General features: G+C 38.2%; 2 protein-coding genes, 1 non-coding gene and 1 pseudogene across 3 annotated transcripts; 3 read left to right on the plus strand and 1 right to left on the minus strand.

The window, feature by feature from the left end:
- Nucleotides 1-2,740: 2,740 nt before the first annotated feature.
- LOC141619933 (uncharacterized) lies at nucleotides 2,741-3,472 on the plus strand. The gene is made up of 3 exons (XM_074436937.1): nucleotides 2,741-2,767; nucleotides 2,899-3,117; nucleotides 3,239-3,472. Exons 1-3 carry the CDS (start codon nucleotides 2,741-2,743, stop codon nucleotides 3,470-3,472), a joined length of 480 nt encoding a protein of 159 aa, XP_074293038.1.
- Nucleotides 3,473-23,546: 20,074 nt separating this feature from the next.
- LOC141619934 (uncharacterized) lies at nucleotides 23,547-30,212 on the minus strand. Its single transcript, XM_074436938.1, has 4 exons — nucleotides 29,456-30,212; nucleotides 27,620-27,695; nucleotides 26,704-27,178; nucleotides 23,547-23,570 (listed from the first exon to the last, which is right to left on the minus strand). The coding sequence occupies exons 1-4, from the start codon at nucleotides 30,210-30,212 to the stop codon at nucleotides 23,547-23,549; spliced, it is 1,332 nt and encodes a 443-aa protein (XP_074293039.1).
- A 6,430-nt stretch (nucleotides 30,213-36,642) lies between these two features.
- Nucleotides 36,643-36,741, plus strand: LOC141625752 (small nucleolar RNA Z101; annotated as a pseudogene).
- An 83-nt stretch (nucleotides 36,742-36,824) lies between these two features.
- LOC141625751 (small nucleolar RNA Z101) lies at nucleotides 36,825-36,918 on the plus strand. Its single transcript, XR_012535515.1, has one exon. It is a non-coding gene; the product is annotated as a small nucleolar RNA Z101 (small nucleolar RNA).
- Nucleotides 36,919-72,089: the final 35,171 nt, after the last annotated feature.

A 72,089-nucleotide genomic window follows, 5' to 3' on the forward strand; every position in this document is an offset into this window, starting at 1 on the left:
ATAGTGATAAGGAAGCTTTTAAGAAATTGCTAGGAAATAAGATATAATAATATAATATGTAAAATATCTAATGTAGGTGGATTAGATGATGATGATGATGATGATGATGATGATGATGATGATGATGATGATGATGATGATGATGATGATGATGATGATGATGATGATGATGATAATGACAATAACAATAACAATTACAATAACATAACAATAACAATTACAATAACATAACAATAACAATAATAACAATAATAACGATAACAATAACAATAACAATAATAATAATAATAATAATAATAATAATAATAATAATAATAATAATAATAATAATAATAAAAATAATAATAATTATTATTATTATAATAATTATAATTATAATTATAATAATATGTGCAGATGAGCCTACTTCTACCAAAAGCAAAATTGCTTTTGCAAGGATTTTGGTGGAGGTGGACTTATCTAAGGAGCTTCCAAAAGGGATGATTCTTCAGACTCCATATAGAGGCACAATTCTTCAGAAAATAGACTATGAGTGGCTTCCTTATTTCTCTCACACCTGTAATAAGATAGGGCATACCAAAGAGCGGTGTAATAAGAATAAGCCAAAACAAGTTTATCAACCTAAGAAACTAATGCAACCAGTGATGGAGGTGGCCCCTACCCCTGCACAAAAAGATAAGGAGGGTTTCCAGAAGGCCAAGGTGGCTAGAAAATCTACAGACCTTTCAGAGGACAATGTGAAAACTAGTCTTTATAACAAATTTGCTACCCTTAGGCACTCTGAGGAGACTGTTTTGGTCAAGCTTGAAGTGGGGCAGGACAAGGTGCATGTGGATTTTGATTATGGTACTGTTGTGGAGATTGAGCTAGGAGGTCTTCCTCCCCCTCTTTCACCCCAATGATCATTTCCTCCAGGAATGTGAGGGGGGTGAATGACCCCCTAAAACAGCAGGAGGTTTTAGGTTTCCTATGTCAGCAGAAAGTTGATTGTGTTGCTTTAATTTAAACTCATGTAAAAGCTCATTTAGTGATGCCAGTCTATAAAGGAAGTTTTAGACATATTTCTCTGGTAACTAACTATGAGTCCCGTCCTGGGGGGAGAATTTGGGTCCTCTCGAACCCACGTACTGTCCAGTTGACTGTTTTGGACAAGGGAGCACAGTTCATCCACTGCTCCCTCATTCATATAGCTACTCAAAGAAAGGTTCTAGTCACATTTATCTATGCTCTTAATAGGGCAATTGAAAGAGTTGAGCTTTGGAGTACCTTGCAGGGCCTCTCTGTGGGGCAAATTTTCTCTTGGATGTGCCTAGGGGATTCCAATATCTCTGTTAATTCTAATGAGAGGGTTGGCTGTGCTATTCATGAGAGGGGTATGCAGGAATTTAGGGACTGCTTGCATTATTGTGGTCTGTCTGATCATCCTTACACTGGTGGTCTTTTTACATGGCAGAATAAGCAAGTGGCTACTCCGAGGTGCGCTAAATTGGATAGGCTCCGGGTAAACTCTTCCTGGTTCTCACAGGTTCCTTCTTCCACTGTGGCAATTTTACGTTCAGGGATCTCTGACCATGCTCTTATTATTCTCACTGTTCCCTTAGAGGGTCACCTTACAAAGCCCTTTAAATATTTGAACTACTGGGCTCTCTCGGATGGTTTTCAGAATTTGGTGTCTCAGCATTGGACTCATGGTAAGTTGGGGGGTAAGATCTTCTCTCTATTCTCTAAACTGCGAAATATGAGGAAGCATTTTAAGGTGCTGCACTCAACTGAGTTTTCTGGGCTCACTCAGAGGGTTGCTGAAGCTAAAACCAAACTGATGGATTGTAAGGTTGCCCTTCAACACTCTCCCTTAAGTAAGCCTCTTCTTCTTCAGGAGAGAGTGCTCTTGGATTCTTATACTAATCTCAAATCTGCAGAGATGAGAGTCCTCTTTCAAAGAGCTAAGGTTCAAAATTTGTAGCTTAGTGATGCTAATACCAAATATTTCTATGCCAGTATTGCTGTGAGAAAGAGTAGAAATACTATAGGAGCTATTACTGATGCACAGGCATTTCTTAATTATTACAAGGATATTTTGGGTTCCACTGAGACTCGGGCTGTTATTCCTGATGGCCTTTTCTCAGAATCTGTTCTCTCTGATGCCTCTCACTTGGATGCAATGGTCACTGATCATGAGATTGAATCAGCATTATTCTCTATTGACAGAAATAAAAGCCCGGGAGCTGATGGGCATTCTTCAGGTTTCTTTAAATATAGTTGGAGTATTATAGGGGATGATTTCCGAGCTGCTGTAAAGGAATTTTTTCAGAAGGGGTCAATGCCAAAAGCTGCAACTCTACAATTATTGCTTTGATTCCTAAGGTCACTGCCCCCATTTCTGTCACTGAATATAGGCTCATCTCTTTCTGTACGGTTTTTTATAAAACTTTAAGTAAGATTCTAGCTAATAGAATAAAACCTATTTTGAGTAGTATTGTTGGTTTGGAGCAAGCTGCTTTTAGAGGGGGGGGGGGATTTGTTTGATAACTTAATTCTTGCCCATGAATTGGCTTTAAAGTATAATAGGAGCCTGCTCTCCCCCAGGTGCATTCTTAAAGTTGACATTAGAAAGGCTTTCGTTTCGACTCAGTAAATTGGGAGTTTCTTGCTAATTGTCGGCATCTTTTTGGGTTTCCTCCTAGGTTCACTAAATGGGTTCTGGTTTGCATCACTTCTTCCCATTTCTCTCTGAGTATTAATGGCTCTCTGGAAGGATTCTTCCCTGGTAAGAGGGGGCTGAGACAAGGGGACCCCCTCTCCCTCTATCTTTTTGTTCTTTGCATGGAAGTTTTGTCAAGGTTGTTGAGGAGGCTACCTTCGTATCCTGGTTTTCCCTATCATCCTAAGTGTGTGAAGGTTAAGCTCACCCACTTAGTTTTTGCTGACGATCTTCTTGTCTTCACAAGAGGAGACCTCCCTTCTCTCCTTGCAGTTGATAAGTGCCTTAAGCAGTTTGCTGAAATGTCTGGCTTACAGGTCAATCTAATGAAATCTTGTCTGTACTTTGGAGGAGTATTTGCTCCTGTGAAAGCTCTCATTTTGTCTTCCAGTGGCTTTGTTCAGGGGGATTTGCCTGTGAGGTATCTTGGGTTTCCTCTATTTAGTTCTAGACTTACACAACAAATGTTCCATCCAATGCTGGACAAGATAAGGGAATGTATCACTCACTGGGCAAATCAGTAATTGAGCTATGCAGGTAGGGTTTCTCTTATTAACTCAGTCATATTTGGCATTAATAATTTCTGGGGGAGCAAGTGTTCTCTTGCCTAAGGGTATAGTCAAGCGCATCAATAAGCTGTGTAAGGATTTTATGTGGGGTATCAAGGATGGTGATAGAAGACTAGTTTTTAAAAGTTGGTCTAGTCTTTGTAAGCCTAGACATGAAGGTGGGGTTGACATAAAAGAAATTTTGAGCTGGAATAAAGCTTAAATGATGTTATGGGTCAAAAATATTACTAATAATTCTTCTAACATCTGGGTGAAGTGGGTCAATGCCTATATTCTCAAGGGAGATAGTCTATGGGACTTCAATATCACTGCTGCTCATTCCTGGTTTTGGGGAATTGTAATCAAACCCAGGGATAGTTTATTACAGGTAGCTGGTGACAGTTTACAGGCCGAATCTCTGTTAATGCAATCACGTTACAAGAACTTGATTTATGATAAGTTGAGGAACAAAGGGGCTAGCTTCTCTGTGCATAGGACTCTAGGAGACTCCTTCAACTACCCCAAACATAGGGTGATTGGACTCATGGCTGTTCAGGGGAAGCTTCCTACTGTTGATAACATTTGCAATAGGGGGCTTGTAATGGTCAACAGATGCGCCCTGTGTGAGAGGCTGACTCAATCTATCAAGCATCTCTTCTTTGACTGTGTTTACTCATCTGAGATATGGGCTACAATTTCTACCTGGATTCGTGTCCCTTACAAGAGAAATTTGAAGGATATTCTCTTATGGTTCAAACTCCATAATAGAGGGAGGAGTTGGCTGAGAAGCAAAGATGGTGCGCTTTGTTTTGCAATATATACTCGATCTGGTGTGAAAGGAACAGACACATTTTTCGAGATGTAGCTTCTTCTTCCTCTTCTCTCAACTGGAAGATAAAGTACTTAGGGGCCATTTGGTTCAAAAGGTCGGAATGGATTGGAATGGAATGAGATACCATGAGGGGATGGATTCAGACCCCCATACCCATTATTTATTGCTTGGTTCACTCTAAAATTGTATGGAGGGGGAATGGAGTTAGAAACCTGAGTGGGAAGGTGGGTATGGGATTCCAAGGGGTTGGGGTGGATTCTAACTCCATTCCAAAATGCTCAAACCAAACACTAGAATCAGTCAAATCCATTCTATTCCATTCCAACACCCTCAACCAAACACCCCCTTAGTACTGTTGAGATCACGGTGTGATGATGAGGCTTTCAATAGCCTTGATTTCTAGCTTGGCTTACTTGCTTTTTATGTAGGGTTTAGGGGGCTACTCTGGCCTCCTTTGTAGATTGTAAGGATCTGTAACCAACACTCTAATTTAATCTTAATTAGATCCTAATTAATAAGAATAATAATAATAATAATAAGAATAAGAATAGTAAGAATAATAGTAATAATATTAATATTAATATTAATATTAATATTAATAATAATAATAACAACAACAACAACAACAACAACAACAACAACAACAACAACAACAACAACAACAACAACAACAACAACAACAACAACAACAACAACAACAACAACAACAACAACAACAACAACAACAACAACAACAACAACAACAACAACAACAACAACAACAACAACAACAACAACAACAACAACAACAACAACAACAACAACAACAACAACAACAACAACAACAACAACAACAACAACAACAACAACAACAACAACAACAACAACAACAACAACAACAACAACAACAACAACAACAACAACAACAACAACAACAACAACAACAACAACAACAACAACAACAACAACAACAACAACAACAACAACAACAATAATAATAATAATAATCATCTCTGTTGAATTGGATGAATCTCTCTGGTCGCAACTTTGATTACTGGACTGAGCTTTGCTGTCTTAGTAGACGATCAAGGAAAAATCATTGGAAGTGTGGTTGGGCTAAATGCTGTATTGTTGCAGCTGTCTACTATATTTGACAAGAGAGGAACTATCGCATTTTTAGTGGACAAAAAAGGACTGTTCACCAAGTCCTTCACCAGCTCAGGATGGACATCAGAACTCGTATGCTCCATATGTTGCATCATCATAGCTCTTTTAGCATAGCTATTCAACTGTTGTCTTACGGGTAGTTCCATGGGACTTTCTTTTTGAGGAGTAGGTTTCCCTACTCTTTAGGGGTTATGCTTGTAAGTCTTTACCCTCTTTTTCTTTTCTTTCCCTATATGGAAGAATAAAAATGAGGTATATTTTCTTGCAAAAAAAAAAAAAATAATAATAATAATACCACAAACACCGTCACATCACAAACACCGCTCAGGTTCACGGTCAAAGCAACACCACCGTGCCTGGCCGACCACAATCGCGCAGGTCCATGGCACTTCAACATCCCCGTGCCTGGCCGACCAATAATCATAATCACAATACCAATATTCTTCCAAAAGGCCAATAACAAACAGAGAACCAACCCAGCAGTGATAGTAAAATAATTATACGATGCCCACAAGACAGCAATTGCAACAAAATCTCATGGTGGAATAATTATCATAAAAGCAATGCAATAACAATTTGTCTCATGCCAACAATGCAATAATAATTCATCTTACGATAAACAATGTGACCATAATCCGTCGGATAAGAAATTCAACAGTTCATTGATTTAACAAACAAGGAAGTTAAGTAGATATCCTACCTTTTAAGCAAATCTTCGATAAATAGCAAAGCCATCCAATTTAATAATGTTCCTCAATAAAACCGTCACCTAAGACAAGCAATATTATGCATACAATCACTAATCTATCAATACAATAACGATTAAGACAAGAATCTATCCCAAAAACACCCAAAAACACACTCAAACAGCACGGTCAAACCCTTTGTAATACCAATCCTTTTAGGGACCCGTTGACTCACGCTGACCGACCTTAGTGAATTATCTTAGTATTTGGGAAACCTTACGAGAGATATCTTGTGTCATGATAAGCGTTGGGTGTGTGGTACTCGATCTAGTCGAGGCCACTTGATCGAGTAGATGGGAAGCTCGATCGAGTAGGGGCCACTCGATCGAGTAAGTTAGCTACTCGATCGAGTAGCGTGTTTACAGCGAGGATTTATATATCGTCTTTCGTGAAACCTTAAATCATTTCCGCCATTCATTTCCTAAACCTAGATGCCGTCACTCTTCCTTCTCCTTCACCATAGTTCCTTCCTTGAGGTCCTTGAAGATGCTTATGCCATGGGGATAGGTTGCTTGAATTGGGTAGCGGTCTTGATGCCAGATAGCTAAGCGTAGGTATGTCATCATCATCATCATTGTCGTTGTTGTTCTCAGTTAGGGTTATAGTGGTTGTGATAGATGTTTGTATTGTGTGTATAGGTTTGTTCCGTGGTTGTTTGACATCTTGTGATCAGGAGTGGAATCGATGCGGTGCGCTAAAGGTAGGTTCGCCTGCTCAGTACTGTTGAATGTCTAGAGTGTCTTTTGATGTGATTTGATTGCTGTAGTGTCGGTGTTGTGGTCTGATTGTGATGGTCGGTTTGTATTATGTTATTTCACGGTCGTTGTTTTGGTATAGCTGATTGTGTTGTATGTCTCTGGTTCTCGAGGTGCGTCCTCGGCTGAGTGGAGTCTCTTGCGGGAGTGGCTTCACGCCCTAGTTTCGCCCTCCATGGAACCCGCCACGGGAGGGGATGTGCACATTAATGGGACAGGGTTATCACTCGGTATGATGAGCGGGGCTTAGGTGGGAACGGCTGCGGTCCCCCACTGGCAAGGCTGGTCCAGTGGACAGTCGGTGACGATGATTGATTGGAGGAGTTGTGGCTGGTTTGTCTGCTGTTGTGTCTGCTTTGTTATGTCAGTGGTTGGTATGTCTCTTCAGTTACTGACCTTGTGTGGTTTTGTCTTCTTGTTTGCTTCTGTTGTGTCTGCCGTGATCCCTTATGGTGATCAGTCAGTCCTAGCAGGTGATGTCTTGGATGATAGCTGGACACTTAGCGGGATGAGTCTTTCACTAGTCATGACAGAAGTGTAGTCCACCTAGTTGATAGTAGTTCTAGTTGTATCTTTGTTATCATAGTTTGCTTAATCACTTGTAATAAACTTTAATTGTTCTTTTATCGACATTTGATTATTACTGTCCTCGGGCAACCGAGATGGTGATGCCCCTATATGCTAGGGAAGGTCTTGTTAAGGCTCCTTGGTATATGTTGGTCTCACAAAGTTAGGTAATGTTTCTTTTCATATTTTAGGTAATGTCAAGAAAGCATTTGTTGCTGTCATAAGTCGCGTATGCATTTTGGTCACTCACATGGTTTTCAGTGGTGTCTAAATTGCTTTATAGTCTGTATGCAGTTAAGTTGGATAAATCGAATACTATGTTTATAATGTTGTCGTTTGTACTTTTTGGTCATATAACGAATAATTAATGCATTTGGTGCCAGTTGGTAATAATATGTCCTACGAAGTATTACGTAGTCTTAGTGGTTTTTATGTTTGTAGGCATTGTAATCATGTAATGTCAAAGTAGATTGTGTTATAGTATGAATCCATGTTGTTTTTGATGTATGAGTCATGTCAATGGGATGTCAAATGTATCGGGTTGAGAAACATGGAGGTTGTTTGACGGTGAACTTCGGGGACGAAGTTCCTTTAAAGAGGGGAAGAGTAATGTCGCAAAAGAAAAATGATGTAATTATAACAATTTTGTAGTATTTTTGTGGTATTTTAAAATACCTGAGTGATTGTTTGAATAGTTCTATATGATTGTTAGGTTAACTTCATGAGTGGTTATAGTATAGTTGAGTGAGAATTTACAATTGTTGAATGAAATGGCATGTTGTATACTTTATTCCAGTAGTTATTTGTTGTGATGACTTGAGAATTCAATGTTGTTAGCAGGATTGTGTTGTAGGGTCAAAGTAATCGAGTATAATGAAACATATGTGGTGTAAGTCGGGAATATGTGTTGTTTTGAATCTATGATAAGACCGCGGTGTTGTATGTCTTGTAATTGGTAATTGTTGGTCGGTGATGAATGAAAGTATAGTCTCGTGGTTGTGTTGGTGCATGTTTGAATAATTTGATGTAGTAGTATAAATGATAGTCGAGTTGGTCGTGTTGGTGCATGGTATGCGTTCAGTAACTCAAAAAGGAAGTTAGTGGCTTGTTGAGGATTGTGTGTGTGTCGTGTGTTAGGTGGTTGATGATGATGATGTTTGATGAACAAACGTAGTGGGATAGTATTTCTAAACAGTTTTGTTGCTCTATGTTGGGTAAACGGTGGTGTTGACTTTGGATTCTTTGTCGTGCGGTTCGGGAGAGGATGAGTCGAACTTCGGGGACGAAGTTCTTTTTAAGGGGGAAAGACTGTAATACCCGTCCTTTTAGGGACCCGTTGACTGACATTGACCGACCTTAGTGACTTGTCTTGGTCTTTCGGAAACCTTACGAGAGATATCTTGTGTCATGATAAGTGTTGGGTGTGTGGTACTCGATCTAGTCGAGGCCACTCGATCGAGTAGATGGGAGGCTCGATCGAGTAGGGGCCACTCGATCGAGTATGTTAGCTACTCGATCGAGTATCGTGTTTACAGCGAGTATTTATATATCGTGTTTTGTGAAACCTTAAGTCATTTCCGCCATTCATTTCCTAAACCTAGATGTCGTCACTCTTCCTTCTCCTTCACCATAGTTCCTTCCTTGAGGTCCTTGAAGATGCTTATGCCATGGGGATAGGTTGCTTGAGTCGGGTAGCGGTCTTGATGCCGGATAGCTATGCGTAGGTATGTCATCATCATCATCATTGATGCGTGTCTAAAATATGATGTTTCACACTTTATTCTACACGCATTTCAGAGCTCAAATGTGCAATATATGCCATTATTTCCCTATTTTCCTCTACTTTCGTGTTTTTGTCTATTATTGCAGAAATATGAAGAATTGAGCGGAAATCGAGCCGAATCCATCCCTAAGTAATTGACATTGCATTTGATATGAAGTATTGACTCGAGGAATGAGCTTGGTGCGCATTTCAAGGCCTAAAGATAGCAAAAGCATGGGTGCGTACGAGTTTAACAAGCAAAGAAGTGCTTCTCGACATTGCAGCCTGCTTCAGATGACTATATCTTGAGTTCTAGACCTGATAATCGAGTGATTCCAATTGGAGGTGAAAGCTTATCCTCTTATCTTTCCAACGCCGCGTAGAACGCCTGATTTGACCAAGGAACGAAGAAATGGCAGCTGTTTTAAGATCGGTGCGCGATGCGAGAATTCGTCGAATGAATGCAGTGCATGCCGTTGGTCGATCGATGGTCCAAGTGGTCGATCGACCACCCCACGGGTTCCAGTAGCTACTGTTCGCTGCTACTTAGTCGATCGACTGATGCTTATGGTCGATCGACTGAACAACGGGTCTGATGCGCAAATTAAAAGATCGAGAATTCCAAAGCCCATTGTGATTAGGTTAGGAATAAAGGTTACGCATGATTTTTCCTATATAAACTAACCTATGTTTTCAGAATAATCATCAGTTTTTAGGAGAGACATTAGGTCTCGATTTTGGCATAGTTTACATTCTATTCAAATATTTTAGTTTCTCAATAATGTTCGCTATTTTGCATCTGGATTTCCTTTCGGCCTTCAGTTTCGGTATTTTTCAATCATAATTTCAGTCTTTAAGTTTATTATCTTCGTAGTTAGAATTTCTAGATTAGTTCCCTAAAGCCGTAATTTTCTTTATTGCGAATTTACTGTTAAATCGTTTTAATCATGCTTCCGTTTACTGCTTTAATTGCTTTCGTAGTTATAGTTAGAATTATTATGAGTAGCTAAATACCCCGTGCTAAGATGCGAGGGGATCTGTGGCGAAGACGACGTAGATTAGTAAACCTGATGTCGGCCTTTGGTCGATCGATGGATTCGATTAGTCGTCGATCGATCGACTGTTGGTCGATCGACCGCTTAGTGGTCGATCGATCGACGCGCGATAGATTAGCACCGTTTCAATGTTTTAATTGCAATATTTGACAACGAGACCGAGAGGAGACTTGTTAAATGCTTAGTATTTGACCGACCCACAAGATCGAGAGATAGGGGAGGGAAAATAGATTAATAAATTGAGACGACTAAATTGCTAAGATCGAAAGATAGGTAATTTAGGCACTAGGAATCACTCTTCAGGGCGAGAGCTAGTATTAGTGAGACCTAGGGACTAGTAGCATAGGCTGAGAGGCGCTACTTGTTAAGTTAGACCGAGAGGACTTCTTATTTGCCCACCTATCGTGATTTATCAGACTTACTTAGATACCGTCGTCGTAGCTGCAGTGAACCGACCGTCTTAGCATTCTTTTTATTATTGTTTACATCTCTTTTTTATTACTTGCCTTTTATTTATGCATTTAGACTTAGAAATAATCCAAATCAAAACCCCCCAGAAAATTCATAAGACCGAAATAAGACAATTAGAACTCCCTACCTCCCTGCGGATCGACCCTTACTACCGCTTGCTAGTTGTAGTTTGGAAATTATAAATATTATTTTTGATACTCACAACGACGGGTATCAAATTTTGGCGCCGTTGCCGGGGAGGCAGCGCTAGTTTTAGTTGTTTTTAATTTTAGTCTTTCTTTCTTTAGTCTCAGGGAACTTCGGTTCCTTGAGACCGTTCTCATGTCGTTCCTTCTGAGTTTTCCGCAGGAAGAGAACGAAATCTTTGGTGTTTATTTAGCCAGACTTTGGGAGTTTATTGAGCCCAGACGAGATGCCTTTTCTGATCTCCAAATATGCTGCACCATTTTTAAAAGCAAATGAATGACCCTACGCGAGCATACCTCGAGTCTATAGGTAAGTGGGATTTCGAAGGGATCCCCGTAATTGAGGTATTAGAATTCTTTAATTGGTTTGCTACTGAATCTCTTAAACCTACTTTTTCTCTTCATGTTGACTCGGATGAGGGGGTGGGTGAGACCTTAGAAACCAATCTAGGAAATCTTGTGACGGAGACATAGAGGAGACCATTAGCGTGGTTGACAATCCTTTTTATGAGGATAGTTTAGAACCCCTTTATGATTCTTGCACCGATAGTGAGGATGATTTGGAGGCTCTCTTTGAGAACCTCCATCTTGACGAGTCTAGCGATGAGGAGAGTGATAGTCTAGAGGTTAAATGGGATACTTATGATGATGAGTCTATTTTCGGAGACCCCATTGACCTATTTGACTTTACCATCCCATGCATTTGGGACGATTATCCACCTTCTCCTTAGTTGACCGGACTCCTCCACCTCACATGTCATACCCGTCGAGTATTTTAATTCTACTCGCGTTATTATTGAATCGAATGCACCTAAGTTCGTTAATTCTCCACCTGTGGTTAACTTGAGCTTTTATATTCCGCCCTTAGCTGGAGGGCAGAATTATTTTGTGGATGATTTTAAGAACTGCCATAGGAAATTTGTTAGGCTTAAATGTTTTTACATTTTGATTTCCTATGCTATTTCTATCTTATGGTGCTACTTACAGTTTTGTGTAGCACATGCGCAGATGTATGATAGGTTGCTGAGAGCCTTGAGTTGTTTTGATTGGGCTCCATTAGAGTAAGCTGCTGAAGAAAAAAGGTCGAGCGGGACCTGTCTGAAACCAGCGCTAGCCGGGAGGCAACCCGGATGTGATTTATTTAGTTTTGCGAATAAACTTCATAGTTGTTTAGAAATAAAAACTCTTAGTGTGTGCTTAGTTTCATTTTCGTCTTTAGACTGTTACAATTGGGTTTTGTGCAATTTTGGGCGCGTTATTTTGTGTATTTACAGGTTCATAGACCTCATTAGTTCAATTCATTGAGCTAATTAGAAGAAAACAGAACTTACAGCAGGTATTTCAGTCGATCGACTGGCCCTTGTGGTCGATCGACTGAGCTGCGACTTCCAGGAGTTTCTGTTCCTGTTCACCTTGGTCGATCGACTGGGTGATGTGGTCGATCGACCATGTTCGCTGCTGTACTTGTTTTTCGATCATTCCCCTGCTGTGTTTGATCAATTTGCGGAGTTGAGGGAGTCTTTTCTCCACTTTATTTTCCGTTTCATTTCTGTTTTCTTCTGTTTCTCTTAACTTTGCACATAATTGTCGCTTCATTATTGTTTTCTCGGTTTTATGCGTGGTATTTGTTTATCTTTTCACGTATTTATTGGTAGCATGCTGCTCATTGAAAAAACCCTAGCTCACGCTGGTTTGGGAGGTTTCCTTTTTGCGCTTTAAAGTCTTGTGAGTTCCCGAGTCCTTTTCATGTCTTATTTGTTTATTTTATCGCAAAATCCCATTTCCTTTGCTATTTTCATTACATGATTTTGCACAATGAAGACATTGTGTGATTTGGTTTGGGGAAGGGTTTTGCGTTGCATTTCATTTGCTTGCATTCACGTTTACATTTCAGTTTGCATTTGTTTATTTCATTTCCCTTATATATATACAAAAATTCAAACAAAAAAAAGCCAAAAAAATTTCAAAAAATTCCATAAAATGCACGTTTATTTTAGCATATAGGTCGAGTCGGAACGGTAGTATTTCTATGATGATTTTGCATTTGCACCTGTTTTGCCTGAGCCTTGCTAGATTAACATGTTATTAGTAGAATCGTAAATGCATATCTACGAGTTTTTGTTACATTCTTGCTGAACTTGAGACTTGACTTTGATTTTTGGCAAACTACATCATATTTCTGAGAATTAGAGCCTATAACTGGTGACATTCATGACCGGTTTAATTAGGAATGTGAGTAGTACTCCTTATGAGACATGTTTTCTTAATTTGCATGAATATGAATTTGATCTACTTAATACCTGTATGCGTTCGGTTTGTGGTTTGTTGACACATGTGGTAGAGGTTGCCTTTTCTCATTTTACCCATAAGCTTCACTACACGCCAAAAATGACCTTTTTTGTCCCATTACTACGTCCTACATTTAGCTTTGTCCTTGTCAAGCTAGTAGTCTGTGTTTTTGGGGTTGTTACTCGTTTTTGGGGGCATATGCTCTGTTGAGATGATGTTTGGAAAATGAAAAAGGAAAGAAAGAAACAAAAGAAAAAGAAAGAAAAAAATGAAAAAAAAATGATTCGAAAAAGAAATGAAAAAGAGGTTTCAGATCTTTTTTAAGCGATCGATCGCCAAATATGGTCGATCGACTGAGATTCGAGGAAGAAGTCAATTCGCATAATTTAATCCTTATCTTTTGGCGATTTTTGCTCCCATGTTTCATTTATATCCTATGGGGAGTTTATTGATTTGATAGTTTGGAGATTGTGAGTTTTGTGCTTGCTATAGCACCGTTTCGCTTGTTTATGAGCAAGAAGCTGGATGTTGCCACTTGGTTCCGTTTTGGTACTAGCTTGATCACCTGTACCACCACTTTACCATAAAATGTTTTGCCTCTTCTTACCCATACCTCACATATCCCATATATACCTCGGCATGTGTCATTGGTCATCTGTTTGGTTGGAATGCGTATGTACGGTCGTAGAGGTCATTTTCATATTTTATTGCTGGCATGTTTTCATAGGTCGTAGTTAGGTGAGAGTCACTACAAAATTACTTCTTTCTATCTTATACATTATTCACCTGTGCTTATTGAGTGATTTGAGCGACCCGTGAGAGTCCAATTTGACAAGTCTCTACAGTTGACGGTTCAGCATGTCTTTGACGACTCCATAACTCGTTTGCATGATTCACGTCACTAATTGATTATTAGTTGTCGCATTAAATTGGTTTTGGCCATTCGGTTTGCATTTCGCTCTGAGATTAAACTCGTTCCATTAGGTTTTAGGATCAAGTCTAGTTCTTGCTTGGGGACAAGCAAGGTTTGGTTTGGGGAGATTTGATGCGTGTCTAAAATATGATGTTTCACACTTTATTCTACACGCATTTCAGAGCTCAAATGTGCAATATATGCCATTATTTCCCTATTTTCCTCTACTTTCGTGTTTTTGTCTATTATTGCAGAAATATGAAGAATTGAGCGGAAATCGAGCCGAATCCATCCCTAAGTAATTGACATTGCATTTGATATGAAGTATTGACTCGAGGAATGAGCTTGGTGCGCATTTCAAGGCCTAAAGATAGCAAAAGCATGGGTGCGTACGAGTTTAACAAGCAAAGAAGTGCTTCTCGACATTGCAGCCTGCTTCAGATGACTATATCTTGAGTTCTAACCTGATAATCGAGTGATTCCAATTGGAGGTGAAAGCTTATCCTCTTATCTTTCCAACGCCGCGTAGAACGCCTGATTTGACCAAGGAACGAAGAAATGGCAGCTGTTTTAAGATCGGTGCGCGATGCGAGAATTCGTCGAATGCAGTGCAGCACTATGTTGGTCGATCGATGGTCCAAGTGGTCGATCGACCACCCCACGGGTTCCAGTAGCTACTGTTTGCTGCTACTTAGTCGATCGACTGATGCTTATGGTCGATCGACTGAACAACGGGTCTGATGCGCAAATTAAAAGATCGAGAATTCCAAAGCCCATTGTGATTAGGTTAGGAATAAAGGTTACGCATGATTTTTCCTATATAAACTAACCTATGTTTTCAGAATATTCATCAGTTTTTAGGAGAGACATTAGGTCTCGATTTTAGCATAGTTTACATTCTATTCAAATATTTTAGTTTCTCAATAATGTTCGCTATTTTGCATCTGGATTTCCTTTCGGCCTTCAGTTTCGGTATTTCTCAATCATAATTTCAGTCTTTAAGTTTATTATCTTCGTAGTTAGAATTGCTAGATTAGTTCCCTAAAGCCGTAATTTTCTTTATTGCGAATTTACTGTTAAATCGTTTTAATCATGCTTCCGTTTACTGCTTTAATTGCTTTCGTAGTTATAGTTAGAATTATTATGAGTAGCTAAATACCCCGTGCTAAGATGCGAGGGGATCGTGGCTAAGACGACGTAGATTAGTAAACCTGATGTCGGCCTTTGGTCGATCGATCGATTAGTCATCGATCGATCGACTCGTTGGTCGATCGATCGGCTTAGTGGTCGATCGACTGACGCGCGATAGATTAGCACCGTTTCAATGTTTTAATTGTAATATTTGACAACGAGACCGAGAGGAGACTTGTTAAATGCTTAGTATTTGACCGACCCACAAGATCGAGAGATAGGGGAGGGAAAATAGATTAATAAATTGAGACGACTAAATTGCTAAGATCGAAAGATAGGTAATTTAGGCACTAGGAATCACTCTTCAGGGCGAGAGCTAGTATTAGTGAGACCTAGGGACTAGTAGCATAGGATGAGAGGCGCTACTTGTTAAGTTAGACCGAGAGGACTTCTTATTTGCCCACCTATCGTGATTTATCAGACTTACTTAGATACCGTCGTAGTCGCAGTGAACCGACCGTCTTAGCATTCTTTTTATTATTGTTTACATCTCTTTTTTATTACTTGCCTTTTATTTATGCATTTAGACTTAGAAATAATCCAAATCAAAACCCCCCAGAAAATTCATAAGACCGAAATAAGACAATTAGAACTCCCTACCTCCCTGCGGATCGACCCTTACTACCGCTTGCTAGTTGTAGTTTGGAAATTATAAATATTATTTTTGATACTCACAACGACGGGTATCAATCATTGTCATTGTTGATCTCAGTTAGGGTTATAGTGGTTGTGATAGATGTTTGTATTGTGTGTATAGGTTTGTTACGTGGTTGTTTGACATCTTGTGATCGATAGTGGAATCGATGCGGTGCGCTAAAGGTAGGTTCGCCTACTCAATACTGTTGAATGTCTATAGTGTCTTTTGATGTGATTTGATTGCTGTAGTGTTGGTGTGGTGGTCTAATTGTGATGGTCGGTTGGTATTGTGTTGTTTCGGGGTCGTTGTTTTGGTATAGCTGATTGTGTTGTTTGTCTCTGGTTCTTGAGGTGCGTCCTCCCTGAGTGGAGTCACTTGCGGGAGTGGCTTCACGCCCTAATTTTGCCCTCCATGGAGCCCGCCACGGGAGGGGATGTGCACATTAATGGGACAGGGTTATCGCTCGGTATGATGAGCGGGGCTTAGGTGGGAACGGCTGCGGTCCCCCACTGGCAGGGTTGGTCCAGTAGACAGTCGGTGACGATGATTCATTGGAGGAGTTGTGGCTGGTATGTGTGTGCTATTGTGTCTGCTTTGTTATGTCAGTGGTTGGTATGTCTCTTCAGTTACTGACCTTGTGTGGTTTTGTCTTCTTGTTTGCTTCTGTTGTGTCTGCCGTGATCCCTTATGGTGAGCAGTCAGTCTTAGCAGGTGATGTCTTGGATGATAGCTGGACACTTGGCGGGATGAGTCTTTCACGAGTTATGACAGAAGTGTAGTCCACCTAGTTGATAGTAGTTCAGGTTGTATCTTTTTATCATAGTTTGCTTAATCACTTGTAATAAACTTTAATTGTTCTTTTATCGACATTTGATTATTACTGTCCTCGGGCAACCGAGATGGTGATGCCCCTATATGCTAGGGAAGGTCTTGTTAAGGCTCCTTGGTATATGGGGGTGTCTGTAACACCCCCATTTACTCAGGAGCCTTTAGCTAGACATTCCCAAGTAAATAGGACTGTTACTGTCTCGGTTTCCCGAGGTAGTGAATAACAAAGTTCAACTCACCAAAGTACTTTAAATTAAAACTTTAACGATTACAAGTTTATTACAAAGTAATCAACTAAAACATAATATAAATTAATTACAACTCGCAGCAGAAATAAATAAAGTGATAAAACCTTCTTTGTGGTCTAGACTTCTAGGTAGGTTGTCCAAGTCCTCACGCATTCCCATAAGCTCCCAAGTCAGCTAATCTTTAGTACCTGTCAAATCTGCTCCCCATAAAACGGTTCACCGCAGGTGTTCACGAATACACAGTCAACCGCGAGGTTGAGTAGGAATAAATAATAACAACAAAAACATACGATAATAATCCGATTTCCTTTTTATATTGCACAATCCCCTAGCAACGTGCTCCTTCCTTTTACTTAGCACACTTAAGCCAAGTTCTACTCGTCACACTAATCATCCCACCAATCCCTGGCCGGGGCAGCCTCAACCCGAAGGTGAGTAAACACACACTACATTACCAAAAGTTAATGTCTGCCTCAAGATATAGTTGAGTAATATCCACCAGATGGCCTGCAAACCAATCTGGGGCATGCCTCGAGTACATACGATAAATATCGTCTGCCAGAATAAATCTGTTCAACCACTCCACATTACTATAAGTAATATCTGCCAGAATAAATCTATTAATACTACAACAATACTCCACCACAATATAACCAACATATACAATGTAATTCTCTCTTCCAACAGTTACGATATTATTAACCAACATATGCAATATAAATCCTCCTTCCAACAATTACGATTATATCAACCAACACAATTCACATACGATCAATTCACTTTAATACAAACCATCCAACAAACATTATCGAGTAAAAGTTGAGTAGGATTTATCCCTACCTGGCAAGCGATTCCAATAAAGCAGCTCAAGCAATAGAATTATAATTCTTCACAACCGTCACCTAATCAAAATATTATAATATTTACAATTACTAACTATTTACTTTGTTTAAATAATTTTATCAATTATTAATTAATTAATTAATTAATTACGTTAATTATAATCTCGTATAATTATTCTCGTTTTAATTATAATACGAAAACCCGTTCATTAAAGTCAAGACCCGATTACTTATTAATACCCAAGTTAACCCGTCTAAAAACTAAATAAACCAAAACCCAAATCCCATAACAAACCACGTGAAAAACCCACGACACAAACCACACACAAATCCCGTGTCCAACACCTTCCCCAAACACCCACTTAAACACACCCACGCACGGCCACCAAGACTGCCACCCTCGCCTACCTCGTGCCTCCACTGCCACGACCCCCGATGACCTTCAAACACCAACCCAACCGTCCCCTATAACTCTCAAACTCATGCCCTAACAACCATCACATTACCAATTACCAAAAACCCGTCACATACAACTCACGTTTAACTACTAGCTACGATCATCACCCGACTCCGACAACCCCACCCAACCTGGCCGCCACTGGTCCGCAATACAACGGACATAGACACACCTTAACCTCTCGCTATACCGCCACCAGCACCCTACAATATTACGCCCTAAACACCACACTAAAATCCGACACAACCAACACCTCACCACCACTGGCCACCACTGTCACCACCACTGACCAACGGTGGTTCCAGGGGTAGCCCCTCTTCCGCTCGACCCAAATACGACACCACAACAACCACCAAAAACCGACACCAACAACAACTATAGCTCCTCCCCTGTTTCACGTTTTCCGGCCAACCACATGCGCAAACAACCACCCTTAACCGCCCCTTACCACCCACTGTGGTCGACTCGACCCCATGACCCAGCCCCACCAAGCCCAGGTCAGACGAGTCAAATAAAAGAGTTCGTAACCCGTGTCAATTGCTAAACACGACTACCTTAAAAACCTCCTGCAAACACCCCACTCCCTCGGTCAACGGTGGTCAACGGTAGTCAACGGTCACTCCCTGATGGTCCACGGTCAGTGTCAAGGTCACGGCTAGTCTAGAGGTGGTCTAAATTACGAGTTATATTAGTTATAAAATCGATACATTAAATTGTGAGACGGTCTTACCTTTATCGCTTGCTCTTCCGTCTTCTTAAATCTCCTTCCTCTACTTTTATGAATTACTTTTCAGATTACTAGGTATTTATAGTCTAGAATTAGAGAGCATATGAGGCCAATTAGGAAACCTTTCCCTTATTTCGATTATTACCATATAATTACTATACAATTATTATACTTATTATTTTATTATTAAATCCCGCATCGAATCCCGACTACCACTCATAATAGACCTAATATAATCAGCCAATAACTATTTCACATGACTCAAGGCTCATCTGGCTTTGAATTAAATTCCCGACTCACTTACTTTATTATCCAATTAACGTCTTATTTGTAAATATTATTAGAAATGTCATTTACTCAATTATTAAATTACATAAATTATTTTCATAAATTATTATCAAAATACGGAGTATTACAGTGTCACACCCTTGGTCAAGGCGGTCAACGCCGGTCAAAGCTCCTCTGGTCAGTCACGGTGGTGGTCAATGGTGGTTGGTCAAAGGCGGTTGTCAATGGTCAAACTTACATATGTAAACAATTGATTAAAAGATGAAAATAAGATCTTACTAATTAATCTTAAGATGGATGTTTTCCCTTCTGTTTCTAATTCCTTCTCTTTTATCTCTCTTAACTCCCTCTCTATATTTTGTGATTTGTAGTTGTGAGCAATAGAATTTAAGGTGATGGGTGAAGGGAATATATATATATATATATATATATATATATATATATATAAGGAAGCTTTTAAGAAATTGCTAGGAAATAGGATATAATAATATAATATGTAAAATATCTAAGATAGGTGGATTAGATGATGATGATAATAATAATAATAATAATAATAATAATAATAATAATAATAATAATAATAATAATAATAATAATAATAATAATAATAATAATAATAATAATAATAATAATAATAATAATAATAATAATAATAATAATAATAATAATAATAACAATAATAATAATTATTATTATTATTAAAAGAGAAACTTTTGAAGCGATTTCATTGACTATGACTTTTGTTATTAAAACAAGTGATAAAAAGTGTAGATTAATTTTGAGATATGAGATAGGATAAACTTTGACATAAGGTTACGCATACTAGTGAGTTTAACTACAATTCAAATACCACTACCAAATTAGGGAACAAATTATATAGCTAAATAAAAGCTCTAAAGTCTAAAACATTGGTTAGGTATATAAATACACACCATTATGCACATTAACCTCTGCACAATTTTTTCCCCTTCTTATAGATTCTTACATCTTATTAGTTCATGTTTACTTTCAGTGTATATATTAGTCCAATATGCCAAATTCATGGATTGGTAGATACATTATATTTTTTGTTGATTAGACCTTCTTTATCAATGAAAGGTCATAACCTAGGTCACATATATAAATATTACTTTTATATTCATGACCACCTTATTTAATCTACATTATTTTTTTGATGTTTATCAATGACCACCTTAACCTACCTTTTCTCTCTTACTAAAAATATGGCCACATGTCAAACTATTATTGGGTTAGTTTGATTTTGTAATTTATTTTTATTTAAGAGATGCTATCACCCAATTATTTTGTGACCCATGACGGTCATCATAGAGGGCATGAAATGTGGTCAAGTTGGTTGTAGAAGCCCATATTCTTCTTTGTTTTGCTGAACGGTCATGTATTTCATTGCAATTTATCTTTATTTTTGGCCTTTTTAATTCGTTGACCGATCACCATTTTTGTTGATAAAGATGGCCTTAGGTTTTTTTGCTCTTTCATTTGTGTTTTTACAGCTAATCATTGTAGGGTATACCATTACGATTTGTTATTTGCCCTTTAATTCCTGTGTTCTTTGCTTTTTTTCTACTGTACAATATATACTAGTTTTTAATCCGTGCAATATTACACGGGTTGTAACGTCGGGTGTTATCATTAGACATGAGTATATAAATGAGCGTTATTATCCAATGATGTGATAATATAAATAGTCGTGATAGGAGTGCCTAGTTGAGGATCAATATGAACAAATGCAGGTAATGAAACTCCTCTGGCTTATCGTCTTGATGAAACTAATATATATAGAGTTTTTCTAAAATGTGCCCTAAGGGCACATGTTAATAATCCTTAAAAGGAAAGTTTAACAATAAATATGGCTTTGAAATCTGGAAAATTGGTTTATATATAATATATGAATATTAGGTAATATACACTTGTATTTTGTATTACGCACTTTTAATTTTATTTTATTTTTCAAAATGCCTACTTAATAATAATAATAATAATAATAATAATAACAACAACAACAACAACAACAACAACAACAACAACAACAACAACAACAACAACAACAACAACAACAACAACAACAACAACAACAACAACAACAACAACAACAACAACAACAACAACAACAACAACAACAACAACAACAACAACAACAACAACAACAACAACAACAACAACAACAACAACAACAACAACAACAACAATAATAATAATAATATAAATAATAATAATTTTCGCGACGGTTGTTGCTGCCTCAGAGTCTGTTTTCTCTTTGACACCACGCCAGCTTGCTTTGTGGCAGTCTTAGCAGGGTTCTCACTCCTCTGATTGGTTGCGTGCGGTTCCTATCTCGGGGTTGGGTCAGACTATGAACGGGAGGACTTACCGTTGTGTGCTTGGGTATGTCTGGGTGTTCCGTTATTCACGGTATCTAGGCCCTGTCCTGCTTGCTCTCGGGTTTTTGCTGATGATATTTTTGGGGACCACGATGTTTCTTGTACTGGTACTGTCGGTGTTAAACATCGGCATAACCTCGTCTGTGACACTCTTTTCGACATCTGCTATAGATCTGGTATTTCTGCGGGAAAGGAGGTTGATATCGGTTTGGTTGACGGGCATGGTGGTTCTCTTCGTCCTGCGGATTTGCTGCTTTATTCTTGGGACAGAGGGTGTGAATGTGTGATGTGTGCGTTGACTTGACAGGGTCTTCTCCTTTGACTCAGACTAGGATGACGGAATTTGTGCCTGGCCGGGTTGTTGCTGATGCTGCTTAGCGTAAGTGTGCTAAGTACGGGGATTTGTGTGCGGCAGTGGGTTATGGTTTCCTTCCCTTCTCTTTCTCATCACTTGGGGAGCTGGGTTCGGATGTTGTTGCCTTGCTCAAGCGGATCCAAAAATTCTCGGTATTTCAGGATGCGGGGGCTCGGGTGGCCGCTTACATTTTTACTAGACTTAGCTTTGCTGTTGCTAAGGGTGTGGGAGCCCAGATTGTCTTATGAAGATATTCCGTATATGTCGATATTCCATATTATATTATGATATATTGTACGTAGGATTTAGTTTCCTTATCTCGGGTTTTCATAAACTAGCTAGGGTATGTCTTATTGTGCAAGTCATTAGATGCTATATAAACGATGTATTGTATTGTAATTGAGATATACAATAATAACATAATCTTTCCCAAATTCTTTCATGGTACCAGTGACCTAGGTTAAGAAAAGAAAAGAAATCATGACAAAGAGCGGCGGCACAACTAGAGGCGATGGCAAGCAAATTCCGATGGCTATTCCACAGTCATCACCATTGTACCTCCATCCCTCCGACAGCCCAGGTATCATGATTACACAAACTGTATTTACTGGTGATAATTATGATAATTGGTCTGATGCAGTTCGGATGGGACTTGAGTCGAAAAACAAATTGGATTTTCTTGATGGGAAAATCGAAGAACCGACAGTAGCCAAAGGAGAAGTAGAGACGGTAGAGCATGTTGCTTGGCGCCAGTGTTTTTCCATGGTGAAGACGTGATTGAGAAACGTGATAGACCCGAAGCTATATGCCAGCATAGCCTTCTCGGGAACAGTCAAAGAAATTTGGGACGAGTTGAAGGAAAGGTATGCAACGGGAAACGCACCTAGGATCCATCAACTAAAGTTCAAATTGAGCGAATTAAAACAAGGGAAACTGACCATAGTGGAGTACTATACCAAATTGAAAGCGGTATGGGATGAATTGGCCAGTTATAGCCGTGTACCAAGGTGCACTTGTGGAGCTGGGAAAGAAATTTTGAGAGAAAAGGAAGAGGAGAAGGTACATCAATTTTTAATGGGCCTTGATGATGCGGTTTATGGTGGATAACGCACTAATCTACTGATGGAGGAACCAATTCCAGCCTTGAGTCGGGTGTATGGCATTATCTTGCCAGAAGAAAGGCACAAAGCAATTGTGCGATCAAAGGAAGACAAAACAGACGAAGCTGCATTCTCTGTGCGAAAGAATCAGTCTAGTAACTGTGGTGAACGAGCAAAGTATACAGGTGAGGTGGACGATCAAGAAGAACGTTGCACTTACTGTAACAAATGGGGCCATGATTGTAACACCTCCATTTATTTAAGGACCTGAACTAGGACTCCTCAGATAAATGACGGTGTTACCATCTCGGAAACCCGAGGCAGTAGATAACAAAGGGAAGAAAACACAGTACTTTATTAAAATGTTTATAGTGAGATTACAACTGGAAATAAAACAAATTCTCAAAATACGACCAAAAGATAAAGTCTGATAAAACTACTAAAAGACTAAGGTGGGCAAGGCACTAAGTCAGTCATCCAAGCTCTCTTCCCGGCCAGCTCCTGTCAGTCTCGGAAATACCTGTCAATCTGCTCACCAATAATTGGATCATCACAGGTGTACACGAATACACAGGGTCAGCCGCGAAGCTGAGTGGGTAATACTATAAAACAGCAACATAATACACATTCTCCTCCATCACCACTACCGCCAACACAACTCATAACCCGGACAACCCAGCCATACCGATCCCCGGTAGATTATACATCAACCGTAGCCGATCTGCCAGCTCGCAGCTGAGGACACCAGGGCAAGTCCTGCAGAACCCGCCTGGGCCTTATCACCACACCATACTCACCTCCACCTCCACCAACTCCGATGCAATAATATATAAAAACAGTTCAACGATAATACTTGACGGAATTAAATCAGACAATCATATTATAACATGTAAATCACCGATTCAGTCAATCCAGTCACATAGTACTATATCAAGTCCAGTGTATTCCCTACCTCAAATAGCGGTAATAAGCTAACTGCAGATCAGAAGTACTCCACCCGAAACTCGCCACCTAAACATATACATAACATAATTAATTCACTTAACTATTCCCGTTCCCATACTCAAGAGTTACTATAAGTAGAAACTTTCCCAATTTAGAAGTTACTAAAAATATAAGTTACCCAAAATAGAAAGTTTCCTAAAATTGGAAGTTTCCAAAATAGCAATTACCAAAAATACCAGGTTACTAAAAATAGTAACCTTCCCGAAATAAAATCCCGACTCAAAACTTAAATATATTATTCCGTCACCGCTACTTAATATTAACTTAATAACTAAACTAATAATGTAAATAATAGAAATAATAGAAATATACATATTTCCCGACTTACTAAAAAAGAAACCGTAACAAAATTACCCAAAAACAAAAATCCAACCCGACACACAAACACGCCCCCTTCAACCCGACACAACTCCCTCCAACAGCCGCCAGCCCTCACCGCCGACCACCAGGCCTGACACCAGGTCTGGCCTGGTCACCTCCCACCACCACCAACGTGGTTGACCCACGCCGGTGGTCAGAACCACCCCCACCAACACCCCCTGCTTGTGACCCTGCCGCCACAAATGCCACAACCAGCCCCCTTTTCGACTCGCCTGCCACCACGACACAACCCCGCCACCCTTACCAACCACCACCCTTGACACCACCGTCGAAAGGCGACCCTGACACACGTGGCACCACCGTTTCGACCTCCCCCGAGTCCACGGTGGTGCCACCCCATTACCCTATGTCTGAAATGCAACAAAAACCCCCATATCAAACCCGACACCTAATCACCACCACTGCAACCAGCAACAGCGACGCCAACCACTCAACCCACCACCACACGACTCGACTCACCACCACCAACACCTCCCACACTCCGAAAACTACTACAACAGTCCCTAAACGACGTACAACTCAGATCAAACTAACGTGACAGAAATGCAAAACAGGGAACCTTACCTATGACGACCGTCGATCTGTGCTATTCCGGCAAGTACAACCACCCTCGTCCACTGGCAACGGCTTCCCTAGACTCACGGCAGACCCTACTCCCTCCACACTCACCGGCGTGCGCTCGTTGGCTGTATAAGGGGCTTGCGACGTGAAAGAAAAGGGGTTGATGATGGTGATGTGAAAAATGACGGTAGGAAGGGGGGATTGGGTTTTAAGGATGCATTAGGGTTTGTTTTAGGGTTTTGGTGAGGTAAGAAGGTAAATGGGTAAGTGGGTAAATGGGTTATAACACCTTGACCCAAAATGCCACCTAAAACTATAAACCCGACTCATCTTACAACATGAATCAATCAATTACCTTTACGCTTTTACCATTACCATAATAACATGATTTAATTACCTTTACGCTACTATTAAATAATAATATCTCGCTCAATCGATAATAAAATACGGGGTATTACAGTCTTCCTCCCTTAAAATGAACTTCGTCGCGAAGTTCGCTCCCATACCAAACATGTCATCCGAATATAAAGACATCCTGTATAACTAACACAGTCAAACACACAACTAGACTACATAAACACGAAATGTTACATTCTACCCTCCTAAAAATAAAGTTACGTCTCGTAACTTACCTCAAGTGAACAGATGTGGATAACTCTCTCTCATTGCGGCCTCGGTTTCCCAGGTAGCCTCCTCTGCCTTATGATTAGTCCACAACACCTTCACTAAAGCAGTCTCTCCGTGCCGGGTCTTCCTAACTTTCCTGTCCAAGATCTCCTTAGGTGTCTCGATGTAGGTCAACTGCTCGTCCACCTCGACCACATCATGGCTCAAAATGTGCGAAGGGTCACTCAAATATCTCCGCAACTGAGAAACATGGAAGACATTATGTACCCTGGCTAAAGCTGGTGGTAGGGCTAGCCGATATGCCACCTCTCCAACTCTATCCAAGATCTCATATGGCCCAATAAACTTCTGGCTCAACTTCCCCCGTTTCCCGAATCTCATCACTCCCTTCATCGGAGACACTCTAAGAAGTACTTTCTCTCCCACCTGGAAAGAAATGTCGCTTCTCCTAGCGTCAGCATAACTCTTCTGCCGGTCCTGGGCAGCCCTCATCTTCGTCGAATGATCCGCACTTGCTCAACCATCTCTGAATCATCTCTCGGTCCCAAAACTACCGCATCGCTCGATCATCCCAACACACAGGACTCCTACACTTCCGCCATATAGAGCCTCAAATGGAGCCATCCCAATACTAGCGTGGTAACGTTGTTGTATGAAAACTCAATCAACCCAGTCTATCCTCCCAAGACCCACCGAACTCCAAAACACAAGCCCTCAACATGTCCTCGAGTGTCCGAATAGTCCTCTCTCGTCTCGACCATCTGTAGCTGGATGAAAAGCGGTGCTCATCTTTAATTGAGTACCCATTAATGATCGCAACTCCGCCAGAATTTGGATATAAACTGGAGTCTCTATCGGAAATGATGTCCTTGGGCACACCATGTAGCTTCACCACATACTGAACATAAGCCTTGGCCAACTCAGCTTTACTCCAAGTATCCTTCATGGGGATAAAGTGAGCCGACTTGGTTAGCCTATCCACGATCACCCAAATCATATTGTTATCTCTCTGAGTTCGAGGCAACCCCACAATGAAGTCCATGGAAATGCTCTCCCACTTCCACTCCGGCACATCTAATTGTTGGACCTTCCCTTGCGGTCTCTTATGTTCACCCTTCACTCTCTGGCACGTCAAGCATCGAGCTACTAACTCAGCAACTTCCTTCTTCATATTCGGCCACCAAAAAGTCTTCTTCAGGTCCTTGTACAGCTTATCTCCCCCAGGATGAACCGAGTATGGTGTAGCATGAGCCTCAGTAATAATCTTCCTCTTCAGCTCCTCATTATCCGGAACACACCACCGTCCTCCAAACCTCAGACTACCATCAGCATGGATAACAAACTTGGAATCAACCCCAGCTTCTGCCTGTTCTACTGTGCTGCGCCACTTCTGAATTCTAGCATCGGCCTCCTGTAACTCTCGGATCTCCTCATATAACTCCGGCTCAACGGTCAAGTCCCCAAGAGTCTCCCCTTTCCGGATCATGTGGATTCCCATCTCCTGCAGCTCATTATGCATCCTCACCCTAGATCTGGCACTGCTCAAAACATGGATGGATTTCCTGCTCAAAGCATCAGCTACGACATTCGCTTTCCCCTCATGATAAAGTATCTCCATGTCATAGTCGCCAATCAATTCGATCCATCTCCTCTGTCTCATGTTCAACTCCTTTTGTGTGTAAATGTATTTTAAGCTCTTGTGATCGGAAAACACTTTGAAGGTAGCTCCATAAAGATAATGTCGCCATAATTTAAGCGCAAACACCACTGCCCCCAACTCTAGATCATGAGTAGGGTAATTCTTCTCATATGTCTTCAATTGTCGAGAAGCGTAAGCGATTACCTTCCCGTTCTGCATCAATACGCACCCCAGACCCTTCTTGGAAGCATCAGTATACACCTCAAAATTATCATTCCCATCTGGTAGTGCAAGGATAGGAGCTGTAGTGAGACGTTCTTTGAGGGTTAGAAACGCCTCCTCACAACTCTCATCCCAAACAAACCTGTTCTCCTTCTGCATCAATGACGTCAATGGCTTTGCGATCTTCGAGAAGTCCTTGACAAATCTTCGATAATAACCTGCTAGCCCCAAGAAGCTTCGGATCTCACCCACATTCTTAGGACTCTGCCATCTTGTCACTGCCTCAATTTTACTAGGATCAACCGACACCCCTTCCTTGGAAATCACATGCCCCCTTAAAAGCAACTTTCTTCAACGAACTCGCACTTGCTCACTTGGCATATAAGCTGGTTCTCCTCCAAGGTTTTCAAGACTAATCTCAAATGTTCCTCATGTTCTTCCTCATTCTTGGAGTACACCAGGATATCATCGATGAACACAACCACGAACTTGTCCAGGTAAGGACTGAACACTCGATTCATCAAGTCCATGAACACTGCTGGCGCATTAGTCAACCCGAATGGCATGACCACGAACTCATAGTGCCCATACCTGGTTCTGAAAGCGGTCTTAGGTATGTCTTCGTTCTTAATCCTCAACTGGTGATAACCCGACCTCAGATCGATCTTAGAGAAAACTCCGGCTCCACTTAATTGATCGAACAAATCATCGATCCTTGGCAAAGGATAACGGTTCTTGATGGTCACATTGTTCAACTCACGGTAATCCACGCAAAGTCTCTAGCTTCCATCTTTCTTCTTGACAAACAACACTGGTGCTCCCTAAGGTGAAACACTAGGCCGTATGTAACCTTTCTCTGCTAGCTCATCCAACTGTTTCTTCAATTCCTCCATCTCCTTTGGTCCCATACGGTAAGGTGGTTTAGAAATCGGCCCTGTGCCCGGCTTCAGATCAATGGAAAAGTCCACTTCTCTTTTCGGTGGTAACCCTGGAATGTCCTCCGGAAATACTCTCTCGAATTCCCTCACCACTGGAATCTCAGACACCTTAGGGGTCTCCGACTCACTATCCCACATCTGACACAAGATCAACTGATCCCCTTTCCTCAGACTCGACTTTAGGGTGTTAACAGATATGAATTTGACTCTTGGCTTGACCACATACCCCTTATAAGACACCCTAGATCCATTAGGTCCCCTCAAAGAGATTTTCTTCTGATAGCAATCGATAAAAGCTTTGTATTTCCCTAACCAGTCCATCCCCAGAATCACCTCAAAACCCCCCAAGGGAAACTCTATAAGGTCACAGTGAAACACAACCTCTCCGATCTGGATTGGTACCCCAGTGTAGACTCTATCACAAGACACCTACTCCCCCCGAAGGTACAACTACCGAATCAACAATTCTATCATATGACTTAAGGGTTAAGACTCTGGCATGTTCCGCAGATATAAAGGAATGTGTAGCTCCGGAATCAAACAACACAAAGGTGGGTTTAGAGTTAACAGGAAATGTACCAGTCACCACATGAGCGTCATTCTTAGCTGCCTCCTTGCCCATGGCAAAGAGCTTGCCACTGGACTTAGCCCCACTCTGACTTGAAGAAGCTGCTCCAGATTGTTTGTTCCCCTCATTTGCAGTCTTCTGAAAGTTGGTACTCCCACTCTGCTGACTCTGCTGGTTACGGTTCTGGTAGTTGTTGTAGCTTCCCGGTAATCGGCACTAGCTCCGGACCTCGCACCTCCCCATAGCCGGACATAGGTGTGCGATAAACTGTTATACCTGACCCCACCGAACGAGAGCCACCGAACCCGGACATAGGCGCCCTGTATCCACCATCGATTCACCCCGGATGATCGGCATTCAAACCTCTTGTGTCCTGTCTTTCCACAGCCAAAACAAGTAATCCCCGCAGGCTACCTCCCCGCTGGTGCCCCCCGAAGCCGCCTCCACTCGAGCTCTCATACCCCCGGGGCACCTTTGTTAGTGGAGTACCCACCATATCTGCCCGAACTCGCTTCTTTGCCCCAAAGATTATCTCTCGTGGTCTCCAGCTTCCTTTTCTCAGCCTTGCCTTTCTTATCAGCCTTGATCTGATCCGAGAGCCTCTCAGCAGCACCAGCCCTTAAGTAAATGTCCTGAACTGTAGTGGGTGGAGCTGCTGTGAGCCTCTTCTTGATGTCCATCGTAAGTCCCTGCTCAAACCTCATAGCCAGCATAGCCTCATTCTGCCCAAAGTCATCAATGTATGAGGATAACTGTCGAAATTTCCGATGATAAGCCTCCACTGTCATATCTTCTGTCATCTTGAAAGTGTCAAACTCCTCCCGTAGTTTGGCTTTTTGGAACTCGGGCATGAACTCATTCTTCAGAAACTCTTGGAATTCCAACCAAGACACATGTCCCGTCTCAAGATCTCTAGCAACCTGTCGAATCTCCACCTTATTCCTGGTCCACCAGTCACCGGCTGTGGCCCTAAGATAGTGGGCAGCTTGATCCACTGCGCAGCTCTTAGGACATGCTATCGGCTCAAACAGATTGGTGAATTCTCTACACCATTCCCCCAGCAATTGAGGTTCCCCCTCTCCAGTGAATATTGTGGGGTTATGCCTTGCCACAATGGTGCTCATCTTCCCCGGATCCACTCGTTTGGCCTTTAGGGCCTCATTCTCAGCTCGGAGCCTATTCAACTCCGCTTGGGTGTCATTAGCAGCGGTATCCCTTTTCGGAGGCATGTCTATAAAAATTTAGGAGAGTTAGTGATGTTCCCTGCAACACTAGAATTACATCGGCTACTCTAGTCAATTCTAATCATCTCCTACCCTACATATCTAGCTAACATGGTTCAGGGATCACATAACCGCATATCACTAGACATAACATCCATCTTAAAATCTTAAGCGTCATATATATATAAATATCTTACTTTATTATCATGCCAATTCTTACCTCCGAATCACAAATAACACATGTGTACTCATACTAACAGCATATCATTTTGCCTAATTTCTCATATCATAAAATAGTCTTTCATGTTCAATATCATACAACTGAGAGGGCCAATGGTTCGGTGTGAGGGGGCCCCTAACTCATCCCTTACCTTTAGTGTGCTCCTAACAGTTCTATCCCGGGGGTTCATTTTATTTGACTCTTCCTAAATTCATTAGATTCATTGGTTTAGGCCTGAGGATCGTTCTCTCTGATACCACTTTGTAAGACCCCCATTTATTTAAGGACCTGAACTAGGACTCCTCAGATAAATGACGGTGTTACCATCTCGGAAACCCGAGGCAGTAGATAACAAAGGGAAGAAAACACAGTACTTTATTAAAATGTTTATAGTGAGATTACAACTGGAAATAAAACAAAGTCTCAAAATACGACCAAAAGATAAAGTCTGATAAAACTACTAAAAGACTAAGGTGGGCTAGGCACTAAGTCAGTCATCCAAGCTCTCTTCCGGCCAGCGGCCCCGTCGGTCTCGGAAATACTGTCAATCTGCTCACCAATAAGTGGATCATCACGGGCGTACCACGAATACATTATTGTGGTCACCGCGAAGGCTGAGTAGGTAATACAATAAAACAGCAACATAATACACATGCTCCTCCATCACCACCACCGCCAACACAACTCATAACCCGGACAACCCAGCCATACCGATCCCCGGTAGACTATACATCAACCGTAGCCGATCTGCCAACTCGCAGCTGAGGACACCAGGGCAAGTCCTGCAGAACCCGCCTGGGCCTTATTACCACACCATACTCACCTCCACCTCCACCAACTCCGATGCAATAATATATGAAAACAGTTCAACGATAATACTTGACGGAATTAAATCAGACAATCATATTATAACATGTAAATCACCGATTCAGTCAATCCAGTCACATAGTACTATATCAAGTCTAGTGTATTCCCTACCTCAAATAGCGGTAATAAGCTAACTGCAGATCAGAAGTACTCCACCCGAAACTCGCCACCTAAACATATACATAACATAATTAATTCACTTAACTATTCCCGTTCCCAAACTCAAGAGTTACTATAAGTAGAAACTTTCCCAATTTAGAAGTTACTAAAAATATAAGTTACCCAAAATAGAAAGTTTCCTAAAATGGGAAGTTTCCAAAATAGCAATTACCAAAAATAGCAGGTTACTAAAAATAGTAACCTTCCCGAAATAAAATCCCGACTCAAAACATAAATATATTATTCCGTCACCACTATTTAATATTAACTTAATAACTAAACTAATAATGAAAATAATAGAAATAATAGAAATATACATATTTCCCGACTTACTAAAAAAGAAACCGTAACAAAATTACCCAAAAACAAAAATCCAACCCGACACACAAACACACCCCCTTCAACCCGACACAACTTCCTCCAACAGCCACCAGCCCTCACCGCCGACCACCAGGCCTGACACCAGGTCTGGCCTGGTCACCTCCCACCACCACCAACGTGGTCGACCCACGCCGGTGGTCAGAACCACCCCCACCAACACCCCCTACTTGCGACCCTGCCGCCACAAACGCCACAACCAGCCCCCTTTTCGACTCGCCTGCCACCACGACACAACCCCGCCACCCTTACCAACCACCACCCTTGACACCACCATCGAAAGGCGACCCTGACACACGTGGCACCACCGATTCGACCTCCCCCGAGTCCACGGTGGTGCCACCCCATTACCCTATGTCTGAAATGCAACAAAAACCCCCATATCAAACCCGACACCTAATCACCACCACTGCAACCACCAACAGCGACGACAACCACTCAACCCACCACCACACGACTCGACTCACAACCAGCAACACCTCCCACACCCCGACAACTACTACAACAGTCCCTAAACGACGTACAACTCAGATCAAATTAACGTGACAGAAATGCAAAACAAGGAACCTTACCTATGACGGCCATCGATCTGTGCTATTCCGGCAAGTACAACCACCCTCGTCCACTGGCAACGGCTTCCCTAGACTCACGGCAGACCCTACTCCCTCCACACTCACCGGCGTGCGCTCGTTGGCTGTATAAGGGGCTTGCGACGTGAAAGAAAAGGGGTTGATGATGGTGATGTGAAAAATGACGGTAGGAAGGGGGGATTGGGTTTTAAGGATGCATTAGGGTTTGTTTTAGGGTTTTGGTGAGGTAAGAAGGTAAATGGGTAAGTGGGTAAATGGGTTATAACACCTTGACCCAAAATGCCACCTAAAACTATAAACCCGACTCATCTTACAACATGAATCAATCAATTACCTTTACGCTTTTACCATTACCATAATAACATGATTTAATTACCTTTACGCTACTATTAAATAATAATATCTCGCTCAATCGATAATAAAATACGGGGTATTACAATGATGAAGATGATTGTTGGTCGAAGAACGGTTTACCAGCATACATCATTGCTAGAGGCAGAGGAAGAGGCCGAACTACCAGGGGTAGAGGAGGAGCAGGCCGCGGAGATGGAAGGCAGCAGACTTGGAAAGCGAATGCAGTACAAGAAGCAAGTACTTCTGCAAGTCAAGGAGCAAACCAAGGGAACATCTCAACTAATGACATTCCATTGACACGAGAAGAATTGCAATCCTTAAGGAGTTTGCTTCAACCAGCTAAAGACAATTCAGAGAAAATGCCAGGTAAAGAGTTCGAAAATAGTTGGATCCAGACACCGGTGCCTCGCACCACATGACAGGTAGACGAGAAGAAATCAAAAACTCGTGTCGAGGTACACGAGCTAATATCGTGTTACCAAATGGAGTACAAAAGGAGGCTGACATCCATGGAAAAGTGTATTTGGAGGGTGGTTTGATTTTGAAAGACGTCTTATATGTTCCAACATTAACTTGTAATTTAATTCTTGTGCAACAATTAACAAAGGAACGAGATTGCATTGTGACCTTCTATTCTGATTTTTGTGTAATACAGGACCGATCTTCGAAGAGGATGATTGGAGCGGGTAAGCAGCATGATGGTGTTTATTACTACAAAGGTCAGAAGGGGGAGGTAGTATGTCGAGTAGAAGCTCATAGCAAGGTTCGATTATGGCATAAGAGATTAGGACACCCTTTAAATAAAGTTTTGTATTCCGTATCACCTTTAGTTGGTAGTACTCTTATGTGCAATAAGGATATTTTTTTGTGATGCTTGTTGTCAGGCTAAACAAACCCGTTCATCGTTTATTCGTAATAATAAGAGAGCTTCGAATATTTTTTATTTAATCTATTGTGACATATGGGGGCCGTATGGAACAAATGAGTTAAGCGGGGATCATTATTTTGTAACTACTGTGGACAATTATAGTAAAGGAGTATAGGTTTATTTGATGAAAGACAAAAGCGAAGCAAGAAAATTACTTATTACCTTTTGTAATATGACTCAACGACAATTTAACAAGCCTGTCAAAATTATCCAGAGCGACAACGGAGCCGAATTTCGTTCCTTGTCTATGCTTGAATATTATCGTTCCAATGGAATCATATTGAAAACTAGCAATTTCGATACCCCACAACAAAATGGTCGAGTTGAGAGAAAACATCGACATATTTTAGAGAAGGCGAGAGCTTTGCGTTTTGAGGCAGGGTTACCATTAAAATTTTTGGGGGAGTGCGTTTTGACGGCATTTTACTTGATTAATAGGACATCAACCCCACTTTTAAAAGGAAAAACACCCTATGAATTGTTACACAACCAAGCATCGAGTTTGGATAACCTTCGGGTGTTTGGATGTTTGTGTTATGCACATAGCAAAGCTCGAAAGAAGGATAAGTTTGCAGAAAGGGGGAGACGTTGTATGTTCATTGGGTATCCTTGTGGAAAGAAAGGATGGAGAGTATATGATTTAGAAAGACAAGAGACTTATACCTCCCGTGATGTAGTGTTCATGGAACACGTGTATCCTTTTTAAGAAGGCAATCATAATCAACAGGTGCCAAGCAATGAGGGTTTCATGGACAATGCATTCACGGATATGGGAGACATCGAGGAGGAGGTTTTGCAGCAACCCAATGCAGACAGTGATGTAGTGAATGATGAACAGATAGATGGGCAGAAGGTTACAGGTGCACCAGAGGGAGGAGTAAGGGAGGAAGAAGCACCCGCTGCATCGCCCGCAGTGGTGGAGATGGGACGCGGAGCTCGTGAACGACATGAGCCAGTATGGAGGAAGGATTATTATTGTACGTCTGCTATAATAAACACCGTCGACGCTACATACTCGGCTTCATCAGCCTCATCGAGGAAAGGTACGCGTTACCCATTATTCGATAGTGTCACATGTAATGCTTATTCTGTTTTGCACAAGGAATTTCTAACGAATATTGCAGAACACAAGGAGCCTAAACATTAGAATGATGCTTCAAATGATCCTAGGTGACGAGAGGCAATGCGGAATGAGATTCGAGCATTAGGAAAGAATGATACTTGGCGAATTGTGGACCTACCAGTTGGGAAGAAACCGATAGGTTGTAAATGAGTTTTCAAGGTAAAATACAAGGCCGATGGTAGTATGGAAAGATATAAAGCGAGGCTAGTCGCACAAGGTTTTACACAAGTGGAAGGAATTGAATTTCACAAGACTTTTGCACCCGTGGCTAAGATGGTAAGTGTGCGATGTTTACTGTCGCTCGCTATTAATAAGGGTTGGTTAATATCACAGCTCGATGTTAACAATGCCTTTTTACATGGAGACCTCCATGAGGAAGTTTATATGAGAATGCCACCAAGTGTAGAGGTAGGAGGTAAGAATAAAGTTTGTCGATTATTGAAGTCAATCTACGGGTTGAAATAGGCCTCGCGTATGTGGTTCACGAAATTAGCAGAGTCGTTGAAGCGATATGGCTTTAAGCAATCACTTGCAGACTATTCGTTGTTCACGTATAATAAGGGATCGATTTTTCTTGCTGTTTTAATATACGTGGATGTCATGATTTTAGTCGGGAATTCAGTGGAAGCATGTGAAGCATTCAAGGTATTTTTGAATGATAAATTTGGAATCAAAGATTTAGGAAAATTAAATTATTTCCTAGGAATTGAGGTAGCGCATGGTAGAAGAGGCTTGTTTTTGAGTCAGCGAAAATACACCCTTGAAATAGTAAAGGAAGCAAGATTAGAAGGAGCAAAACCCGTCTTATTTCCCATGGAGCAACAACACGGGTTAGGACTGGCAAAGGGGTATGTGTTGCGTGATAAAACGAAGTATCGGAGACTTGTCGGAAAATTAGTGTATTTAACAATCACGCGCCCAGAGCTTGCGTATTCCGTTCATGTACTGTCGCAATTTCTTCAAGAGCCACGAAAAGAGCATTGGGTGGCAGCCTTGCGAGTTGTGAGGTATGTGAAGGGGTCAGTTAGTAGAGGAATTGTTCTTGCGAGAGGAAGGGAATTGGAGTTGATAGGCTATGCGGACTAGGATTATGCAGGTTGTCCTTTGACAAGACGATCATTAACCGGGTATTTTGTGAGCTTGGGAGGTTCCCCTGTTTCGTGGAAAACAAAAAAATAGGTGACGGTGTCTAAATCATATAGGTCGATGGCGCATTTGACGAGCGAGCTAATATGGTTGAAGACCTTCCTGGGATCGTTGGGGGTTAAGTATAATCGGCCTATCCTTATGTATTGCGATAATCAAGCGGCAATGCATATTGCTAAGAATCCGGTTTTTCATGAAAGAATGAAGCACATTGAGATAGATTGTCTTTTTGTCCGACAGCGTTTATTGGATGGAACTATTAAAACAAGTTTTATTCGCACAAACCGAGCAATTGGCAGACATTTTTAAGAAAGCATTAGGAAGACCGCATTTTGAGCACATCCTTGGCAAGTTGGGCAGTTGGAGTGCAACACCGCCAACTTGAGGGGGAGTATGAAGATATTTTGTATATGTCGATATTCCATATTGTATTATGATATATTGTACGTAGGATTTAGTTTCCTTATCTCGGGTTTTCCTAAAACTAGCTAGGGTATGTCTTATTGTGCAAGTCATTAGATGCTATATAAACGATGTATTGTATTGTAATTGAGATATACAATAATAACATAATCTTTCCCAAATTCTTTCATATCTCCGTCATCTTTTTGATGCTGATGCTATATTTCCGTCACTAAAGTGAATTCATGCATTTATAGGGACAGATTTTATGTGGGTATGTTCCAAATTTATGTGCATGCTTTGTCAAAATGGGTAATTTACGTCTAAATTTTTAATGATGCTATCACCTTGAAGAACTGATACCCTCTTTTATACTCTTATTACTTCTCTAAATTTCCTAATTATTTATTTAATTTAATTAATCATTTGAATATTTGTAGTTAAATATACAGAAAGACAATTGATGAGTCCCATATAAAAATGGGTAAAGTGCGTCTGAATTTCATTGATGCTATTTGTTTGTCCTTGGAGAATTGATGCCTTTTTTCTTTTATCGTATTTTAATTGATTGTAAATGTTTTTCAAAATCGATATCGGATATTAAAGAAAAGGGTTGCAATGGATAAAAAGTTCCCTCTTATGAGTAAAGTTGAGGACAATCGCTGGCAGAATCGAACCAATATATATAAACATTAACCGCTGAGCATTCCTTTTTCTTAAAAAAAATACTTTATTTTTTAATTATGTGTCGATTTTTTAATTCGTAAATTCGTTTTAATTGTGAAATTTTCAAGTGATGAAAAATGGTAAATATCTTAGGACACCTTCCTACACAGCCTTGCCAAAGGTTGTGAATGAGAAAGAAATTCCATTCTGAAACATGACAAGTAACATACCACTTGAATACATAGGATATGTTGTTTTGTTAATATCTCAACAATTATATTTTTTTCTTAGCATTGCTATTTGACCCATTTAATGTTTAAGTCTTAATCTCGTCTTTAAGAATATTTTTTTTTTGTTTTATGTTTTGATTTATTTAATCACATGTTGTTTTTGCATCTGACTTATATTTCTCTTTATAAAACAATATCAATTGATATTTTTAAAGAGATAAATCAGATGCGTATATTAGCTTACCAACCCATCGCATTTTTGATGATTACTTTGGAGTCAAATGAACTTACCAATATTACCCAGTGGTGGACCGAGGGGTGCGCACCCTCGGTTTGCGGAAATTTTTTTTATAAAATAACCTGTAAAAACAAAAATATATAGAATAAGAGTCCATAAATTATCAGTATTTTTCAAGTGGTGCGCTGGTTAAGAACTTGGTTATGAAGTGAGAGGTCGTGGGTTTGAAACCTCTTAAATGCTTTTTTTCCCCCTTTTGTGTTTATTCCCCAAATAATTTCCCTTTCCTATTTCTTTTTTTTTTTGCACATAACTATCAACGACTCTTTTTTTTTTGTCACACAACCATCGACGACGCCTGCCACCATCGACGACGCTGCTGCCAACCACCGTGAGTCCGTGACCTGCCACCGCCGCCCACCACACCCTTGTAAGTTATTCAATCATTTTTATCCTCTATACTTTTAAGTTTTCAAACCCTAATTCCCTTTTCCCAATTTTGTTATTTAGGTTTCTAGTTTGAAATTGTTATGAATGTCTTGTATTTTTATTTTTATTTTGGGTTGTCTATTTGTAACTTTTTGTTGTGAATTTTGATTTTTGATTACTTTATTAATGTCTAATTACTAGTTGCAATTTCAATTAATTTAATTGTTTATTCATGAAACATTGAAACAAACTAAGCTAATTTAGAAACTCCAATTAGAATTCTAGATTTCTAGACTCTTACTAATCGATTTGTTTTTCAATTTAATTAGATTAATGACGAAATACAGAAGGTTAGAATCTTTTTGGAATACACAAAGAAAGGCACATAAAACTTCTTCATCGTCTTCTCCTCTGTTATCTTCTCAAAATAATGAACCGAATGAAAATGTTCCAGAACCTCCTTTGTCATCTTCTAACAATGAAGAACCTCCTTTGCCGTCTCCAAACAATGAAGAACCTCCCTTATCATTTTCTCACAATGAAGAACCTTATTTGTCATCTCTTAACATTGACCAAGATTCTGAAGATGAGGAACTTGATGAAAATATTCAAGATGAGGAACTTAATGAAAATAATCAAGATGAGGAACTTGATGAAAATAATCAAGAAGAGTACAACTTACCGAATGATCCCGGAAAACGAGTGCCAATATTGTCTTACCCGATCAATGAAAGAGATGATGTGAGAAGGAGATTTATTGAGAAGAAGCCTTGTAGACCAAGATTATCCAAAAATGAATTACCTCAAACGTTAATCGGTAAGAAGAACCGTTGTTCTAATGTTTTTTTGGTATGATTTATATGATTGGCTTGAATATAGTGTCCAAAATGATGCCGCATTTTGTTTTTCTTGTTACTTGTTCAAGGATGATACCAAATGTCCCGGGGGAGATGCTTTTGTGAAGCATGGATGGAATAATTGGGATAAACCGTTAAGGTTAAAGAAACATGTGGGTAGCGTTGGTAGTGCTCACAATCAAGCTAGAGAGAAATACACTTTCTTCATTAATAAAAAAGCCTCAATAGTTCAAAAGATTGAGAAGGTGAGCATCCAAACAAAAAACCTTTATAAATCTCGATTGTTATATTCTCTTCAATGTTTAAGATATCTTCTAAAACAAGGATTAGCCTTTCATGGACATAAAAAAAGTGAGAATTCAAGTAATTGGGGTAATTTTCTTGAACATTTAAAATGGCTTGCCGAAAAGAATGAAACCATTGCTAAAGTTGTTCTCTCCAAGGCACCAAAGAACCACAAAGCAACTTCCCCAAAAATTCAAAAACATCTCATCAAGTGTTGTTCAAAAGAAACTACTAAGTTGATTATTGAAGATCTTGATAATGATTTATTTGCTATTTTAGCCGATGAGTCAAGTTATGTATCTCATAAAGAGCAATTGGCCATTTGTTTGAGACATGTTAATAAAAAGGGCAAGGTGTGTGAAAAATTTCTTGGTATTGTGAAGGTTGATGATACTACTAGTCTAACTCTTATGAAAGCAATTGAGACTTTACTTGGTGACCATAAATTGCTTATGTCAAATATTCGTGGTCAAGGATATGACGGGGCTAGTAACATGAGAGATGAAATTAATGGTCTTAAAAATTTGGTAATGAGAAAGTCACCTTCCGCTTATTATGTTCATTGTTTTGCACACCAACTTCAATTGACTCTTGTTGCGGTTGCAAAGGAGAATTGTGATTGTGCATCTTTTTTTCAACAACTTGGATTTGTACTTAATGTTATTGGGCAATCTTGCAAGAAGTTAGAAATGGTAAGAGAGACTCAAGCTAAAAAAGTGTTAGAAGCTTTGTGGTTGAATGAAATTGTATGTGGGAAAGGGTTGAATCAAGAACTTGGATTAAGTAGGCCGGAGGATACTCGTTGGGGTTCTCATCATAAATCAATCATGAATCTTATTGTTATGTATTCCTCGATGATTGACGTTCTTGTTAAAGTTGGTAAAGATGCAAAAAGTAACAAAGATCGTGCTAAAGCTCAAAGTGTCGTGGACCATCTTGAGTCATTTGAGTTCATCTTCATGTTACATTTGATGAAAGTCATCTTTGGGTATACTAATTCTTTGTGTGAGGCACTTCAGAGAAAAGACCGAGATATTGTTAATGCAATGACTCTTGTTGACTTGACTAAGAAGCATTTGCAAGACACTAGGGATCATGAATGGGACAATTTCCTTCAAAGTGTGAGTGTTTTTTGTGCAAAACTTAACATTCATGTTCCAAGTATGAGTGATTCTTATGCCCCTCGTGCAAGATCAAGGCGCTTCTTTTATACGAAGATCAACCTTGAACGATTTCTTATCGATATGTTCCTAAGTGTTATCGATAAGCAACTTCTTGAACTTGATGATCGTTTTGACGAGGTAAATACGGAGTTGCTCTTGTGTATGGCTTGTTTGAACCCGGTTAATTCATTTGCTTCTTTTGACAAGAAAAAATTGATGCGGCTTGTCGAGTTTTATCCTAATGAATTTTGTGCTCTTCATAAAGACAATCTTGTATTTGAACTTGATATCTATAAGAGTGACATGAATCAAGACTCAAGATTTCAACAAGTGAAGAATCTTAGCGAGCTTTCTATGTTGCTTGTTGAAACAAATAAACATGTTTTTTATCCACTTGTTTATAAGCTTTTAAAGCTTGTGTTGATACTCCCGGTGGCGACGGCAAGTGTTGAAAGAGTATTTTCTTCTATGACATTTGTGAAGAACAGGTTGAGGAATAGCATGGGTAATCCACTCTTGAATCATTGTTTAGTTACATATATAGAGAGATTGTTTTGTGCAAGTTAGTGATGATGATGTATTGAAGCGTTTTCAGAACATGAAATCTCGTCGGATGACTTTAAATATTTAGTATTTCTTTTTGTAGCATGTTGTTTACTATATAAGACGAAGTTTAATACTTAAGCATTTTTGTTGTATTGTTAGTTTTTTTTTTTCCAATTGTGCACTCCCATTGTAAAAGCTCTGGGTCCGCCACTGATATTACCCCATTATTAATTTTGTACATAATTTCCCAGAGAATTTGCATATTTAAAAAAAAAAACAAATTATGCTGAATAGTGAATTTCATTCATGTTGAAACAATTTATGTTGCATATTAAATTTCATTCATGTTGACTACAAACTTTGCTTATAAGTTATACCTAATGCTTTTCGTCTAACATCATTTCGTATTTATTTGGCTATTTATTTACATGCTCAAATGATGAGAAACAATGCAATGATTATCCTAAACACTGAATTTTTAATGATTACCATGAGAGAGTAATTAAATCTATTAAGAACATGAGTGGGTTCCTAGAAAAAAAAAGTTAATACCTAAAAATTAGGAGCCAATGAAAACATCTTAAATGTTTTAACATTTATAGTAAAGGGATTCATGAGATGATGAAAGTAGTTAATGATGACATTTATTTCATTATTTTATTGTTGTTTCAATTCATTAAGATTTCGGTTTCTATATAATACTAGTCTTAAACCCGTGCAAATTGCACGGGTATGTAATTTAAAAGTTATTATCTTGAAATGAAAGATAAAAGTTGGATGATATTCATATGGATTGTTGGGTTCTTTCATCAACCACTTATTCTAAATGATTGTTAACTACAAAGTACATAATAAAAATGTAACCAATTCATCTAATTTATATTATACATAAATAATTCTTTTTACTCCCTCTATAGTGAAAACTCTTAAATAATACTCGTTAGTAGTAATGTAATAAAGGATGATAGGTAACACTTACACGATACAATATAAATAATTAGAAGGGGTCTGTTAAGTGAAATATATCTTAGCTAGACCTATAAAATTATGACCCTAACTGTAAATCCGTCGAGCCACCCGTCTTTTCTAGGGCCGAGGCTCAAAAATCTTGACTCGTGATCCGTTTGACCCGAATTCAAAAGACCCGTTAATATAGGGTTAAAACTCAACCCGAGCCGCTAAATCTAATGAGTATAATTGATGATCATGTATCACCACTATTGTTGTGATAAATCTCTACAATGAGTAGCTAGATCCCCATGGTTGTAGCAGGTTAAATCAAGTTAGTCTTAAAATCGTGCAAATTGTACGGGTTTGCCGTTTTAAGTTTCGTTTTTTTGAAATTAAGTTAAAATAATAATTACGTTTTTCTAGAATGTCATATTTTAAATTTTCAATTTCAGCTATTTCATTTGAATTTGCAAGTTTGTACATACGGAGCTACATGTAATATGGCAATGTTGATACGAATTTATATTAAATTAAATATCTATCAAAATATTATATGTTGTCAAAAAAAAAAATCAAAACATTATAAACATATATAATTCAAGAAAAGATAATAAACTGTTACGATGTATGTTATAATAATTAAAATACAACTATTGAGGAAAAAACCCGTATAATTTGCATGCGTCTCAAATAATGACTATTTTTACTCAGAATTTTTGTTAAAACTATAATATTCCCTCCATTTTTTTATCTTTCTATTTGCATTTTTGCGGTCCTTAAGACAGTACTTTGTCGCCTCTTTTCAACACACATATAAAATACTCATAAACTCTTAACTAAACAATCTAATTACCCAAAACTAACATATTTTCTCTAGGTAAATATTATTTGACCCGTTTTATTCTTAAGACGGATATACTCGTCTCAAAAGAGACTTACTCCATCGTAAAAGTGACTAACTAACACGAAGTACAATTTGGGTTGCCTAATTTGGCCCATAAGTAAGTAGCCCATATAAGTAACAACCTCATATAAATATCCTACTCATAATGAAAATTGAAAACCCTATTCTCAATTTCTCATCCCTCACCGCCTCACCCTCAAGTCCTCAAGTCCTCCTCCTCGTAGGCTGTAACCCTCTCACCCTCATCAGCTTTATTTTGGGAAATTATTATTTCCGATACCAAAAATCGAATGGGATCATGTATACGAAAGAAAGTTGGATTGTTAAATTTTTGATACCTCTCACCCTCACCCTTTAAGGCTTAGCCTCCCGCATGATTTTACCTGCTACAATTAATGAGTAGCTAGTTCCGCTAGATCTAATGAGTGCTATCTAGCCTCACTCGCCAAATCTATCCTCTTTAGCTCTTTCCCATTTCACTCACTCTAGCTCTATCAATGCGAAACGATCATGTATCCCCACTATTTTGACTCAAAATTGGTAGATGTAATGGCTAATTGTGTTTAAGTCTACCTAATTTCTTAAAAGGTAACATTAAAAAAATCTTTTTTTTTTGTTTTTCACTTTTTATTCATCACATATGAATTGTAATCCTTTTTTCGTATTTTTCGTATATTTAAAGTCACTCTTTTCAAATTATTTATGTCCTTACGCTCTTTAATTTTGTAGATCTGGATTTTTCTCTAACGAAAATTATTATTTTTAGTTAGTTTCTGTTTTTAAAGTATTTTTTTAATTCATTTTTTAATATTAATGAGATAATTTTAGTATTTTTTTAGTTCAAATAAATTTTCAATCTTTTCAAGCCATCATTTAAATTACGTAGTATTTCTCATAATTAATTTTGGTTGATTGTAGATCTAAAACTCAAATGTTACTTTTGTATTATTATTTAAGTTATTTGTTTTCGAAGTATTTATTAGTCATTACAGCTATTTATTTTTCAATAAAATTTTCCCTCTTTTTTTCTCTCTACTATTTTAAATAAGTTTTCTGTTTAAATTTTTATGTTATTTAAATAAAATACTATTTCTCTACTATCATAAGCAAATTACTATTTCTTTTTTCTAAATTCTGGTACATTTTTGTTTTATAGTAGTAAGCAAATTACTGTATTTTGGATTTTGATCAATTTTGTAATTGAGTAATTATACTGTGAACAATTGAGAGAAAGCAACACAAGTCTCAAATGCTTTGTAATTAATTCATACGTAGATCATGGGCCCTGAAAATATGGAATAAAAAACTAATTTTTGACTTATTGACTTTCAACCACAGAGCGCCACCTAGGCTCTGTGGTTGTTCTTTTAATAAATAGGATAATTATTTTTTTTTAATGAACAGGTTACCGTGTGCATTCATTCCGTTAATAAAAGGTATTTGCGATTTGATTTTCCATTATTTTCGCAACCGTCCATAAACACACATATCTCAAATATAAGTGTTTCAGAAAAATAGTACACTCCCTCTATATCAGTGAATAGTTTATGTTTACTATTCATTGGAGAAAACAATAGATCTGAACATGGAATTGTTCCATATTGTATTACATTTATAAGTGGATTCTTATACTTGGGTGATTTATCTATCTCCCATATGCTAGCTAGGAAGGATATGGTAAAGTAGTGGAACTCCGTATTGCTCTCAAAGAGCAAAAATTGGTATTAGAGTAAAATCTTATTGGCTAAAAAAGGGTAAGTCGCACATTATTGTTGTTAGGTTACCCAATATAAAACACATGAATTGCAATTTATGTGATTTGTAAAATTGGTGTGTTGTTTGTTTGCCCCAAATCACATGAATTGAAGTTCCATAGGAACTCTAATTCCAGAGAAGTTGCTTACCTAGGCCCCCTAGTTAAGTTAGAATTCCTATGGAATTCACTTCCCACATTCCAACCAAACATTTTTTTTCCATTTCATGTGAATTGTAAAATCATGTGAATTATAACTTTTTTGGAACTCCAATTCCTCAATCGAACTAAACAACCGTCTTACCTGATCAATATACGCCATCAGCTTTGAAGTTTGTTCCTGTTACGGAGTATATCTTATCTGTTTGTGTTTTTATCCTCAAACTTTGCAAACCTTGACGTTTGTTCCTCATTGTCTATTTACAATTCCTTCTTTTGCTCTAATATAAAAGAGTGAACATTGGTTTAACACAAATTTGTGTTTAAGACCGTGTAATGTTAAGACGGCACTTACAACATATTAAAATAATATTACTAATGGGGTTTTGAGAAGTCTTGATTTAAGATTGTCCTAAACATGACCTATTGTTTGTTTAACAATATGTTCAATCAAAGTGGATAATGTCTAAGAGGATTACATTGATTTTATATATGATTATCATATAAATTTACATCTGTACGTAATTAGTTACTCTCTAGGTATTGATCATTTTCTTAAATTTGCTTAAATAGCATGCACCTTTCATGAAGAATAATAAAAATATAAACAAATAATTGAGAACGAGGGAGTATTTATTTGTTGAGCACTCACATACGGAGTATAATACAATGCGCACAATATGAATGACTGTTAGAACTTAGAATGTACATCGTTTTAAGCTCTATCACTCAACCTGCACTACAAATATATCAACGGAGACAAACAAAACTGACCACCTAATTCGGGTTTGAAAAGCTCTATATGCACCAACGCCTATAATCCATTATAGCACATGACTTTCTTTTTGTTTTGAAACAACTCACACCAATGCAATAAAGTTACACAATGATACATTAACCTTAGATTTATCTATCATATTTAAGGATGCTAACATTATCAATTGCATATTAGTAGTGTTGTATACCCTTCCATTCACCTATTACGGAGTATATTTTTACTCTTTTATAAGGAATATTTTAATGAAATGTAAACATCTAAATAATATTTTCCAAATTATGTACCATCGAATAGCGTTATTTTATTTTCCATTATACTTGCTATGATGTTTCTAATAATATCATTTCATTTTGTGTTGTACTTGAGTCGTTGAACAAGAGATATCAAGATTGTAAGATAATATTGTTCACTAATTGAATGATATACTCATAGAGTGCTTAGCATTTAAATTAACATGTCAATCAAATGGACATTTCAATTTAATAATGCATTTATACTAAAAAAAAAAAAAAATATTACCCAATAGCCTTCTTTAGTGTCCCTTTTAAGAGTTTGATTTACAGAAGTCCATTACCTATCCATTTCCTAAAAAGAAACGGAGAGTGGAGAGTCAATTGCGGTCAGGATCCTATCGATTTACGGAGTAGCATTCTTTAGCTATACTTTGAAACCATTGTGATATTACCCGGGCAACGCCTGGGCATGAAATCTAGTAATAAAGTTAAGATAAGAATAGTATAATATTATAATATTAGGAATAATTATAAGAAGGTGCGAAATTAGGAAATAGATTAGCGCGTAACATCACTCAGCGAGTTCAGCTTTGCGCACTGATTTTCAAACAGCTGCCGTTTTTTCGTTACTTATTGGAATCAAGCTTGTGACCATGCGTTGGAAAGATAAGACAATAAACTTTGACCTCCAAGTTAAATAACCTTCATATAAGCTCCACAACTTTAGATATGACCATTTGAAAAATGCCCCTAAAATAAGTGATCACATTTCCATGTATGACACATTTGTGCAAGCTCTCTATTAGTCTTTCATAGTCTACCTTGTACTTAGACACACACCAAGGGTCCTATAACCTTAGAATATAAGAGGTATTACAGTTTTATTAATGATTTAAAATATTTTATCACAAATTTGTTTTACGAGAAACTTACCCATAACATTTACACATATATTCCGTATTATTTAAGAATTAGCATCTATAAAAATTACTACATATTCAAACCGTTTTTAAGCTGGCCTTCTACAACGATCATTGTTTAAGAAATTTGTCACTTACTATGTTTTTGTTGCCCATCGATTTCTCTCAAAGCCTTTTTTTCTCCTGTTCTAGAAAAGAAGCGAAAGCGAAGATCCAATTGTTATAATATGTCTCTCTTTGCATCTTTGATGTTCACATACTCTTAAGGGGTCGTTTGTTTCCCGATAATGGAATAGAGTAAAATTGAGTATGTTATCATAGAGATATGGTGTTCCAAATTCATTCTTACTTCAAATTATTTGGTTTAATCTAAACTTGTAAAGGGAAGAAATAAAGTTTGAAACCTAGGGTAAATCTTGATCTCTCTATTTCCTCTCTAATACACCTATTTTTAATATATTTTCTATGTTCATTTACTAAAACATAACTTTTATAAGACGATTACAACCATTAGAGCGTCATAAGATTTAACCCGGACCGTTTATAAGAAATGGAGGTTCATTTCTTTAAGAAAATGAGAGAATCCGTACCGATGAGATTATAAGGGGTTAGAGTGAAGTTAGATATCATGGGGTATTTAACTCCATTCCATAACCAAACATTAGAATGAATCAAATCCATTTTCATTCCATTCTGTTCCAAAAGAGTCAATTAAACAACTCCTAAATCTTACGACAACTGAGAGTCCGTTTCTTTCCGATGATCCAAATCTTGTTTTGGGATCGTTAAACTGTTCTAAATTTATGGGTAAAATAAAGGACTAATGAAATTTAAATTCTAAAACCACCTCTACTTAGTACTTATCTGTTAACATCATCAAAATGAAAAAATCTTGTACTTAACCACTGCACCACAAACACTATACATCAGCGACCATTCAAAACAAAAATTCAAATTGGAAATAAAACATCTAGTCTAAGAAAATTTAAATTGGAAATCTGATAATTCCCACCAAATTGAGAATAGAGTGAGGCAGCAGTGAAGATTGCTTCTCGCGTCGATCAAGAGTTGCAAGACGGCAGCAAACTAATATAGGAAGTCATCGGTTGTCGGCTAACCAATCGAAGATTCGTAACGAACCAAACAGGGGAAAGCAGTGTAAATTAATTTCAAGGATGTAGCTAAGTCACAGTCCCAGTTTATCTAGAATATTTTTTATTGGATCAAATGTGTGTTTGAATAGTTTTCTGTTACATTCATTTATGTATAACTGATAAGAAAAGGATATGCATGACGGTAGTGCAGCGTATGGGAATTTTCTGGGTAAAACTGTAAAAGACAGATGAGCAGTTTGTCGGGTGGAAGTCGGTAAAAAAAAAGATGGAAAATAACCCAAAATGGTACTAACCATAAATAAAGATAGAATCAAAGGGTAGAAGATAGTAATGAAAGAAAGATTCGCATGTAAAGATAAGGAAAAAGCCATAAAACATCTGATGGCTTTGACCGTAAATACAACAACAGTCAAGGGGCACAAGCAGTGTCAAAATACCCAAACCCCCTATTCTCTTTTTATATAAGACTAGTTGGAACACCGCGTGCTACGCACGTGACATCCAACTTTTTTAATTATGTTCAAGATGAAGTTGATGTAATAGATCTTTTTATGTTATGATGTTATTTCATGGATTTATTTTTTGATAATGTGAAAAGTAAAAAGAAAATATTCAAAATGGGATGCAATCGAAACGTATTATTAAAAATAGATTCATACGGTATTAGTTTGATCTGAATTTTATGGGTAAGGTAAAAAGTTGTCTTGCTCAATCACTTTGATGAATTGTTAATAAATATATAAATTACAGTAACCAAGTTGCCGAGTCATCCTACAACATGTCGATTTTATAAAAAAAGATAAAAAGTAATATGAGAAGCTCGCGTACAACGCATGCGGCGGTTGTAATACCCACGATGTTTAAGGACTCTTTTGACCGACCCTATGACCAGGAAAGACCTTAGGGAGGGATGGGTGAGAGACTAGGATAAGGTAAGTGTTGGAAATCATATTTTAAATATCATATATTTTAGTTTAAAGTTTTAGTCATAAAAACTTAAAGATCTTATGCATGCAAAACAAATAAGAAGAGATAAGAAAATCGTTTTCTCACCATCAAAAATTCGGTTAAATGGGCACAAATGAAAGTCTCCTACCTTCACTTGTTCTTGAGCGTAATATGATGGATGATCTTCCAAGATCCCAAGAATAGAAATCCTCCTTAGATTGCACCCAAAACTTACCCTTAAACTAGTATACTAATTAACTAGATTATTATACTAGTATCCATAAAATGTATTCTAATATTGTTATTATTACTACACTAGTAACCTTGTTATAATATTAGAGTGGATGAACAATTTATTGTATTCTAAAACTTGTTTAGAGAGAAGTAGGAGAATATAGAACAACTTTGCATGTGATGTTGTATGAATGAATAATCATCATATGAATGTAAGAGAGAGTAAAAATAAGAACCAAAAACCCATCATGAAAGGGAGTATGGCCGGTTGGGGTAGGGCCAAAATGGCATCTTACCTTTTTCTTTTTGCTCTTCTCAATATTGTAGGTGTGTAAGAATAGGTAGAGTAGGTTTTATTAATTTATTCTTATCACATAAAATAAATCACCCACTAAGGCCTACCACCCACAATATTTCGGTCCACTTCTATAAAATGGACTACCATTTTATTTTGTCAATTGTCACACAATATGTCACATGTAGTATGATACATGTTATTAATTAATTTAATTCATATTTATCACATAAATATCATTTTATGAATTAATTAAATTACATACAATAAATTGACTAGTAATACTTGATCACATAAATAAAATGGGTCATATAATTATAATTCACAACATCTTATAATTATAATCAACCATTCATTCTTATCTCTATTGTTTCTCAAACAATAATCAATTTTAGTAACAAAGCATTTTTATTACTAAAATAAATCTTATTTAATCCCATTACAATAAGATATCAATATTCTCACTCACAAGTAAATTGTTCACTTTTAAGGATTTGATCATTTTGTATCGTCATACAATTAATCAATTTATCCATTAAGGGAATTGTCCTTTAGGGGTGACCTTAAGAGATCAACTGACCACCACCGTCACACGACAGTAATGTCAAACTGTAGTCAGCCAATCATTACCGATTAATGATGACCAGTTGATTATAAATAATAAATCATCCCTCACGTATTCTTTATTTGAGATTTAAATATGTGATCAATATGATCGACAATTGTGATCGCATTATTGTCGGGGACACTTACTCTAACAATTTCCCACTTGTCCTCGACAAGTATGCATCACCAATTCTCTTGTCCTATTACTATCTCCCACTCAATGCAAGGTGTCTTTCGCGTCGTACTTGCAAGTGATCATATGGAGAGTGGTTTCCTCGATCTGCAGAATAACTGATTGACCGGAATTTATCTACCATAGATACCTTCCGAGCGTGGCCACGCATTTCCAGTTCATTGCTCTTCGAGTGGCCCTGAGATATTGTTTTAACCCTGGCAAGGGGGTGGACAATTCATACCGCACTATTCCCTTCGACTAGCCACAACCATCATAACCCAAAATATGCCCATTTGACCCCATTTACGAAGGTCGTAGTAACATAAATCAAAGTTAATCTGAAACCATGCCACCTTAGACGAACAGTCTTTAGTCAAAAGAATCGACTCATTAGAATACTATAGTAGCTCTCGCCATGTCCAGGCTTTATAAATTTGCCAGAACTCTATAAGCGGTCACTGCCAGACAAAGTGTTCCTAACAGTCTGCCTATGTGATCGACTAGTCATCTCACATGACTCCATGGCACTTGAACTTGCCATCAATCGCATCACACTCTAGTCACTTCGAGACGTCACGTCATACAAGTGACTATGGGCGAATACCATGTTAATCCGGGTTCACTTTAACGGGGTTCAATATTGTCTCTACAACCCGTTTGGATGTAACAAAGTACAAGAAAAGAGTTTTTAAAGTAAAAAACTCGAACGACAAATGCGATTATCACATATGAATAGTCAATGCCTGATTACTATTTCATATTCTATAATCTAATTTGATCTTGTATGTAGTTGTTCATTTCAATTCAATTGAAATGACATAACTCATCATGTTTAGCCTATGATTAGGCCTTGCTAAGTAGGTTTTAGCAACTCCCTGCTCAACCTTGCTACATACTTGTTTTCCTTTCGTAATGTATACATTTGCATTACAAAACTTTATGAGTACGTGTCTAGATCCAATCTAGACATATGCTCTTGCCTTAAAATAGCTCCCACTTTGTTTTCAAATTGTGCGGAACTCATCCCTCTTGCACATCCCATGATTGCAAGTGTACTCAATTTCCGTTGTAAATATTTCTCATTGTTCTTTATTGCCTAGAACGATTCTAGAAAATCTATTTCTTAAATAACATAGCCACAATGGTATCTTAAACCATCCTAATGTGTTTTGATTATGATTTTGTCGGAAACCATGCGCAATCTTAATTGTCAATTGTCATTTGTGTAACACCCTTACACAAAATTGCATCAAAAACACTTTGCTTTACATCCTTAATGCTTCTGCAAGCACTTAAGGGTAATCTTTATGGCTTACCTGGTAATTATTACTCAAATTCGATTTGAAACAATTCATCATACTCAAAGTATATGATGTGTTATACATCATTTCTTATTTAATTGATTCGGCAGCGGAAGCAAATGGAATCAATCAAATATGTTCAACTTGATTGAACTAGTCATGAATCTTATCAACATAAGACTTCTTGTTTGACGCTAATATCATGTGGATTTATCTCCATAAATATGGATATTAAAGATGTATTATATTTCTCCAAGTCTTAAATCATTCCCAATGATTAATATGTCATCCACATATTAGACTAATTAAAATTTCCGTAACTCCCACTAAACTCCATGTATAAACACAGCTTCTCGACTTATCAAGAAAAGTTTTATAACATGATCAAAATATTGATTCTAACTCATTGATGTCCTACTTAAGACCCTCTCTTAAGTTTCATATTATCTTAGGATTGCAAGAATCTACAAAACTCAAGACATGTATTGAATACATTCCTTCTAATTGAAGAAGTGGGTTTTAGATTCACTCGCTATATATATCTCATAATGAAACACAATCCCTAAGAAGATCCAAATAGACTTAAGTATTTCAACTAGTGCAAAACCCTTTACAACCAATCAAGCTTTGATATCTAAAAATTCACTTGGAATTTATTTCGGATTTTCATGGCTCTAAGCCTTGTATTGAGTTGTGACTTAAACACTCTCATGTAAGTCATATGTTCATTACTTTCCAGAAGTAATCAACTTGAATCAAACAATTTCTTTGTAAGTTGCAAGCTCTTTACTTTCTAAAAGTAACACTAATTCATCATCTTCAACAAGTGATAACTTTAACCTCCTAGGTTTTGAAGAAACAACGTCTTACACAAAACATACAAAAACGTCTCATGTAGCCAAGAAAGACCAGTTTCTTGCGACATAACATTCTTTGTGGCTTTTGAATAATTTCTTCCACTATGTCTTCTAGAAATAAACTTGTATTCTAGAAAGACAGCTTCACGAGCCACAATCCCGTTGTACTCGTGATTATAGTAAGGAAAAATGAGCATTTGTTTCTTCTGAAAGCTTACAAACATGGTACCCTACCATTTCATATCTCATATGATTCGTTTTAAATTTAGTGGAGAAATAATTTAGACAAAATGATAAAATCCCCAAAAGGATCAAGTAACTTAAACCATATCGAATAGCGTTTGATTTCTTTATCCAACCACATATTATCCCATAATGTGTGCTGAGAGGGATTAATTTTGTGATACTATATCACATTTCCTTTGGCTTATATCAAAGTCTTCACTTTGATAATCCCATCACGACTAAATCGTGATTCCTCGAACTCTTTGAACTTCTTCAAAGATTTCTCTATTTACCTTATTAAGTGAACACATTAGCGCCAACTTAAATCGTTGGTAAAAGAAAATGATCAACCTATTTTGGATCAATGATTTACAACCTCGATCTCCTTTTCAACCAAAAGGCACGAGACATCTTGCTTTGAATATAAGATACGCATATACCATAAGATTAACAACCTAATGGTTTCAAGAGTACTCGATAACTCATTGCGTTCATCATACCAGAATCTAAGGTTCAATCTTGGGTTACCAATTTGAGTCTTGCATCATCTACATGATATATCATTCTAATTTGGTTTAGAATATATTCACGTTGATAATGGGCTAGCCATACATCAAATCGTGGTGTATAGGGTAACACAAGTGAAGCCTCTTTTGTATCTTAACAAGTTTATATTCTTTTTTAGAGTTATGCACTTAATAGTCATAATTAAGTACAACTATAAGCCCTAACTAGAATGATTTACACAATGACTCTATCTCTCGACATTATTTGATGCTAGTCGTCATATTATAATCATCTTATGTATCGAATATAATGATGAAAACCTCCACTGGTTTCTAATATTGACGAAGTAGTACTAGCAAAATTTATGTTAATCAAATAAACATTTAAAGAAGAAGGTCCCATTAGATGTCCCACAACTAACTTGTTGATTCTTCAATAATTTGGAGTAGTTTCCTTCCTAACGTCCAACAATTAAGACAATGGAAATTTTATCGGTCAGGATTGATAGGTTTAGTATCGTTATTCTCAATAACTTTACTTTTAACATTACCTTGTATTAATTCCATTCTAATTTTACTACTTTAAAACCTTTATCCTTTTCTTAACGGTTTAAGAGAATGCTCCCACTCAATTTCAATGAGTCTTTGCTTAGAGAAGCAAAATTGAATTTCATGAAGACTACTCTTCATTCGTTCGTTTAGTCTTAAAACTTTTATTAAAGTGGTTGCCGTATTTTGGTCAATTTTGATTTCCAACAAATCGAGTTACCAAAATAATTTAACATTTCAAAGTACTTAACTCAATTAAGCATATGAGAAACAATTCATTGTAAGTAGATATGTTAGTCAAAAATCAAAAACCCTTTTGATCACGAATAACTTTTATCTATAGTCTTCACAAGAGATCCTTGCAATGGATAATACGAGGTTTTAGAAGAAAATTCATATTTGTCTTTAGTTACGATGTTTTAATGGAGATTTGAATCAAAAATCGAAATGATATCATATATGAATTGTGGTAAAGAAATAGAACAATATGATAATGGAATAATGAAAACAAAACATTCATCGTTATAATAATACTTGTAAATAACAAGTAAAGCATTTACATAGTGACCTCTACCCAACTATGATAAATGATTCCAAGATCCAAATTCATATTAACTTGGGGCACAGTGTGCCGAAAGACCCTTTATTAATATAACTCGGTGGATTAACTCTTTAATCGATTCTACTTTTAGAACTCTTGGTCGATAAAATTACATTAATATTTATCTTTAGCCCGAAACACATCCGGAAATCGTCGTGAATACTTTCGTTGAGTTCAATCCAAATTTTGAATAAATGTGTCCATGATCCAAATTCATATTAACTTAGGGCACGGTGTGCCGAAATACCCTTTATTAACATAAATTCGGTGGTTAGACATTTATCACCCACTTCCCCTACGTAACAAGGTTTGTACCCCGGTGTGGCCGAGTGCACTCCCTCACGAAATAGGTTTTCATGGTTTCTACTTTTTGGTAAGGCTAAGTCTCAATTGTTTATTTTAGCGAGAGGTCATGTCAATTTATTATCTATCACGTTTTAAGTGAACTAAAGCGGTGAACTACGATAATTGTAATTGACACGGTCGATAAACTCGATTAAAATGCATGTTTAGTTATGGCGATTTAGCGATGCATGCAACATATAAATAAAATGCAAAGCATAAATAAAAATCCTAGTACGGCCTTCCTAGAATAGTAAATCTAATAAACTATTACAGAATCAGAAACCAACTCCTTTGGTCCCTTGAACTTCGGTCTTGGCACGCATTTCAAGGCAACACTTTCTTTGGTGGATCGCCTTCTCGAGTGACACCGTCTTCAAGGTACTCCAGAATAAATAAATTACATAATTTCCATTATACATTTCTAATTAAAAATAAAAATAAATCTATTAAATTACAAAACGGTGATACGAGATCACAATAAATTACAACCGAATCGATATTCCCATGCATTTAGGGTAATACAATTAAAACTAAGGCCATACTAAGTAAAATTACATAATTCAAAAATTACATAAAATTAATATATGACAATCATAACTAAAATGCAGCATTATAATATGTATGAACATGCCCAATTTTATGCTAAATCGCCTTTAAGGAGCCAATATCGTATATTAATCGGTTTTTACGGATTTGCGTGATTTAACCTTTTAAAATCACAATAATTACATAAATTCATATTTATGTACAAGTTAATTACCCTAACCATCTTAGGACTCAAAATTAGTCTCCACTAACATTTTAACAATAATTAACCTTGATTTCTTAATATTGTTCATAAATGGACCTAAAATACAAAATTATGCTATAAACTTCAAATTAAATTATAAAAATTTCAAATAATTTCAAAATTTAAAATTTAAACTCATGAACATTCTGGAAAAATACCATGACACTCATAATGTTCAAAACTTAGGTTAAAAATTTCGAAATTTTATCGAGAAAAACAATGTTGCGGTTTATCGGTTTTAACAATTATCACCATAAAATATGAGAAAAATTGTATTCATCAACTATTCACTTTTAGATCTGAAATATATGATAAAATGCAACATGTGACATTTTTCCTTTGTCATGAAGTATGTTTTAGCATTTTTACTAATTAAAGTCACCATTTATGTGATTTTTCATCAAAAATTCATAAATCATGCATAAAGACTTCATTATAGCCAAATATTTTACACCCATCTTGTAAAATTGCATGTGACAACATACTAAATTTCCATGACCAGATTCGAAATATAACTCATATTAACCTATTTTCCTTTTTAAATACAATTTTAACTTGAAAAATCCATATTTCGAGCATAACAACTCATTTTATTATGAAACTTTACAGGCCATCAGTAGATAATATATGTGAAAATATATCCAAAAAACCACTGGAAAAATCAAAGTTTAGCTATTTTTCGTCCAAAAATGACATTTTTATCATAAAAATCACATTTTAATGCCATTATGATATAAAATGAACAATAAAATCCATAAATAAATCAAAATGTCCTAAAAATCACTTACGACCAGAAACTTTTAACATGAAAAATTATTTCATGATTTATCTTCATAAATCCTAAATAACAAGTTTTATATGTTAATTAAATTAACTCGGAAAAACTAACCCGATTTTGCATGCAACAACCATAATGCTCTGATACCACTTGTTGAAAATCATATTTTAAATATCACATATTTTAGTTTAAAGTTTTAGTCATAAAAACTTAAAGATCTTATGCATGCAAAACAAATAAGAAGAGATAATAAAATCGTTTTCTCACCATCAAAAATTCGGTCAAATGGGCACAAATGAAAGTCTCCTACCTTCACTTGTTCTTGAGCTTAATATGATGGATGATCTTCCAAGATCCCAAGAATAGAAATCCTCCTTAAATTGCACCCAAGACTTACCCTTAAACTAGTATACTAATTACCTAGATTATTATACTAGTATCCTTAAAATGTATTCTAATATTGTTATTATTACTACACTAGTAACCTTGTTATAATATTAGAGTGGATGAACAATTTATTGTATTCTAAAACTTGTTTAGAGAGAAGTAGGAGAATATAGAACAACTTTGCATGTGATGTTGTATGAATGAATAATCATCATATGAATGTAAGAGAGAGTAAAAATAAGAACCAAAAACCCATCATGAAAGGGAGTGTGGCCGATTGGGGTAGAGCCAAAATGACATCTTACCTTTTTCTTTTTGCTCTTCTCAATATTGTAGGTGTGTAAGAATAGTTAGAGTATGTGTTATTAATTTATTCTTATCACATAAAATAAATCACCCACTAAGGCCTACCACCCACAATATTTCGGTCCACTTCTATAAAATGGACTACCATTTTATTTTGTCAATTTGTCAATTGTCACAAAATATGTCACATGTAGTATGATACATGTTATTAATTAATTTAATGCATATTTATCACATAAATATCATTTTATGAATTTGTTCCGGGTGTAATTCCAGAGCAGATATTCGTTACCACTCGTAGCTTGTAGAATGTCGTCTTTGGTTGAATCCTTCTTTCCTTAATTGTTCCTCTCGGCCTCTCCTGCAACAATGAACGAACTGAGGGCTTGGCTTTGTGCCAAGCGTACTCACTCCGACGCTCAAGTCAGTAAACTTAAGGGATAAGTTGTTACTTGGCTGAATGTATATTGTAGAGAGATAAGGAAGATTATACCAGATGAATAGTGTCTTTTAGGTTAAGTTCTGGATTCTTTCCTCAATGAAGGTTGAGGAGTATTTATAGACCTTCACCTTTTGTCACGTAGTGGCCAAGTGGCCAAGTGGCTAGCAGGTGGAAAGACTGATCTACCCCACGGCTGAGGGACCTATGGCAGGCCGGCGGGCCCTGTTGACTCACCGCCGAGGGATCTTGGATATGAGTACGCGGGTATGTGCCCCGGCTGGCAAGTTGCCATGCCGAGACCAGCCGACAGCCGATGGGTCGATCGGCAGTGTCTAAGCCGTTGACTTGCTGTGGATATCTTTGACCTTGCTCAATATGTTGACTTGGTCAGCGGTGCAGAATATGCCCCATCAATTTGCCCCCAGCGTAGTCTATGCCGTGGTATGGGCTCCGATGTACGTTTGAGCGTATATTCTGCGCAAGTAATTTGTAAAAAATTTTCTGCATCGGCTTCTTCTGCAGCGGCTTCTTTTACCTCGGCCTGGTCTTTCTTAGGCCGTACCATATCCCCCCTCCACATGGATGTGTAAAGGGCATCCGATGTGGAAAAGAAAGTGACGCTGGCCGAGACCAGGGTTGAGTGTGCCGGTTGTTTATGATTGCCCCGGCCGGCGCTACCTAGCTTGGTTGATCGAGTGGCGGCGGAGAACGGATGCTTGGGAATTTGTTGAGGAAGGTGAATAGGCGGAGAGATATGAATGGGCGTGTTGAAGACGCTTGGTCACTGTTGCATTGATTGACGTCCAACTGTTGCAACGATTGACATCCCGTGGTTGCATGTCCGACACGTGTCTGCACGCTGATTGGTTGACGCTTCATGGGCTGTTCGCTGATTGGTCCTTCTTTATGGGCTTTTCCCTATAAATAGGCAGTTATTCCGTGAAATTGGCCACCAATTTCATTCTCCAAAATTTTTCTTCTCTCTAAACTTTCAAGGGCTTCTTTGTCTTCTAATTTTCAGAGTTGTTACTCCGGCGAGTGTTTTTCTTCAAGGTAAACAAACAAATTTCTTCACTTTTTATTTTGTTAAATAATTATTGCTATTATGTCTTCACGACGCGGGACTAGCACTTCGCGCCGGAGGGTTCCCCGTCGCGTCTTGATGGGGAGGGGATACTAGACGCCATCCCGATAAGGTTTGGGGGCCCTAGGTCTCCTTCTCCCGTAGTCGATCCACCAATTTTGGAGGAGTGGGAGGATGAGGATGACGATACTGATGAGGATGAGAAGACTCCTTCTGATGATGAGAGGCTGTCTATCCCGGATCATGGCGAGGCCTGCACGACTGGTCTTGACCGTGCTTGGTCCCATAAGTTCGCCAGTTGTTCCGGCGAGACATTTTTCGGAGGCCATTTCTCCTTCGGTGAGGGGTACAAGATCGTTATCCCTAAGGAGGGTCAGGTGGTCTTTTGCCCTCCACCGGGTCACACCGGCGTGTACATACATCGGCACTGGAGTATGGGTGCGGTTTCCTCCGAATAAATACGTCATGGCCATCATCAAAGCTATGAACGTCGCTGTGGCCCAACCGCATCCGCCCGCCATGAGGACGATAGTTGGCTTTGTGTGGCTCTGTCTTTTTAGGGGGAGATCCCGACAGTCAACTTATTCCGCCGCCTTCATCATCTACGGCCGTCAATCAATCGGTAAAGTGGGTTGGTATAGCGTGCGGCGGAGCGGGCCGTCTCCGTGTCCAAACTTACTTCTTGCAAAGACTCGCAACGGCGATGGGTGTATGTTCAAGTGCCGGAGGACTACCCACTGCCTCGGTCTTTCCAGAGCCCTGTTTACTTGCGGTGTGAGAACCGGGAAGAGTATGAGGAGTGTATCTCCCGGGGTAAAGTTAAAATGGACGCTTCGATGGTCCCTCTTGCGAGGATGAGAAGCGGGCGTCATTGTTTGATCGAGAAGGATGGCTGCCCCCGACTCAGATTATTCTTCAGGATGAGCTGCTCTGCCATGTCGGCCTCACACCGACCCCACTCACCCAGACGGCGCCAATTGTTCCGGGTGTAATTCCAGAGCAGATATTCGTTACCACTCGTAGCTTGTAGAATGTCGTCTTTGGTTGAATCCTTCTTTCCTTAATTGTTCCTCTCGGCCTCTCCTGCAACAATGAACGAACTGAGGGCTTGGCTTTGTGCCAAGCGTACTCACTCCGACGCTCAAGTCAGTAAACTTAAGGGATAAGTTGTTACTTGGCTGAATGTATATTGTAGAGAGATAAGGAAGATTATATCAGATGAATAGTGTCTTTTAGGTTAAGTTCTGGATTCTTTCCTCAATGAAGGTTGAGGAGTATTTATAGACCTTCACCTTTTGTCACGTAGTGGCCAAGTGGCCAAGTGGCTAGCGGTGGAAAGATCGATCTACCCCTACCGAGGGACCTATGGCAGGCCGGCGGGCCCCGTTGACTCACCGCCGAGGGGTCTTGGATATGAGTACGCGGGTATGTGCCCCGGCTGGCAAGTTGCCATGCCGAGACCAGCCGACAGCCGATGGGTCGATCGGCTAAGGCCGTCTAAGCCGTTGACTTGTTTGTGGATATCTTTGACCTTGCTCAATATGTTGACTTGGTCAGCGGTGCAGAATATGCCCCATCAATTTGCCCCAGCGTAGTCTATGCCGTGGTATAGGCTCCGATGTACGTTTGAGCGTATATTCTGCGCAAGTAATTTGTAAAATTTTTCAGATCGGCTTCTTTCTGCAGCGGCTTCTTTTACCTCGGCCTGGTCTTTCTTAGGCCGTACCATATCCCCCCTCCACATGGATGTGTAAAGGGCATCCGATGTGGAAAAGAAAGTGACGCTGGCCGAGACCAGGGTTGAGTGTGCCGGTTGTTTATGATTGCCCCCGGCCGGCGCTACCTAGCTTGGTTGATCGAGTGGCCGGCGGAGAACAGATGCTTGGGAATTTGTTGAGGAAGGTGAATAGGCGGAGAGATATGAATGGGCGTGTTGAAGACGCTTGGTCACTGTTGCATTGATTGACGTCCAACTGTTGCAACGATTGACATCCCGTGGTTGCATGTCCGACACGTGTCTGCACGCTGATTGGTTGACGCTTCATGGGCTGTTCGCTGATTGGTCCTTCTTTATGGGCTTTTCCCTATAAAATTGACTAGTAATACTTGATCACATAAATAAAATGGGTCATATAATTATAATTTACAACATCTTTTAATTATAATCAACCATTCATTCTTATCTCTATTGTTTCTCAAACAATAATCAATTTTAGTAACAAAGCATTTTTATTACTAAAATAAATCTTATTTAATCCCATTACAATAAGATATCAATATTCTCACTCACAAGTAAATTGTTCACTTTTAAGGATTTGATCATTTTGTATCGTCATACAATTAATCAATTTATCCATTAAGGGAATTGTCCTTTAGGTGTGACCTTAAGGGATCAACTGATCACCACCGTCACACGACAGTAATGTCAAACTCTAGTCAGCCAATCATTACCGATTAATGACGATCAGTTGATTATAAATAATAAATTATCCCTCACATATTCTTTATTTGAGATTTAAATATGTGATCAATATGATCGACAATTGTGATCGCATTATTGTCGGGGACACTTACTCCAACAGTAAGTACCTCATGATGTTGTTGTGTTGGTTGTGGTGCAGTCACTTGCGGGAGTGGCTTCACGCCCTAGTTCGCCCTCTGTGGAACGCGTCACGGGAGGGGATGTGCACATTAAGGGACATGGTTATCGCTCGTTGATGAGCGGGATTTTGGTGGGGATTAGCCGCGGTCCCCCACTGACGGCGTGGGCTACTTGTTGCGATGGGTAGTCTAGCAGAGCTACACACTTCGGTGTGTAGTCGGTTACTGTCTCAAATCGGGAGACAGGAGATGGTGGATGATCAGCTGATTTCTTATCATACTTATCTTATTTTAATTGTTCAGTAACTGACCCCGTGTTATGTTTTCAAAACTGTGGTGATCCATTCGGGGATGGCGAGCAGTTGGCTTAGCAGGTACCATTGGTTTTTGCTGTTGGGCATGGAGGGAATCGAGTCATCACGCCACCGGCATAGATGTTCTGATGTATGAGTAATATAGTAATCATAGCTATCCCTTCTACTCGGTTTTATATTCGGTTGTAAAGATTAAAGTGACTTAATGTAAATGTTCTTTTATTGTCTATTTGATCTACTACCTCGGGTGACCGAGATGGTAACATCCTCATACACTGGGATGGTCCTTGGTAAGGCGTCCTGGTGTGCGGGAGTGTTACAAAGTGGTATCAGAGCCGAAGATTTTGGAACCTGAACCAATGAACCAAATGAATATAGGGCGTCAAATTAAAATGAACCTGGTGTATGTACATTGGGAGCCCCAGCCGTTGCTAGATTTTGAGTGAGTAGGCGGCCTCATTTCAAAATCACGGCCCCATCGTGCTTAAGCCAGTCACTGGGAAAGGGTAGCTGATAGGAGTTGTTGCGTAATGATTGTTGCCGCGTGTGCCTGTGAATTAAGAAATGTGCATTAATGTGAGTCTTGTATGTAGTGACTATGGTATTGGAAAAGTCTTGAATTGGTGAATATGATTGCTGAAATGTGACCAGGAACGTTAAGTGATGCAATGTGAAATTATGTTGTGTATGGTAAGGTTAAGTTGAATGACCTGTTTAATAATGGTTGCATCATACAATGGTTAATGTTTCACGAACGTCTTGCTTAATGTGAGTATAAGATGAATTGTGGAATGTGTAATGTTGTGGCTGTAAAGATTAATCCTTGCAGGTGTAGAGACTAGTTGAATTATACGTACGGGTTGTGATGTAAATGTGGGGGTAGTGAAGCAAGGAATGTAGGTGGAAACGTTGATTGAATTGGTAATGGATATGCATAATTTGTGTACGGGGTGTGTGTATGTAGTAGAAGTAAGATCTAACGATGATGAACCGATTGCACGGGACTCCGAACAATATTACTTATTTTGCAGGTGCATTAAAATTCGAAATTTCGTTCCTGCTCTTTGACACTCGACCGAGTGAAGACGCATGCTCGACCGAGTAGTCCACATTCGGCCGAGTATATTAGTACCCGACCGAGTGCTCATTCTTGTCAGATTAGAATCGCTACTGTTTCCGAGTACTCGGCCGAGTATTCAGAATACTCGACCGAGTAGTCCATACTCGGCCGAGTAACATTAATACTCGACCGAGTATGGTTTTATCGAGACTCATCCGGGTTATTCAAAAACCCTATAAGTCTCTTCTTTTTCTCATTTCCGCCTCCAACACTTCCTTCTTCTTCCCTCTAAACCTCCATATCTCTTATCTCTCAAGCTCTTGGGTGATTTCTTGGTGGTTATTTGCTCTTTGCTTGCCAAAGTTCCTCCAAGGTAAGGTTTTAAATCAATTTCTTCCTTTATTATCAAAGTTGTGGTATGTTTTTGTTCGAACTTCGAATCCCTATCATGTGTAACTGAAATCAAGCTTTTTCTTCGGATTATTTGGATTTAATTGCTTGCAAACATCGTTTATGCCGTCACTAGAGCAATTCCGTGGCTTAAATCGCTTCTTGAATTTTCTAGGCTTTGTTCCAAATCGAAAATTTCAGCCTTTTGTTTGTTTAAACATGCTATTTCAAAGCCCTTGATGTTGAGAATGATGTCTTTGAGTAAAATACTTGGTGTTTTGGTGAGAAAATTTCGTCTTAAAAGTTCGTCTCAAAAGTTCGTCTCAAAAGTTCGTCTCAAAATTGTATACAATAAGAAAAACAGTCCATTTATGGCAAAAATTTTGTGTAAAGTGTCATTGTTAAAAACCTACCTGTGTGCAGTATGCCGAACATAAGAGGCAATGCAAACAAGAGGACTCGTGCCAATGTCCGATTTGAGACGGGTCAATCCAGTCAAGAACCTGTTGTTCCACCGGTGGAGGCCTATCCATCAGTAATCTTTTCTGATTTCAAGCAGCGTAAGGCCTTCATAGCCTTAATGAGTCGTCCTTTCGGACCTACCCAGTGTGTAAACCCCGAGATTTTGGAGACCTTGGAGATTAAGGAAGACACAACCCATATCTTTGAGACCTTGGGAATGGAGGGGTTGTATCACGTGAGAAAGAAATCCTACCCTCACTTGACCTTGGAGTTTTTGAGCTCGTTTGTTTAAGATGCAAAGGAGAAGACTGTCTCCTTCCGCCTCATGAACGAGGACCATGAGTTTACTTTGGATGAATTTGCTGGCCACCTGGGCCTAGAGGCTGAGGGGACGGGGTATCTGAGTGATGTGGCTAAGAATAGTGGTGCACCTCTTTACCTTTCTTACTTGACTGGCCGACCAGCTCCTAGTGCTAGTGTTATGCTGATTAATGATATTCAGCACGTGTCCCTCCGTATGTTCCATAGGATGATGACCTATCTTTTGTACTCGAGAGATGATGTGAGCAAGCTTAATTCCCATGAGGTTATGTTGTTGATGTCCTACCTGAACCTGCACCGTAGGAAGCCCTTTTACTATAGTACTCCGGGGATAGTGTGCTCCAGTCTTGAGTACATGGCAGAGTCCCCGAACCGCCACATTGCCTGCGGGGCCATAGTGACCTGCTTAGCCCAGCGTCTGACCGATTTTGAGGCCCCACCTCCCTCGGAGGATGAGTATGTTGAGACTGTGCCTACCATGAACGCCAAGTATTGGTGTCAAAACAGATGGTTGAGGAAGATGGCTGATGGGTCTTATGCCTAGAGAGTGAGAGGATCTATGTGGATGGTACTTCCCGACCCTACCCGTCTTCCCGTTGTTGACCACCTAGCTGAGTGGGAGCCTGTAGGTGGGGTGCCTAGACCTGGACCCCAGTACTACTTGATTAACCCCACCATCCTTTTGGACCTACCTGAGCCTACCTTAGTACCTGAGGGACAACATGCTCCTCCCCCACCTCGAGAGCGTCGTAGGGTCAGACAGCCTAGGGCGGATCCGGTTGAGGCGGAGCCCTCTTACTCCATGCCGAGCTTCTACCCATAGCAGTACTCGCCCTACCCCACAGTTCATGACCCTAGGATGCAGGTGAGCGACTTGACCGAGTATAAGGAATACTCGACCGAGTAGAGCTTACTCAGCCGAGTAGACTATTATACTCGACCGAGTTACCACTCATACTCGGCCGAGTATCACTGTTACAGGAACTTTTCGAGTTTAACATTGTTTGAGTCATTAGATCTTTGGATACTTTTATGTTAATCCTTTTTGTGGATCTTCATTAATGTTGCTTAGCTTAAACAAGGGTTATATAATGAGATGCGGTCATGTTACACACACACACACACACAAACACACACACACACACACACACACACACACACAAACATATATATATATATATATATATATATATATATATATATATATATATATATATATATATATATATATATATATATATTGTCGACTATGAACGTTAAACCAATTTGCCATGAGTAACATAAAGTGCTAGTACGTTGTTAAAAGTGATAAATTGCGTGTGTATGTATATCGTGTGGGTCATATTTATGTAATGACCAAAAGGTATCGTTGCTGTCACGAGTCGAATATGCATTTTGGGTCAATTCACACAGCCTTCGGTGGTATTTGCGTTACTTGTAATTTACAACAAGTCCAATTGGATAGGTGGAACACAACGGCTATAATGTTGTAACTTGATTTTTGTGACTAATTAACAAATAATTGGCGAAATTGCTAGTAAGTAACAATATATCTTGAGGTGTGCCACATAATTTTGGTGATATTCCGTTCCTACGAGTTGTAGTTGTGTAATGTCAAAGATTAGGTAATGTCGGTATGAATCAACGTTGGTTGTGGTCTATGAGTAATGTCAATATGATGTAATATGTATCGGGTTGCGGGATAGGGAAGTTGTTTAGTGGTGAACTTCGGGGACAAAGTTCCATTAAGAGGGGAAGAGTAATGTCGTGAAAGCAAAATGATTCAATTATATCAATGTTATAGTATTTTAGGTATTTTTGGTGGCATTTTAAAATATGTGAACGATTGTTTAAATAGCTTTATGTGATTGTTTGGGATAGCTTCATAGCGGTTATAATGCAATTGAGTAAGATGGCATGTGGTGTAATTTATTTTCAGAAGTTAGTTGTTGTGATGGCCTGAGGACCTAACGTTATTAGCAATAGTGGAATTGCTTCTAGCAAAATTGTGTTGTATGGTTAACGTAATCAGGTGTAATGAAACATATGTGGTGTGGTGTGGTGTGGTGTGGGTTAGGAACACATTTTGCTGTGAATCTGTGATAAAACCGTTGTGTTGTATGTTTTTTAAGTGGCAATCATTGGCCGGTGATGTATGAAAGTATAGTCTCGTGGTTGTGTTGGTGCATGTTTGAATAATATGATGTGGTAGTGGAAGTGATAGTCGAAGTTGGTACGTCTTTATGTATGATGATCGTCTTCGAGATGATTAACCTTGATGTTGGTGTTGAGTGGGCTGAACTTCGGGGACGAAGTTCCTTTTTAAGGGGGGAAGACTGTAATACCCACGATGTTTAAGGACTCTTTTGACCGACCCTTTGACCAGGAAAGACCTTAGGAAGGGATGGGTGAGAGACTAGGATAAGATAAGTACCTTATGAGAGTGGTTACTCGACCTAGCAGGGACTACTCAGCCGAGTATTGTTTATACTCGACCGAGTAGTGCCTACTCGGCCGAGTATTAGAGTACTCGACCGAGTATGACTGCTTTTGACACGTCGATATAAAAACACAAGTTTGCGAGATTCATTTCATTTCTCATTTCTTCGACAATTCCTCTTTCTCTAACCCTAGCCTATCTCTCTCACCAATCACCTCTACCTCCATACACTCTCATATATGTAGCCTACATCTCAACCATGGGAAAGACAGGGTTTGCATAGGAAGGATGTGTGCGTGGTCGTCGTCCGTGTCACCGTCGGTCCGCGATATTAGGTAAGTCACTGTTTTGTGATTTCCTTCAGTAAATTGTTGGAAGTAGTTGTATAATAGGATGTGGTCATCGTTGTAGGATTCGTCTCGGATTCTTGCTTGGCTGTGTGTGGATGAATTTTCATGGTTGGCGTTAAGGTAGGGTTTCCCTACTCAGTTTCTGTTAATTGAATTAAGATGTGATTGTATTGTGTTTACTATTATCTGCTAATCATCAGAGTGTTGGTGTTGTGGTGGTGGTTGTGGTTGTGATGTTGTTGTGTTGGTTGTGGTGGAGTCACTTGCGGGAGTCGCTTCACGCCCTAGTTCGCCCTCCGGGGAACCCGTCACGGGAGAGGATGTGCACATTAAGGGACAGGGTTATTGCTCGTTGATGAGCGGGATTTTGGTGGGGATTGGCTGCGGTCCCCCACTAGTGGCGTGGGCTACCTGTTGTGATGGGTAGTCTGGTAGGGCTACACACTTCGGTGTGTAGTCGGTTACTGTGTGAGATCGGGAGACAGGAGATGGTGGATGATCAGTTGATTACTTATCATACTTGTCTTATTTTAATTGTTCAGTAACTGACCCCGTATTATGTTTTCAAAACTGTGGTGATCCATTTGGGGATGGTGAGCAGTTGGCTTAGCAGGTACCGTTGGTTTGTGCTGTTGGTCATGGAGGGAATCGAGTCATCACGCCACCGGCATAAATTTTCTGATGTATGAGTACTATAGTAGTCATAGCTATCCCTTCTACTTTGTTTTATATTCGGTTGTAAAGATTAAAGTGACTTAATGTAAATGTTCTTTTATTGTCTATTTGATCTACTACCTCGGGTGACCGAGATGGTTACATCCTCATACACTGGAATGGTCCTTGGTAAGGCGTCCTGGTGTGCGGGGGTGTTACAACGGTAAACGAGTGAATAATATTCACAGTTCGATAAAACCACCGAAAGACGTTATATATTGTAAACGTATGCTTTATTCAAACACTCTTAGTAATATACGGAGTACAAATTACACGCTTTATAATTTTTAATTATACATATGCTTTTATTCAAATAACGCTTTTTAGTAAAGTACACTAAATAGTAAATTCATCGCTCGAAGTAGCCACTGCCTCGACTGTTTCATAGGCCATCTGACGTTTCACCTGATTGTATTTTTGCTCTAACATATGATAATTATGTTTAACATATTGTAGATCATAAAAGTTGAAATCAAGAACATCGATTTCATACACATCGCAAATAAATTTCATTGCTTTTCGAGTGCAATTTTGCTCTGATGGACCAATAAGTCTTGATGGGCAACCAATAAATTTAGCACATTTGGGATTTCCGATTCCATGTATCTGAACATAACCTTATATCTCGTCATGTGTGACAGCATGTATTCCATATTCTGCAGGTGCTAATTTGATCTGATTCAAAATAGCATTCAACACGGTTTTAAGATTAACTTCAACACAAACTCGAGATGTATTCATCGATTCTAGAAAAAAAGAAAAAAGCAATTCAGTCGTTAGTTAATGTTATTATGTTAAAAAAACAAACACATCTGAAAAAAAAAAAATTATAAATATACCCATTATGTGCAGGTCGTTTGTAATAAGTATTCGATGTATAAGCTATGCACATATATAGAAACACAAAAGGCTTTCTATTTAACACACGTAGGCAGTACGTGTCAAATAATAGTGTGTCAAGAATTTTGTGTCAAATGACTCATAAACTATCCCTAATAAACTGATTCTTATCGGATTCAAAAGATATATATATTCATTTTGCATTGATTTGAGACTTTTTTTTTTCTATTACAGTGTCTTAAAATAGTTAAAAAAATCAAAAAAAGAAAAACAATAGTACTATAGTATTCCTCATTGTATATAATGGATAATTAAAAATTATTTTTTCAGTTATCGTATTATGAATAGCAGAAAGTATTATTAAAAAAAAAAGGAAAATCGCAATCTATCTAACATAACAGATTTCGATCCACAATATAAAAAAATAATAGCACACATAAAATTATATAAGTACAGTAGTTATTGTATTATGTATAGCAGAAATTAATAGCTAATTCAAAAAATGTAAGTCAAAATTAATCTAACATAACAATTTTCGTTCCACAATATAAAAATAGTAATAGCACAAATAAAATTATATAAGTACACACGTACGTAAAAGTACAATATACTTTTGATATACAATAGGTATGCATTGCGACACTTTTATAAACAAAATAAATAACTTATTAGAAAAAGTAGGAAACAATCCTACCTTATATCGATACGTCGCAATACTTCATATAAGACAATACTATTTTTTTAAGCGAAATATCTGATTATTTCTGGGTTGTTATATCAACTACAACATCAGAACTTCAAGAACTTCGTTTATAGGAAATGTAGGAAACACCTCTCTACGACATGTGAAGAAGTATACTTGTAAATGTATCGATGCAATACCGTGTAGCCGTAAGGAATAAGAAGAGGCTATTATAAGGGGTAACATACCTAATTTTTCGCTCGATATTCATTCTAAATTTTTTTCCCTTTTTTTCCCCACATTTGAATTGCTTTAGTAAAACAGTCAAAAATGTCGCCAAAACATGAAACATGCATGTGAAACCTGCATTATATGCACATAAGTAATAAAAGAGTGGAATTATAGAAACGGAGTACAAGACACGTTCGAGAATGGAATGTCAATTCGAAAAGTGCTTCTATGACAGAGTAATGCAAAACAACATTTAATATAGAAAGTTGCGCATAAAAGATCCATGAAAAACGAATAAAACCCGCAATTTTTTTATTGGTATAAGTAACACGTAGCTAAGGTAATCTAGCAAAATACAAACCCAAACACAGCACACACCTGAATACAAAACCAAACACAACACACACGGTACATACAATATATGAGTTGATAATCAAGCCTTTATTTTATCGATGACTATATACAAATATGTACATTACGACAACATAACATGTAGTAGTAATATCTTCTATTCTGCTACCTCTTCTACATGTTGGATACTAAATTTGATTTGTTTCTAGGAATCTCCAAACTGTATTGCCAATAACTTAATGATAAACAGTCGAGCACAGATACTGTCAACAAAATCCCTTACAAACGAAAGTTGTTCCTGCGTAAAAAAAAATGCAGAGTTTATAATAACAAAAAAAGTGCTCAAGACATTATTTTTTTTTTGTTCTTTTTTTTCCAAAAAGAAAGAAAAAAATAAACCTCTTGTGAAAGATAGGAAATCTGGATTGCTATTAGTTTTAAGACCTTTTCGGAAAGTTCATGAAAAAGAGTGAGTTTGATAGCGGAGCTTTCGTCATCAAAGCGGATTTCCAGGTTACGCCTGTACACAAAATGTAAGTAGAACGACATCAAAGACAACCAATTATGAACTAAATCTATCCGTAAAATAGAATAATGGAGACATAAGAAATTAAATTCTAGTAATAAGTAACATGTACACGGATGTTCCTATATGCGGAGTTTCCGTCTGAAAATAAGAGAATTTCTTGCCAATTGGACTTTTGTTTCATTCTTACATATATTGCACGAAGAGTATACATACCCGTCCGGATTGATAACGCGTGTTATTTGACCCTTGTTCCATACCGTTGCACCATCCTGAAATAGTTTTTACATTTTTGTTAAAAAATAATTCTAAAACTAAATATGACAAAAGAAATGCAACATAATTAGTAATACCATACTATTGAAATTAGTAGTACCTTTTGTAAACCGAGCGCAACAATTGGTAAGATTATCCTATTGGTAATTTTATATTCTCTGCCTTCATGAAATACGTCTAAAAACAAATGAATAAGCATTGAGTTTAAATTCAAGAAGTAATATAGTATGAAAATAATACTGAAAAAAATTTACAAGTGAGGAAGAAGTACCCATTATACTTTTTTTTTCTCACAAATGGGTGCAACTTATGTTTCAACACCTCTGTCAATCTATATATTATGTAGTTGTGAAAATTGCTTTTAAGGTTGTAATGGGGTGACAGTAGTATGCCAGTATAGGTAATTTACATGTGTCGTTTAGACATGTGTCCTTCAAAGCACTGTATACATTGATATCTAAACACGTGCCATATAGCTATGTGAAGTAAATCTCAAATTTCTGTAGTAAACCATCAAATATATCTTATTTACAGGTGTAGTTTACACGGGCATCCTTCTAAGCACTATATACATGGATATCTAAACACATTTCAGTTAAATATGAGACCTGAAATTAAATGTGACGTAAACTTCAAAGTTTTGTAGTAAACCATCAAATATATCTGCTTTGTTGGTGTCGTTTAGGCGGGCATCCTTCTTACAACTGTATACGTTGATATCTAAACACTTTTCAATTAACTATTTGACCTAAACAACAAAGTTCTGTATTCAACTATCTAATATATCCGTCTTACCGTCTACGTTATCCAAATTTGGACAAGCGGAATAGGTTAAACATGTCTATTCTCAGGCCGCATGCAGTGACAAGCAGAAAAAAACAATAAATAATCGCAGAAGCTTTAACACGAGATTTTCAAATTTCGAAAACCAAAAGGAAGTTTATATTCTCACTATTCTCATATCCGTAAACATACGCATCTATGAGCTTATTTTAATGGGGTTTATCTAATAAAACCTTACACAGTCTAAAATAAATAGCAAACAACATGTTTCATCTATAGAGCATTTTTATATTACAAGCACAAACATAATAATGTTAGTTTTTCACATGTATTTGATTTGATGATGGCTGTATTAGACTATTTTATTAGTAGTTTGATAGTACTCTGTATTAGATTAGATTGGATTGTTCCGAATATATGTTAGTGAATACGGAAAATTTATATATTTTGCTTTATCATTGTACTTTGTAAACAGATCTGAATGCTCAGATATGTTATTTAAATTTTGGAGTTAAAAGATGAATGATGAGGCTTTAGAGTTTAGATGCATGAACATTTAACTTGAATAGGTTGTCCATTTATTACATAAGCGTCAATAGGATTACTTTAATGAGATTCATCTCATAAAACCTTACACAGTCGTAAAACAAATACCTCGTATGTATATGTAAGTGCGTATGAGTTTACTGGGCTTAATCTATTTAAATATTTTACAAGGACTAAAAAAACACAATAAATTACGTATATACAGTCCTATTATATTACAAGCATAAACATATTAATATGTCCTACTACCGTATTTTCGCTTCCAACATATCAAAACTATATAAAAACTCGAAATGAATACTCTTTACACAACACTTCCGATCAAAAACATAGCATTGATCGGTTATTTATTAACAACTGATCCCATTTAATTTGGATATCTTAAGCGAAGACTTTCGATCAAAAACATTGCATTGATCGTTTATTTATAAATAAGGGATGCCCATTTGATTTGGATATCTTAAGCGACGATCTCTTCAACTTTAAGTGTTCGGAACTTCATTTGCTTTCTGATACCTTCAATTCTAAAAGTAACAAGTTTGATGGTAAAGGTACGGTTTTTTATAGAAGTCGTAATTTCATCAACGAACGATTGGTGTTCCTTCATGTACACATGCAAGCAAAAAATGGTAATTTGTATTTTTTTCATCTGTTAACTAAAGTAATTATAATTCTAATTGTATTTAATCAAGAGAAAGTATACCTCTGGAGAATACTCAGCGATGTGTTCAGCAGTTCTTTTTAATACAGATTCTGCTAAATCAGAAAAAGAGTAATTCTTGTTGATGCGATTTTGTTTGTGAAGACTATGAGAAGATCAAACCTATTTAGAAAAAAAAGTTAGGACGATAAATTACACCTTAGATAATGCTCTTAGCATTAAACTACTATTCCATATAGATGAAGAAGGAATATATGTCTGATTACATACCTATAAACAGCAGTTCCTGTATGTGGGGGATTTTGTTTATCGCAAGTAAATGTTTTGCCAACGTTTATTTCAGTTTTCCTTGGACAAACGTTACAGGAAATATAAAAGCATCGATCTAAATTAATGATTTCTGCTATTCGTCCCTGTATCCAAACTGTAACTCCTTCCTGTAGTTAAATTTTGTAGCAAATATGTTTTATAAGTATAGGATATAATCTACAGATGATAGTATTTGTAAGGTG

The sequence above is a fragment of the Silene latifolia genome, chromosome X, assembly GCF_048544455.1.
Source record: "Silene latifolia isolate original U9 population chromosome X, ASM4854445v1, whole genome shotgun sequence".
NCBI classification, from domain to species: Eukaryota; Viridiplantae; Streptophyta; class Magnoliopsida; order Caryophyllales; family Caryophyllaceae; genus Silene; species Silene latifolia.

What these genes read in the sequence shown, in the direction of transcription:
- LOC141619933 (XM_074436937.1), top strand. Translation starts at nt 2,741, where the DNA reads ATGGCTCTCTGGAAGGATTCTTCCCTG. An exon ending in TCTGGAAGGATTCTTCCCTG is followed by an intron (nt 2,768 to 2,898) that starts GTAAGAGGGGGC and finishes AAGTGTGTGAAG; the next exon opens with GTTAAGCTCACCCACTTAGT. An exon ending in TTGTTCAGGGGGATTTGCCT is followed by an intron (nt 3,118 to 3,238) that starts GTGAGGTATCTT and finishes TGAGCTATGCAG; the next exon opens with GTAGGGTTTCTCTTATTAAC.
- LOC141619934 (XM_074436938.1), bottom strand. Translation starts at nt 30,212, where the DNA reads ATGCCTCCGAAAAGGGATACCGCTGCTAATGACACCCAAGCGGAGTTG. An exon ending in TGGGTACTCCACTAACAAAG is followed by an intron (nt 27,696 to 29,455) that starts GTGCCCCGGGGG and finishes TGGGGCTAGCAG; the next exon opens with GTTATTATCGAAGATTTGTC. An exon ending in TTGATGCAGAAGGAGAACAG is followed by an intron (nt 27,179 to 27,619) that starts GTTTGTTTGGGA and finishes TGCTTTGAGCAG; the next exon opens with GAAATCCATCCATGTTTTGA.